The sequence below is a fragment of the Leptodactylus fuscus genome, chromosome 8, assembly GCF_031893055.1.
Source record: "Leptodactylus fuscus isolate aLepFus1 chromosome 8, aLepFus1.hap2, whole genome shotgun sequence".
Taxonomy (NCBI): Eukaryota; Metazoa; Chordata; class Amphibia; order Anura; family Leptodactylidae; genus Leptodactylus; species Leptodactylus fuscus.
Window position 1 is genome coordinate 9,903,517 of NC_134272.1, and position 72,089 is coordinate 9,975,605.

General features: G+C 43.7%; 1 protein-coding gene across 1 annotated transcript; it reads right to left on the reverse strand.

The window, feature by feature from the left end:
- Positions 1 to 5,546: 5,546 nt before the first annotated feature.
- On the reverse strand, positions 5,547 to 53,919 carry NTN3 (netrin 3). The gene is made up of 7 exons (XM_075286085.1): positions 53,847 to 53,919; positions 38,265 to 39,235; positions 23,398 to 23,586; positions 17,400 to 17,549; positions 16,528 to 16,581; positions 10,354 to 10,428; positions 5,547 to 7,124 (listed from the first exon to the last, which is right to left on the reverse strand). Exons 2-7 carry the CDS (start codon positions 39,211 to 39,213, stop codon positions 6,796 to 6,798), a joined length of 1,746 nt encoding a protein of 581 aa, XP_075142186.1. The 5' UTR covers positions 39,214 to 39,235; positions 53,847 to 53,919; the 3' UTR covers positions 5,547 to 6,795.
- Between the last annotated feature and the right edge of the window lie 18,170 nt (positions 53,920 to 72,089).

The following is a 72,089-nucleotide window of genomic DNA, read 5'->3' on the forward strand; positions in this document are numbered from 1 at the left end:
TACGTGAGTCAGAATAATACACATTTCACCTATCTCCCGTGTTATTTTCGGGTTGTGAATCCATATTTTTTTTCAAGGATGTTTATCACCTTCAGATCAGAACTACTGATGCCGTATACAATACAAGGGAAGTGACGGTCATGTGATTACAAATCGTATTAAAATTGTGCATCAAAAAAGCCATTCATCTCTAAGGTGTCGCAAGCTGTGACATAATTGCCGCACAAAAATCTAACCCTGCTAGACTTTGTCGCATGTAAAACGCGACATTGTTCTCATAGAGATTAGTTGTGTCGCACGACTAGTATTGCTTTCTTTAAAATATTTGCTGAAATTTTTGCTCAGTCTTTTTTTTTGTGTCTATTTGTGTCCCAGATAGCGAGACGCAGAAAAAGAAAAAAATGTGGTGAAAACATCATGTATTTTTTTGCGCAGGTGTACCTGTACGTATACCGAAAACGCCATTGTTTCCTTAGGCAAAGTGGACATGCTGCTTTTCTGCTGCGGATTTTTTTTCTGCAATGTGTGGATAGCATTAGGCAGAATCTCGTCCACTTTGCAGGTAATGTAAAATGCAGCGTCTTTTGCTTCACAACTTGGGGCATTGGCTTTAAAATATTCTTTAGGGTATATCCACACGGAGGAATTTGGCACTGATTCTGCGGTGGAATCTGCGTCAGATTCAGCGCTGAAAAAAAAGGACTCCAATTGACTTCAATGGCTTCCATTTTTTTCCTATTGATTTCAATGGGTTCAGCACAGAAAACGGAACTTATTGAAGTCAATGGGAGTCTTTTTTTTTCCTTTTTTTCAGCGCTGGTTCTGACGCGGATTCCGCGCCAGAATCAGCACGAAATTCCTCCCTGTGATTGGACCCCCTTAGCGACCCTTGACGTAACTGTACGTCATGTGTCGCATGGGGATGTATGGAGCGAGCTCACACGCTGAGCTCGCTCCATACACGGCAGATGCCGGCTGTATAATACAGCCAGGACCTGCCACTAACAGCAGCGGTCGGTGCCCGAGCCGATCGCTGCTGTTAACCCTTTACACACTGCGGTCAAACGTGACCGCAGTGTGTAAACGGCGCCGGCGGCATGGGCGCCGCCATGTTTTGCCGATCGCCGCCCTCCTGAACGTCACAAGAGGGCGGTGATCGGTTGCTATGACAGCCGGAAGCCTATTGAAGGCTTCCAGGCTTGTCTCTGCACTAGATCTATTAGACGATGCCAGAGGCAGCCTCTAATAGAAGTGCTGGGATTTTCCTATTCACTGCAATACTGTAGTATTGCAGTGAATAGTATGAGCGATCAGACTCCCTAGGTTTCAAGGTACCTAAGGGGTCTGATCATAAATGTAACAGAAGAAAAAAAAAAGTTTTTAAAAGTATTAAAAAAAAATAAAAAAAATATAAAAGTTCAAATCACCCCCCTTTCCCTAGATCAGCTATAAAAGTAATTAAAGAACATTAAACATAAACATATTAGGTATCCCTGCGCTCCAAAATGCCTGAACTATTAGAATATTAAAACATTTATCCCGTACTGCGAACGGCGTAGCGGCAAAAAAAATAAAAACAGCCAAAAAGCGTTTTTTTCAACACTTTGCCTCCTATAAAAAATTGAATAAAAAGTGATCAAACCATCGGATCTTTCCCCAAATGGTATCAATAGAAACGTCATCTTGTCCCGCATAAAAAGACACCACAACCAGCTCCATACATGGAAATATGAAAAAGTTACAGGTGTTAGAACATGATGACACAAATTTTTTTTTCTATTTTGCAAAGTTTATCATTTTTTTAAAAGTATCAAAAAATTTCAAATACTATATAAATTTGGTATCACCGCGTTTGTACTGACACGTAGAACACAGGTAACATGTCATTTGTACCAAACAGTGAATGCTGTAAAAATTAAACCCATAAGAAAATGGCGCAAATGCATTTTTTCTCCAATTGCGCCTCATTCTGAATTTTTTTCCAGCTTCCCAGTACATTGCACAGCATATTGAATGGTGCCATTACAAAGTACAATTTGTCCCGCAAACAATAAGCTATCATGTGACTCTGTGAACTGAAAAATGAAAAAGTTATGGCTCTTGAAATGTGAGGAGGGAAAAACGAAAATGCGAAACCAAAAAATGGCCTGGTCCTTAAGGGGTTAAAGAAGAAGAATTCAGAAGAAGAGACACATGCATACCACAGCAACAAAGCTGTGCAATTTTAATGCAATTTTTAATCGCAAGACTAGCTCTAGCCTTAATATGTCTCTGCGACTGGATCTGGTGTAGGTGGCCATTGTGTGCACATAAATAATAATTCATTGCATTACAAAATTGTGCTTAATGCTCCAGGAAGGACACACCGCTAGGAGGGTACACCAGGCAGACACAGATTTTCTCCTTACATATAATATCCTTGATGTCTAGGTTGTCCTCGGTTTTATTTATGATTGGATAACGCACATGCTAATGCTTAAAGGGAATGTGTCAGAAAAATGGCTTTTTTAAAAAAAAAAAAAAAAAAAAAAGTTTTTGTAACCTACTGTATCCATTACTAGTCCCCATTGAAATCAATGTTAGATGGACTCATAAAAATCAGCATGAAAGAATTCAGTGTGAACATAGACTTAAATAGCGGCCTGTCCGTAGTTGTTCATCATGACTCCTCCATATACACACACATTTGGTTTGTTGTGGGCAGTGGCATATCTCCTGTGAAAGCAAAGGTCTGATCCTTCTGCTCACCTACCATCTGGAGGATTGGGTGAGCCCTACTTGTATACGATGGGTGCTCAATCTTGCCAAAATTTGTGGGTTTATTGGATTGCACCTAATGTACATGGCCACCTTTAGGCTCCATTCCCACAGAGTAACACGCCGCTCGTTTAGATACATAAACACGTATCAGAGTGCGGTGCTTCAAAACAGATTCCATTGACTTCAATGGGTGGTGGCTTAAGCACGCTACCCATTGAAATGCCTCCCATTCATTTCAATGTGTAGCGCGCGTAAGCCGGCACCCATTGAAGTCAATGGGATCAATTTTGAAGCGCCTCGCTCTGACACGTGTTTACGTGTCTAAATGAGCAGCACTCACTGGGTCAGGTATAGTAAATCTGTAATATATGGATACTGTGACTAGTTTTTTTAAATTTTTTTTATGTCTCCTTATTATTACAAGATTACGAGAATGATGTTTTCTAGAAATAAACGCTGGCTTGTGGGCATGGGTTGTAATACCATATGCAACCTGCTGTGTTGCTGTTTCTGCAAAAAAAAAATAAAAAAAAATTAGTTTTGTATATTTTTATCATCATTATTTTAAATCTCACTCAATCCTTCAAACTTCTGCGTCCCTTTCCTTCTCCTACTTTACCTTCACCTTCCCAACCCCCTGCCGCCCTTCAACCAGTGTCAATATCCCAGAACTGCTGACACATCGCACAGCCATCTGCGAGCCAATTACATCAAAATTACGTTTTTAAAGATCATTTCCAGAATTATTTCCAACACACAAGGAGCATATTGCAAAAAATCCACATGAAATCACATAAAAGCATTCTTTCCATGCACAAAATTTACTTGACACATGATACATAGGAAATAAAAAAAATAAACCCCAAAGAGTCAGGTAAATTTTTTTAATTTTTTTTTTTTTATTGAATGTGTTTCCATGTCGGAAAGGTGTTTACAAGGCAGGAGCCTGCTCCTTCGCCACAAAGAAAAGGAATTTAGGATGTGGTGTAAGAAGATACAGTAATTGCTTCATTGATCAGAGTCAGAATGTTAGGAATCGGAGTCTAAATAAAATATTCTGGGAAGGATGGAGAGAGAGAGGGGGTAAAGTTTGGGTGGGCACCGGGATTCACAAGGCACTGCAGAGGAGGGCGGACAGTAAGTACATTCATACAGAGTTGGGGGCCGCTCCGATGTCACCGGCTCTTACCCACTGACTTGTAGCGTTGCTTCAGTCTACTTACCCATGTAGCATTTACCTGCTTCTATATGGCCTCTACACATCTATTGGTTCTGGCTCTGGGTATTCACGGGTGGATATTCTATCACACTATTCCTCTGCCCCTTTGCCATGTTTAAAGCAAAACGAAAACATATTAGCAGGTGCAAATCTGAGACATTCCGCGTTCCCCCGGAGCCTCCTTACCACAATATTTACGTAACCGAAGAAAGAGAACACATTGGGAGAAAAGTTAACTTTTGCCAGAATTTTGTCACAGATTGTGTCAAAGCGTGGAGCGCACGGTTATATGCCAAATTTATTGTGTGTTTTAGAAACTTTTCGTGCCAGTTTAAAATTGCTGCAAAACAACGTAGAAAATTGCTATTCATGGACGATGGCGTTTACCGTATATACTCGAGTATAAGTTGACTTTTTCAGCACATTTTTCATGCTGTAAAAGCTCTCCTCGGCTTATACACGAGTCAGGGTCCATGGAGCACTGAAAACTGGAAGGACCTGGAAGGGGGGAGGTCCTTTAGTTCTACTGCTCTGTGATTGGCTTTTCATGAGGTCACGTGACTGTGATGTCATCAAAGGTCCTGTAGCCACTGGTATGTAACATCTGCAGATAAGGTGGAGTTTAAATCCTAGTAGCTCCGCCCACGCCAGAGGCTTATACTCGAGTATATACGGTAGGTGGTGGAGGAAAGGTGTCTAAGGTACCGTATCATGAATTATAATATACAATGGCACATGCAGGATGTAGGCGCACGTCTGTAACCAGCGCCAATCCACCATATAGCAAATCCATCATTTGTTTCCATTTACATGGAGCCATCATTGGCAGTATATACAGACATTATATAATTGTTTGTTGCCATCCTGTTTCCATGAGAGGAAGTGATGTCCAAAATGATATCAATGTCCACATAAAATATGGAATACATAGGACAATGTTTATATGGGACAAACCTTCCTACTAATATGCCTTCAGTAGATCGTCCTGTGTCTATGGACCTCTAGTGTGGTAGGAATGGAACGGGACCCACCATATAATGGCTGTGAAAATCCGATGCAATGGTCTGGTTTTCACTTCATAGACCGGATCCGTGAAGTCCGACAAAACTAGGACATGTGAACAGTCCCATTGTGTTCCAAAAACAGCCATTTTTGACCACCAAATTTTTCCCCACAAAACTTATCCTCTTGAAACCTTTTTTGTATCATGATGAAACTATTATACCTCTCATTTCCAATGGTTGGGGCCAATTTACCTGCCTTTGTTTTTGATCATCTCATAAAGCAATTCCACATTTACTACGTATATATTTACATCAATTTCTATGTGACAGTTTGAAGGCGACCCCTCTTTACCCCCCAAAAAATAGCAAAAAAAAAAAAAAAAGCACAAAATAGTAAACAGACGAGGAGAATTCTCTTCTGGTTGCAGAGAGAACTATGCAGCGTATCCCACAGTAGCAAATCGTCTGTTTACTTTCATTTTAATCTAATTGCTGACGGGATGCGGCACAGTTTTCCTGTTTACCAGTTTCCATAAAGGCTTTACAGATTTTTTTTTTTCCCAAGCAGATTGGTTGATGCGGGGACTCTGTGAGGCAACTGACGTGAAGAAAACTGCTGTGTCGAACAAATATTCTATACATATGATACACACTACATAAACAGTACATAAATGTACCGAAGGTGGTTACAATGACACATATATTACTACAGAACACACATTGTATTACACACCCTGTCACCACTACACGTGAGCAGCGGCGAGCAGGTCCTGTCTAATGCTTTATAATAGAAGATAAAATAGCGGCTTGTATGTTACACTATTTTGCATATCACAACACTTTTTACACACTCAGAATGTAGTCCTCAAGTCAATAGGTTTTGTTTTGTTTCCCGTTAAGAGGCAACATATGCCGCGTCGTGCTTGTTTGGCAGAGGCTGGGTTACTGTACACGGCTCTGCAGGTCTTCATTGCTCCATACAATCCATACAGTTCTAGAGAATGATCTGCAAGCGATCAGATCGAAGGTGCTACGTTTTAGGGGGCAAGCGGGTTTTCTTATTGTGCCCAATGTAAGTTAACGGCGGCCTTAAGGGATTGAGTTTGTGGCCCATAGTGAGAAAAATCAGCGTTTTGTAGGATCACGCAACATCAGCTGGTCTGAAAACTCGAAGACCGTTTTTTTGAGAACGTTTCAGAATTTTCTACAAACGCCTAAACTTAACGGTTGGAGGGCAGAGAGCATGGTAAGGCCTAGACGTGTTTACTATTGTATATCCGTCATGGTTTCTGGCACGTGATTCGGTCTTTGGGAGCACACATCATATGTTTTGTTTTTCCAATGAAGTCAATACCACCTGGCAAAAGAGTTCAACCGCAAAATTTTTCGGTAATCTTTTGGCGTAGAACCAAGGCCTCGTAACTGAGTGACACCAGGTCACGGCTTAATCCTTGTCCTTCTTATAGCTTTGTGCATTGTCTATAAGATAGTAAGACCACATTCATGGAGGTATAAAGACCAAGATCAGTGTCTAACATGCTTAGGGGATTAGTTGGCTGGCAGGTCATGGACGACGTTGTCTCTCACTTTGTGGACATTGCAGATTGATTGATGGATAGTTAATATTATATCATTATGAGTGGGTCGGACTCTACTAGACCTTCTGCATAAAGTAGATCTAGTCTAAGCTGCACCCATAGCATCCTTGCTCCCACCTAGACCTTCTATCTTCGGTGATGCCACCATGTGCATAGTTCCAAGCATTGGAGGTTGTGTATATACAGAATTAGAGTTCCACTTCCAAGACAACCCTCACGGTTTCACACATTTTCCTTTTTTTTCTTTGCGCTGTAGTTTCCTCAGGCGCCTGGTCCAAGCGTCCCTCCATTGGATCACCACGCTGTTTTTGTCAGCCGTAAGTCCTGGCCTGTCTCCTTGACTCTCGCTGCTGCCCATCACCAGGTATCGGCGGCTCAGCAAGATCTTTGGACATTTGCAGGACAGGTCTTTTATGTGTATCCACAGTACATTATCTCCACGCTTTACCCTGTCATCCCGGACCTTGTAGACTGAAAGCACATTGACCGTAAACTTTGCCCAGGAACCAACCATCTCCATCTCCAACACATTCACCTGCACCACTGTAGGGAAAAGAGTGAAGAAAAGGAATGGTTATAGATTGTATGGGGTGATGGGCTCCAGCCAGGAAAAACTATTTAGAAAACAGCTGTGTCGTTTTACAATAAGAAAAGTCTATTCCCTGATCCCTCCTAGGTTTCCTAGGGTCCGTGATGGTCTCTACTTTCTGCACCAGCAATGTTGTCCCACCTTATACAGGTGACTGCTATAGGCAACCACTGGCTGTACTGGTGACCTATGTCAGGAGTAAGGAATCGGAGATCGATGGGAGATCCAGTATGTGTCAGAATAGTAGCAGAGGGGGACTGGGGAGTAGATTTGGGTTATTTTATAACTAGGTTCACACATGTTGCAGGTGTCTGTTGTTCTGGACCATTGCACCAATAAAATAGTGGGCACCAGCGGAGCCTCAGGGACAATTGGGTGTCCATTCTGTAACTGAAATCGCTAGACAAAACGTTGGGCATACAGGACTTTTTTTTGTCTGGTGTTTTTGGACGAATCTGTGCCCTAAACCCAAAACGCTAAGTGTCCATGTTTCTGGTCCATCAGAGGACAACAAGAATACACAAATGGACCATTAAAATAACAGACACTGACTGAGACCATTGAGCCCATCATGGGGTCTGTCAACTAGAAAAAGTCAGGCTTGTAGAGCTTATCTCTGGAGATTTTAGAATGACACCCGGCACAGATGTGAACTCCGCCTTAGCCGTCCTGTAAATCATTTTCACCGACTGCACAACCCTGGGGGCCACTTTTACACCGTTCTAGGCATTTCATGTCATGTTCATACGCAGCAGATTTGTTGCAGAGATTTCCTACGACTGTCCCAGATGAATAGAACTCATTTTCAGTCGCAGGGATTTGTACAATCAGCCTAAGAGGTTGATGAAATCTTTGGTTGCAGAGACCAAACCTAGTCTAGATGATCAACTCCATAAAATGAACCGATGTGTCACTGAGATAAGGCTTAGCTCAGGGCTGGGGCTTCATTCACATACATAATAACCTTGATTTATCACCCAGGCACATAATATCTCTTGTTTGGGCTAAATGAGGTACCAAGTACTGGGGTTATGGTATGAGCCCACTACCTCCCACTTCCAAAAAAGCTCTATTTATCAGTGGGGGGTCTTTGTCCTTCTGACAGGGACAGCTTGGGGAGGCCTGGTTCAGACTTTCTCGTCTCACAGAGCCATAACGCCTTCTCTATTCTCCGCACGCCAAGAGTCCCTGCCATACATCAATGTGTTGCTTCCCCTCCGCGCTCAGGATGAATGGTCACCGTGTCACACTGATTAGGGGCCATCAGTCTACGTCCAATGGTTGCACAGCCAGGTGATTATTAGCATCTCATTAGCATATCGTTCCCTCCCATGGATTTTTTTTTTTTTTAAGGGGTGGGGGGAGCGATATCCTTTTTAACATTTCTGGCAGACAGAGAAAGGGACAGGAATGAAAAGAAATAGGGAGAGGGAGTATGTGAAATAGAGAGAGGTGGAAGCGGACCGTCCCATGAATTAAGAGGCGAGAGAGTATTCTCTTCTCTCACCCTAATGAGGATACAGTCCTTTTATAACCCGGTGCCATCTCCCCTCTCGGTGCCTCTCTTAACTCTTCTGTGCCTGAACAATCCTGGAATGTCAATGCTCCGGCTGTCAAAAGGCCAGCGATGGAAAGACCCACACACAAATAAAATAAATTATGGGCTATATGTTGGGTTATATGGGAATATTATGTATATATACATGTTCTGGGTGCACATTCTTTCACACTTGCTTGTCAGTTTATGAACTTTATATGACCCGACTAAGACGTTGCAGATCTATAAAATGCATTTCGAACTGACTTTTTACTCTTGGAAAGTAGTGTATAGCATTCCTCTGACCCCTTGTGCCCCCCTACTGCATTGAGGCCTTAGAGAATTACTCATTTACTGACCTCTATAGCCATTCTAACCCATGACAGACTGAATTGATCCAAAGCGCTTTCCCATGCTGTACATCATTCAATGAAAAGCTGCAAACATTGGTGTAATAGCGAGTCAGTGGTATGTAGAGGATGCAGAGGGCCCTGGTCCTAGAGGGGATGTCATAGGTCACCACTATGGTTATCTCTCTAAACAAAGTTGTTTCACTGTACAAAGAAATTCTACATTTTTCTCTATAACTCTTATGGACGTTATCAAGGGGGGGGAGACCCCGCACGGATCCCACTCTATAACCCAGAACCGAGAGCTGCTCCTTTTTGAATGCCTAGCAATGTGATACTACAATATCCCTTGCAGCGGCCTTCAATGCCTGGCTGGCTGCGGCTTCTCCGACACAATCAGCCATTTGCCAGGAAGGATCCAGGGTGATCAGTGGGTCACATTCTGAACAACCGTTCATCTCGACCTTTATCGAATGTATGTGGCAAACTTAAAGGGAATCTGTTAGCAGGAAAATCGGCAGCACCTTGCTTCTACACTTTCCAAAGCGGTCTTCCTTATTCTGCATTGCAGCTCCATTTTTATAAAAAAAACATAACGTTCTTATGGAAATTATCTGAACAGTTTACTTGAGCGATATCTTCTTTGTCGCTATCTGGAGGGGAGAATAAAGCCCCAGCTTTAGAGGAAATGCCCCTAAAGCCCCTTTTTGGCCATTTTGCATTACATTAAAACCCTGATTTTCATGAACATGGAGCTGCAATGCAGAATAAGAAAGACATCTTTAGAATGTGTAGAAGCCGCTCTATAAGGTACCATCATTTAGATACAGATTTTCATGTTGACAGACTCCCTTTAACTATGACAGTCCTGTACACAACTATGGAAGCCATCATGATTTAGCTTTCCTCTTGGCCCAATGCTCATGTGATCTGCCTGGAGCCAGGAACATCATGAACCGTAATGGTAAAATGGTTTATTATGACCACATCACAGGTTTAGCCCTGACCCCAGCATCATAAAACGTAGAGCATTTAAAAAAGGAATACAAGACACTTTGCACCATGAGGCGATAGTTATTGGACAAACATTTGGTAACTTCCTCATTCTACCCATAGACATGCAGACCTAGATCACCTGAGCATGCATGGAAAGAGTCTGAGAACTACAAGTATCTACTAAAAGCCGCTGTTCCCAGACAGTTCACCATCCGCTCCATCCCCATCCAGTCTACATGATATTGCTGCCATATAGTCGAGCGTCACACACTACATGTATGAACATAGAAGGGTTCTCACCAAAATCCTTCTTGCAATATTTCTTCAGGTTGATTTTATAGTTTCCTTTAGGAGGTTTGCAATACTGCTCACAATCTAAAAGATAAGAAAGTGGATTATTATAGATCAGAATCTTATGATACAGATTGAGGAAACTTGCACATTAGGAACATATATGCTGTGGTGCAAAGCCTTGACTATACAGTAATCAGTTCAGCAACAGATGGAGTCCAGGCGGTGGTCTGCTCCTTCGCGTGTAGCACAGACCCCTTCAAGAGAGTGATCCAGCAATGTATCTGTCCACCAAGAGGAATGGTCTACTCCTTGTATTTGTCTAGGTACATTTGCAGATAGGAGTCTATGCTTATGGGGTTTTGTGCTAGATTTTGGAGACATTGCTTTAAGGTTGACTGAAAGGAGGGAAACTGAAGACAATCCCCCCCACCCCCATGATAAAAAGCTTTGGGTCAAAGCCAGGGTGAAAAGGCCATCTGTTGTAGGGTGGAGGGTACAAAGTGTGCCAGGGACCTGTGCCAGAGTAACATTAGAAATCCTGTCACATGCCAGGCTAGTGCTGGGCACAGGCAGGTACAGCTTTAGGGCCCGGCTTTCCGTGTTAAGAGCTGCAACTGGATCACCTGGTATAATGCCGATTAATAGGAGAGATTTATAGAATTCATTCAGAGATTTATTAAAGGGTTTTTTTTGGGGGGAAAAAAAAGAGTAAAATCTGCTAAATATGGAAATATTCATTGTTGCAGCTTTATTGGATTTAGGGGATAAAATTAGAAATTATTCGGTCGTTCTTCATACCAAGTAACATAAAAGTTATTGTATTGTACCTTGTTTTACCAAATATTTATTTGTACAATTCAGATAAACATATACATAAGTCTATAGATAGCGAGTATAGCAGAACTGAATAAAGAACATATACCGTACATAAGTCTATAGATAGCGAGTATAGCAGAACTGAATAAAGAACATATACCGTACATAAGTCTATAGATAGCGAGTATAGCAGAGCTGAATAAAGAACATATACATAAGTCTATAGATAGCGACTATAGCAGAGCTGAAGTTGTTAAACTATTTATATCACAGTAACCCCTCATGCACAACACCTCAGAGGTTGCAAAGAGCCAAATACAGGCTTATATTATTGACCCCCAATGTAGGGCTCTCCAATTTGTACAGAACTACAACTTCCAGCATTCTTTGACAGCCCCTCCTTGTCACAACATGCTGACAATCATAGGTTCACGACACCTGAAGCGTCACAGATTGGAGGCTACTGCTCCAGGTCTTCCTACATAGTATATATATGGCATCCATAGGCTGTATCGCCTCCCTAGACTATGCTGACACCATTAGACATCAACTGGGTTTGATGAATGAAAGGAGCTGGCAGAGAACTAGAATGTCATCCATATAAGTTTGTGTTCTCTCTTTAGTCTAGTGCTAGGAGGAAGAAAGGCTATCCTTCCCCTTCCTGTAGATGTCTTCTCCTCGCCGCCATTCCTTAGATAATGCCGGCTTTCGTCCATATGCTAATTAGTTTTCTTGCGGCACTGGGGGCGGTCCCCAACACTCAAACGGCACTGGGGGCCTCTCCTGTGTTGTGAGAAAACTATCCAGTGCCGTCACCTTCTTGTTCGGCACCTCCGCCTCTTCTTTCCTGTTCGGCCATAGGAAAATGGTGATGGACATGCGCAGTTGGCGCTTTTTGAAGAAGACGTGACAGGACAAGAAAGAAGAGGCAGAGGAGGTGAACAAGAAGTAGACGGTGCTGGATAGTTGTCTAGCAGCCTTGGGGACGCCCCCAGTGCTGCGAGTGAACTAATTAGCATATGGACGAAAACCGGGATATCTAAGGAACGGCGGCACGTAGAAGACATCTAAAGGTAGAGGAAGGATAACCTTTCTTAAGGCTATTCCGATGTGGGTTTAGCTTACAACTAAACATTCTAATGATAGGATCCCTTTAATATTTTTTCCCTGCAGGTAATTTTTTTCAACCAGCAGAAAACAAATAAGCGTCGTGTTGAATCTTGAGGCAGCGACCACCTGAGAACTCCCCATTTACATAAAGAGGAGGCAGCAAAATGCCGCCTGGCCATGGCAGATTTGGTAAAGCTGAAAGACACTGCTTCAAAATTTCCTAAAGCAGAATTTTTCAGCTTCTACAAATTCTGCCGTGGTTAATCTAGCCTAAGAGCCTGTTCCCATTTTACTTCTACAGCCCCCATTGGAGATGAACATCAGGAGTCTCCTATTCCTTCTATAGAAGACGTACAGTCGCTTATGCAGAAACTGGCTTCCATGTAAAATAAAAAGAAATGGATTTTATATTGTAAAGATGTGCAGGCTATTCTTTCCTATATGACTCAAACTGGGCCAGTAAAGGGACACTATTTTGACATACTTTGGCATATATATTTTTTATTGCAATGTATACTTCATAGACTATTCTGTGAATTTAGAATTTTGGCAGGAAAAAGTTAGGTCCCATAATCTGGATTCAGTTGTGGTCTCATGCCGGACAGGCCCCTAGATCCCCGCATTATAGCCTTCATTCAGATAAAGAGGAAATCAGCTTATAAACTACCAGCCCCGTCATATACCTAACCTCCTTATCTCCTAATCTAGCTACTATGTGGCCAAAAATAAACGTTATAATTCAGTCCAGCCAGCCTGATGCTTATTTTCAGCAGCCTTAAGCCGGCCATAGAGGTAGTGATTTTTCTTATGATCCAGCCAGTATTGAGTCTTTGTGGTTGTGTAACCTGTATTCGGCATGAATGCTTATTTAATGCGAGGCGTATTGAATGTACTGCAGGAGAAATTTCAATAGTCGAGCAAAATTGCTACCTCTGTGGTCAGTGCTATGACTTGTGGAGTAACTTTGTCCTGGTATTTCCTGGAAAGTCTCCTTCAGTAAGTAACCACACATGGTGAGCTGGGGCAGTGTTGAGGCGCAGGTTGCTTAGACCTCATCTAGGTATTTTACTGTGCCCTTGCTTAGATTTTGTTTATAGCCGGTACTGGCTTTAATTCTGTCCGTTGTCCAAGGGGTTAACAGTATCATTATTTCCGCTGGGAGATTTAGTTTCAGAAAATGAGGGGAGAACTTCTCAAAAATGTCAATGCAAACAGAGCCGAATAGGCCTCCACCCTGACTGCAGGACGGAGGGGGGCCAGACCCCTCTCTGAGGTGGATGGGAGCATGATCCCTGGCTGCCGTTTCACCTCACCTTGCCGTATTCACAGGCATTATGGTATACATGGGTTGTCAAAGACGATATGTCACTAGATCTATGGAGTCAGACTGATGTGTCCCCATCACCTTCTAGAAGGATAGTACTATCCAAATAACTTCTCCTTGGTGGAAAAACTTGTCCTAGCGCCACCTTTTGGAGGGTAGCTCCCTATAGATCAATGTCTGGCATCATCTGGGATGCCACAAGCTTTCAGGAAAGGCAGGATTGATCTATACAGAGCTACTTTCTAAAAGTTTAGCACTAGAGCCAGGGCCGTTTTAACACATTAGTGAGCCCCATTCAAATGTTTCATTAGTGGGACCCTCTCATAATATAGTGCCCGACTCCAGTGGCCCACACAGTATAGTGTCCCCTCCAGTGGCCCACAGAGTATAGTGTCCCCTCCAGTGGCCCACACAATATAGTGTCCCCTCCAGTGGCCCACACAATATAGTGTCCCCTCCAGTGGCCCACACAATATAGTGTCCCCCTCCAGTGGCCCACACAATATAGTGTCCCCTCCAGTGGCCCACACAATATAGTGTCCCCTCCAGTGGCCCACACAATATAGTGTCCCCCTCCAGTGGCCCACACAATATAGTGTCCCCTCCAGTGGCCCACACAATATAGTGTCCCCCTCCAGTGGCCCACACAATATAGTGTCCCCTCCAGTGGCCCACACAATATAGTGTCCCCTCCATTGGCCCACACAATAAACACCAAACAAACACAACAGTTTCCAAAATACAGGACGACTTTCCTGCTTGATTTGGGTTGTCTGAGGGGTCGTCCCCAGTATAGGATTTGGTGCAGATACACAGTTTGTCCCATAGTTAAATCGGCCCTGACTAGAGCAAGTTTCTCCTTTTTCCACCAAGGAGGATTTCTTTGCATATGGTTTTCCCACAATCCTTAGCGTGGTCCAATGAGTCTTTGCAGGGTGGCCTAAAAAGGCAGTAGTCTCCTTAAGGGGACATAGTACCCCTTGTGATCCACTACTAGAAGGAAGTAACAGTGGTGAAATAAAAGTGCTCGTCCTCTTTGTCTTCACAGGGTTCACCTTGAGTCTGTACTGTCAGTCCATCTATAACAGATTATTGAGGGTCCCGCAGTAGGACCTCCACCAATTTGAGAACATATCCAATCTTGACCATACCCCTACATGCATTTCATGTTGTATTTTGTCCAAGAAAGTTTTCAGACAGATATCATGAGTAACTCAAAAAAAAAAAAAAATCTTCTGCCTTCTTACTAAATATTCCCTAAATATTCAAATGGTGGTCTTGTGTCTCCATGCTATGAAATGGTGCAGGGCTGATATCTGAAAGCTGGGTATTTCTGTATTGCTAATATGCTGACTCTATACATACACAACATTCATGACTTATATAGGTTGCAGTGAGTCTGGTAGTGATGGGGTTAACCCGTCCTGACCACAAGAATGTTCTGTGTAAGATTTCTGACCAGCCACCACTTCCCCTCCCCGATCCTCAGACCGATCATAAGAGAGCAATGGGTACTCGGTACTACAGCACCCAACCACACGTGGGCAGCGACTACCCCACAAACCCTGGAGTGGTCTCCTTAACCCTTACTGATCCGGCTATGCACTGGCTGTGTAACGTTTCACTGCACTGTATACCTTCATTAGATATCTCTACTAGAAAGATGGGTGACGTGGTTTTAATAATGACATCACTTACTTTTAATAATCGGAGACCCAGGGGGGATAAAAACGTAAAAAAACAGAGAGGTAAGTAACACAGTTTTTTATGTTCACTCACCTCTCCTGGGCCTCCGATCATTATACTCAGTATATACTCGAGTATAATAGTGTTTGTGGGACCTGTGGCATCACTTACCGATCCTGGCCCCTGCCAGGATCGGTAAGTAAGTAGGTCCTGTTACTGGCTGGAGTAACTCCAGCGGGTAACGGCCTATTAGGAAAAAAAAAAAAAAAATGCAGCGGCTGTCGCCGGGCCCCTTAATGTCCCAGGCCTTGTGGCAGCCGCTACCCATGCCATAGACCCAACCTATTTCATTTATACACAGATTGTATGCAGTACCACAATCCATTCAAAGGGTGGCGCTGTTTCTAGAAAAGCAGATCTTGAGATACAATACCACAATGTAGTGGGACGCACAAGGCTCCTCCTCATAGTGGCAACCAGCCAAGTCCTGTATGGTCTCTACCAAAGTCTATTGGACCCAATGCAGAGACTAACGCTACATTGAGGGGGTCCCTTTTAGTTGGTAGTGGGTTCACACAGAAGAGCACACCCTTCTTATAAAGCCCAATCCCGTCACATTTCTCTTCCTGTTACATCTCCAGCCCATTGTGTTTAGCCCATATATTGTTTGTCTCTTCCCGCCCCTGACATTGACCTCGCTCACTTTTCTTGTGATCTTCCCTTTCTCCTGCCCCTGAGCTTTCTCTCCTCCAGTCTTCTGCATGTTAGCAGACGGGTAAATCCATCCCCGGACGGAGCTGTAATAACTGTCCTCACTTGACTGATACAGGGAATAATGCAAAACTTCTGCGTAATCCCCGTTAGATGACTATTGTTTTCCTCCTTATGACATTTAGTCACTCCCCCCCCCCCCCCCCTTGAACTAAGTGTCCTTTCCTTCTTCATTTCTAGTTTTTATTATATTTGGGAGATTGGCCAGGACCAGTTAACCCATTGCTTTGCGTGCTCCCACCCCCTGCGGCCTGGCATATTCTCTGGCGATGAGCCTGGAAAACTTGTCTCTGAACAGCTTGTCTCGGAAAGCAGGGAAAACTTCCCAGTGTTTTGATGCACTTCTTTAAAGGCCTGGCATCCACCATCTTCCTCCCGACAAGATGAACTGGCAGCAATGTTAATTTCATTTACTTTGGGGTTGCTATCTGGAGCGCCCCACCTTCCCCGTCCTGCAGATTGCTAAGACTTACCAGCTGGCTCCTCTGTGCTGGTGAGGGCTGGAGTAGGGACCACTGCTGGGATTTCTGGAGGGCGAAAAAAGAAAAGATGACGTTCATTTAGGCAATGGGTTTATAAACCATGTTCTGTGAGTAATGGAAGGCAAATACTAGAAAGGAGAGTCAGGCAATGTAGGACCTGGAAAGGGTAGTAGTATTCTGGTCATAAGCCAGTACAAATGATCTGAAAGGTTATCCTAAAAAAACCTCCCATAAATCTAAGCGAAAATATTTGCTTTTAGACAATAATAAAAATAAAAACATTGCCTTGCATGGGAAATTATTACGAGGGATTTTCCAGGCTTTAAAGGGGCTGTGCTTAAGGGACGCCCAGTGATCAGGAGAATGGGGAGACCAAAAGTCCCCCCCCGAAGCCTCCTTGGGAACCATTGCACTTTTCTCCTTCTATCTAGGTAGCCTTCAATTTTAGGCAGAAACCATGTGGAAACCCACTTTTTGGGCAGTTGGGGTTTCTGTTTTTCATGTCCACCAGCAGACCGGGACAAGAACGGAGAACAGAAACGCGCTAGTGTGAACCTAGAGTAGCAGTTGTTCAGGTCTGTCTAAGGATCAGAACAAAGGACAGGTGGCCCGCTGTTGTAGTTACACATGGAGACATCACTGTCATATATGTACCGTCCGTGCAGTTTAATCATGACCTGGCAGATGTATGCCTGGAGCCTGATACTAATAACTAAGGCCTGATTGTGGTTTTTAAAGTTTTAAATTTTTTTTGTAATGATGGCCACTGAACCCAAAATGAAGTTCAGGCGGACTATCACATTCAGCTATGAGGAAAACAGTGAGATAAATGAATGTATGATTGGTTCCTAGAGGTTACTTACTGATGCATGGAGCAATCGGGGAGCGGCTTTGTTGATATCCCTTGGCACATCGGTTACACGTTAGACCAGTCACGCCATCCTTACAGGGGCATTGTCCTGTGGTCTGGTTGCAGGTCTTACCTGCTGCTCCCACTGGATGGCAGTCACAAGCTGAAAGAGAAGAAACAATCAGGTTAATGACTTCTGACAATGTCTCCTAAACTCAAGCCTTTCATCACCGAGGATAGCTAGGCTTTACCCATGGCAAATGCATGTAGTTTTCTAGGCCTGTTCCCCCCTGGCCAAGGCTTGTTGGCTCCCTTCTGACCTCACTACCTTCCTTCCGCCGGGGCTCCTGGTTATGAAAACACAGCTTTTTGGAATTGCCGCGTCCAAAAAAAAGAGTTGCTTTTTACATTACTTGTAATGTGGATGCGATCGTGGCTAATCCCATCCACACATTGCAGAACAAGACCGGCAACGCAAAATGCTGCGATTTCAAAAATGCTTGCAGTATGTCAATCCTCCCTACAGACATTCTGAAGATTCCCGTTTATCTATAACAGAGGCAGAAAGTTCGCAGAGGAAAACGCAGTGGAAAAAAATGGGATGCGTTTCCGACGCGGTCTTTTCTGCAGCAATTCACTGTTTGGGGCCTTAGCCTTTCCTGGGACTTGATTGATAACATATATTATACCAGTGTGGATAAGACTCCTGGCACCTCCACCAATCAGCTTTTGGAGCACAGAGGTGAGCACTGTAACCTCTTTTTTTGTTACCCTTGAAGTCATGGTCAATGGTGACATTCAGCAGCTCAGTGCCAATTGTGGATAGGAATGGGATTGAGCTGCAATACCAGGCACCGCCTCTGCACAAGGTGTGGCACTGTGCTTAGTATACCACAAACTGGTCCCAGTGCTCTGCCAAGACCCCCCAGTCACTACTGATCTGATATTGATAACTAGGCAACCCCTTTAAGTAGAATCGTTTTCACAGTTCATAGACTCTTCTGAGAGCTGACATCATAAAGCGATTTCACTGTTGATATTTTGTATGGTGTTGAAATGCTAGAAATTGTGTGTGGGCCTGGTGGGATTGAGACCCTGCACGGAGGTATCCCACAAGGAGAAGGCATCACGTATGAGGAGTCGGCCGCTTCCTTTACTGCAGAGCTATAATTCTGTAATGAGTTAATAGAGCTGTGGTTGTCGTTTCTTGTCCTAGTGGGCGTCTTCCCAGTTATTAGGGAGCTTAGCGTAATTGGACAATAACAATAAATTGTTCTCTATGTCTGTGGGATCTAACCTCTGACACTTTGCACTGGGGACGTCAAGAAAATGTCAGACAGAAATTCTAAAGGTGCAGCTTTCTGCTTTCGGACGGGTGCCAGAATCTGCTCCATACAGCCGATGGGTCCAGGAAGTAACTCTGAGCCCCCCATGATCAGATGTTTTTTTTTTTTTTTTTTTTTGCTAAGGCCCCACGCAGTGTTTTTGACCTTTGCAGAATGCAGTGGGGAAAAAAATGCTACGTTTTACAGTCCCAGTAAAGTGACTGAGATTTTATTCAATTTCATCCTCACATTTCAGAAAAAATACAGCATTTGCCAAAAAGACTTATACTGGGCGGAATAGGGGGTGTAAAAATGCAAAACGCAGAAGCGTTTTTTGCTGCTTTTTTTGTGCTGCCTCTATAAGAACTGAGCTGCAGTAACTTGTGACAGCCACTAGGTTAAGAATAAGCCATCCGTATCTACAGCCCTGTATATACTAATTCTCTCTTGCTGTTTTTGTCGTTCCTCCGTGACAACATCAGCAATCAATGCTCAGCTGAATACACGCGTTACATGCAGATTTAGAAGGGCTCTGCTGCAAGTTTGTCACAGAATCCAGCCTATAGCGTGCAGGACCTTTTCATCTGCTGATTTCAGACAGACATTGCAATGAAGTCTCCATAGACTGCGACGTAAATGTGAGCACAGACTTAGTGCCACAACTGCAAGAACTAAGATTGTGCTGCAATTCATCCTTCTTAGGGAGGTATTGAGTATACAATTATGGTAATGAAATATTTGTATCTCCGTTCACTAGTGATAAAGTTGGTTGTGCTTGTACTATTGGAGGAATTGGGGCTAGGAGTAGCGGTCTTATGTCTATGGCCACTTTACAGAAGGCAACTGATGGTCTTGTATACAAAAGGACACAAATCTTGTGGCTCTGCAGCTGTTTCAAGACCAAGGCTTCTTTCATGTCCTGGCAGACGGCTACTGTCATGGCCTGATAGGACTTCATAGTCCCATTTCAGAAGCAGCAGCGGGATTATTGTAGTGATGCAAACACAAGACACAGACCTGAGTAAGACCTCCAAACGTTTCCATTCACATGCATCATCGAGTCATTGATAAGAATCATCAGCAGAGAGAAATTTCCAACTTTGCGATATCTGCCACCTGCCCGCATGGGGCCTAATGGGAATAATGACGATGGGAATGGAAACACATACAGCTGTGCACTATGTGCTCCTGTCCAATGTCCAGTCCATCTGAAAGTCACCATTCTTTGCATTTGCGTAAATGGAAAGAACTAAAGGGAAAGCACCTTGTAACTTTCTAGAACCCTTTCCAATATGTCCTGTTAGGGCATATAGATGTGATAAGATAGGCGAGGATGCCCCTTTCTTAGCTAGAAAACTGGTGCTACTCTTTAACTCTGTTGTCCATGTCCTGTGTGGTGATACTGCATATCTTCATTCATGTGAATACTACAATACCAGATACAGCAAGGGAAAAATTCAGATTTTTTTTTCCCCCCTAAGGTTGCATCTTAGACTCCGCCTCCTCACAGACGAGCCTCCGGCAGAACCAGCTCTGATTGGCCGAATACTGCACACTGGCCAATCAACGCTGGTCAATGCATTCCTATGAGAAACAGTAAGCTCCCTCGTAACAGCAAGCTGCCTGCTCCTAGCAAGGACGAGCCTGCATCAAATATTTACTGCGAATAGCTAGTAGTATTCGATTGAGTACAAATATTTCGAATACCGTAGTATTGGATTGAATACCTACTCGATCGAATACTACTCGCTCATCTCTAGTTAAGTTCACAGACAATTAAAAGTGAAACATTTTTGCAAATATATACAATTAAAAAATTTGCAGAGTTGTAAAGATTTTCTCTAACCATCTTATGGTGACAGTCTGTTGTCTTGATCGGCTGCCAGCGAATGCGACCGTGACTGCATAGAAAGTTCCCGCATTCATTGTCGTATCCATTGGCTACAGATCAAGACGACAGATGTCACCACCAAGATGGTTAGAGAAAGTCTTTAAAAGCACTTTACATTTTAATATATTTGCAAAAATTTTTTGCTCCAAATTGATTTTTCATACTGGAAACATTGCTATGCAGGGGGCGCTATACAATAAAAACAAAATACTTGGGGATGGGGGGGTTCAGACAATTGCATTTACACCAGCAACTTGCAAATAAAGTTTTCAGTTTCTCCCTATTGAGACAAAGTGTATTTTCTTCGGCAAGGATTGTATAGAGGAGTATTATAGAGGAGGAGCCCCTTTAAACAGCTGTGTGTAGCCCCCCTCGCTGCGCCTACCTCAGCTGCAGCTGTTTAAAGGACGGAGCTGTATTTTCCGTGTGAAAAATGGGAGGAATTTAACCCAAATGGGGAAACTCACAGCTGGTAGAGTCATTTAGCCAATAGCAAACTGGCAAAAGAAAAGGAGGAGAGGGGGAGGGGGCACGTTAGGGCTCATTAGGAGAAACTAATTGCCTCCTTGTTATGGGACAGGAAAAAAGCGAGAGGGAAATTCTTTCCAGGATTTTTTTTTTTTTTAACTATGGAAAAAGGAACGTGTGAGGAAGCTACGAGAAAGATGCAAAGTTCAGGGATAGACAGAATGGAGGTGCGCGGGGAGAATTATTTGGGGCGCCTATTAATGTCAGGAACAAATGGTGCAAGTGGGGCATATATGTATGTAATGAGACTAGATCAATGCACAGGTGCCATAGGACATAGGAGCAACGTGCAATATCCTGGCAGCCCGAGCTAAGCGTCTCCAGCTGCATCTCACAGGCAGGCGGCCATAGGGATCAATGATCACCATATAATTACCCCTTGTTCAGTCATTAACTGTGCAGACAGAGGGCTCTTGGCTTTGGCACTTCACCTGGTGCCAGGTGCCAATAGTGTGAATGCAGATCCTGTGGGAATTCTTAGAAATATCGGCTCTGGCTACAGTTTCAAGTCATTTCCAACCTCTTGGAATTCTAATTGACCCGGGAATCTTTTCTTGGATATATGTACTGTCTTTTCATGCTGTCTTCCACATTGCAATTGACCGGGAATAAGGCTTTATGCGAAGGAATGACAATGGGTATCTCGGATTTGGCTGATATCCAGGGGCGTAGCTATAGAAAGTGCAGAGGTAGCAAAACGTTAGTGGGCCCTGGAGCTGCAAGGCTTCTCTACAGTATAAGGAGACACCTCTATCGTAGGTAGCTCATGGCGTGGGCCTGGTTACCTGCCTTGCACTGGATCCCAGGTGATATCCTTAGCTGTCTTTCAATGCTTTTTTTTTTTTTTTTTTTTTTTTTAAATAGACCGGACATCCAGGGGGCGCTATAGAGACAGCGTACCTCCTTATTTACTTCTGTGTTCCCAGAAAGCATTGCCCATAAGTCTGTCTAAATCAGCTGGATCTTCACAAGTAGGACCAGAACTTCCCAACAATGACATTCCCCGGGGTCCTGCATCTACTAGAGAGCTGGCCGTTTGTTAGCAGAACACTGAGCTGGCAGAAATGTTCCTTGCTATTTGAGGCTGAAGCCCCACGTTGCGGACGTGCACTTTTTTTTTTTTTTTTTTTGTTGTTGTTGCGGTTTTTGTGCCAAAGCCAGGAGTGGATTTATCGGAATGGAAAAAGATTAGAGTTTCCCATATATTTCTCATTCTTTGCCACAACGTACAAGCTGCTTTTATTTCTTTGTTATAGATTTTATATTCTAGAATTATGCCTGCATTTCCATAGGCATGATTGACATGTTGCGTGTCCGCTGTGTGTATTTTAACACATTGTGAGGATAAGATTCGCTAGAATCCCCTCCGCTACACAGTGACTGTAAAATGCTGCGTTTATTTTTTTCTGTGGTGTTTCCTCTGCGGGCAAACCAACGCACGCTACATGGGGACCCAGTCTTAAAGGGGTTTTCCAGGACTTATATATTGATAAGGGGATATCATCACTCCTTAGGGAGAGATCACCGTTTAGGTGTATGGAGACTTATTAAGCCATTTGTGCTCCACTGTGCAAAGAAACATGGGAAGAATATGCAAATCTGTCTTCCATGATGTAGTTAGGAAGCCAGTGCCTCAGTCATGCTTAAGAGATCCAATCAGATCGAAACAGCTGTCCTCGGCTGAGAGACTGTACTTGGTAAAATCCCACATCATTGCAGCAAAGGCCCCTTGGAAGGTCGGGCATGATGATAAAGGGAGCGCCCTCTATTGGGCTGCATGACTGAGGCTCTGTCTTCCTAACTACATCATGGAAGATAGACTTGCATATTCTTCCCATGTTATATATTGATGACCTATCCTTATGTAGGTCCTTTAATATGTGATTGGTCGGCGTCCATCACCTGGGGTTGTCTGACTGGGACTGGGCTGCTGTGGTATCATATGATCATCAGGAAAGAGGCAAATGGTAAAGCAGGAGCCCAAGGGAACAGGTCTGAGATGTAATACCCGTACAACACTATGGGTTTCCCAGGCATTGGACCCCCACCAATTACATAATGATGATACAAGTCCCAGAAAAACCCTTTAAGAAGGGACTATCTGAAGAAGAGTAAACACCACACACACACACACACACACACACACACACACACACACACACACACACACACACACACACACACCTCTCCACCATCTCCAGGTCACTTGTAGATCTCTAGAAATATCTGGTAAATGTCAAGGATTCTTCATCCATCCAGACTCTTACCTTTGCAGGCTCTGCGGTCCGTTATGGGGCGGCTGACATCCCGGTAGAAGCCCTCTTTGCAGTAATGGCAGTGTCTGCCCGCTGTGTTGTGTCGGCAGTTCAGGCACACGCCACCACTTTTCCTTCCTGACAACTTGTAGAGTTCCATGTTGAAGCGACAACGCCGGGCGTGCAGGTTACAGGAGCAAGCTGGAAACGTAAAAAAAAATAAATAAAAATAAAAAATAATGAATATTTTGAGATATCTAAAGACATTGCACAGTGTGTAAGATTGACAACGTATACTTAGGATAGACCATCAACTTATCTGGATGAGTCCGATACTCAGGAAATTCATCCGATCAATTGAAGGGAAAAGCCAGTGTTTAGGGAAAGAGCCAAAATACCCTCCATACAGAAGCCAAACCATCCATGCCCTTTTGGATGCGTACGGTACTGCAGCACAGCCTACATTTATTGTTAGAGGAAGGTTATCCTTGCCAAGTCCTGGATCAGTGGACACATGAGACTATTCCTAGTGACTCAATACTCATCACCAACCATCCTGCCATCGGCATTGTGAATAAACCTTTAGGTTAAGGCCCCACGTTGCAGAAACACAGCTTTTTATGTTGCAGATTTAGCTGCGGTTTTTTGATCCAAAGCCAAGAATGTCTACAAAAGGAACGGGGAATATATAAGAAGTTCTTAGACTTCTCCCTTCTGCTCAATCCACTCTTGGCTTTGACTCATAAAACCACAACAAAATCTGCAGCAAAAAGAAAAGCTGCGTTTCGGCAACGTGGGGCCTTAGGCGGTCAAATCGAGTAGCCATAGTGAGTAGCAGTGAAGATCGAAAAAAATAAAAAAAATTCAATGACTTCTTGGCGCCTAAGGATTTTTCCCTAGACCTTAACCCTGTCCTGCCATCAAAGTGTTTCTAAATTCTTCCTAGGTGCAAAGGGTCTATTGCAAATCTGTCAAAACCTTGTATTTGTATACACAGCAGGTACGCACCGTCGCCTTCACTCACACAAACAGCTGTCAGAGCTCACAGTGTCTGTATGGCAAGGGGTGCGTGTGTGTCCGCGTGTGTGTCTGGCACAGTCCACCTGTGTTTGTGTGTGCTTGTCTCTGTCTGTTTAAATGTCTTTCTGCGTGTGTGGCTGTGAGCTGTGTAATTCTTACATACACACGTCGGCCCTTTTATCTCTCTATATGCTGATGGATTTTAACAATCTGCATCTCTGTCTGGAGGTGTCTAAATATGGAATATATTTGTCCTCTCTGTATACACCTCCCAGGGCGGATGATCTGTTTCTGGAAATTTATGGACTGAATCAGATTGCAAAATATTATTTCAAGTGTAGGTCGCCTCCAGGGATTTTACTGCTAAATTATGAGGGATATTAGTAGGATTTTTTTTTTTTTTTTTTGTAAACCGCTATATCCTATGGGCAAATTTTATTTTTTTAAAATGTAGATTGAGACCCCTATAGGGATATAGGATATAGGGATCACAATGTACATTTTTTTTCCTATTAGTATGTCTTTGTAGAATGGGAGGAAATCCATGCAAACACAGGGAGAACATACAAACTCCTTGCAGATGTTCCTGGTGGGATTTTAACTCAGGACTCCAGCGCTGCAGTGCTAACCACTGAGCCACCATGTTGCCCCAACTATGGGCAAATCTTGTGGCAAGTAAAATTGAATACATAAAAATTACCATTTTAAACAAAACAAATATCAGTGCAGGATTAAATGTGTCATTTATCTGTCTTGTAGCTACTATGTTATATCGCTCGCTATATATGCTAATCTATAAATTATTATATATGTGTATAATAATTTCTCTGACTGATCTGTCTGTATGTCTCATTATTTCAGATTTGTTTATACATTTCAGATCTTGTCTAGCTATCTACGGGATGTTTCTCTGACCTATCTAAATTATGTTCCACATAAATTTTATTGATTGTAAACAATATTAGTGTAGTATCCATCTGTATGTATTTATCTTATATCTATCCATCTATCTAATGTCAATTTATTATCTATCTATCTATCTATCTATCTATCTATCTATCTATCTCCTATCTATCTATCTATCTATCTATCTATCTATCTATCTATCTATCTATCTCAGGGGTAGGGAACCTTTGGCTCTCCAGCTGCTGTGAAACTACAACTCCCAGCATGCTCCATTCACTTCCATGGGAGTTCCCAGAACAGCAGAGCCAGTATGCATGCTGGGAGTTGTAGTTTTGCAACAGCTGGAGAGCCGTACGTTCCCTACCCCTGATCTATCTATCTATCTATCTATCTATCTATCTATCTATCTATCTATCTCCTATCTATCTATCTATCTATCTATCTATCTATCTATCTATCTATCTATCTATCGTCTAAGTACTATGTTTCTTCTTCTGGCACAATACAACCAGCAGGTGTCACTGTTGTTATTTTGTTATTTGAAAAAAGTTCAATGTGTGACTGAACGCTTACCAAACTGATGGGATGATATTTTAGGATGCAGAAGCAACAAATATTCTAGTTCTATAGTAAACTCTTCTGTTATCTTTAGTTAAAGGGGTTTTCTGGGATGTAAACATCGACACCCTTATCCAATAAGTGATCGGTCGGGGATCTAATGCCCAGCACCCCCACCAATCAACTGTTGGATGTGGCTGCAGAATTTGGATGGGCAGCCTATTCAGTGGTTACCAAGCAAAGTGCTGTACATTATATGGCATCTGTACTCTGTTTTGCTTCTCAACTCAAATCACTTGAGTAGGACTGAACTACAAAAAGAACACGTGACATCACTTTGATCAGGGGGAATTCTGAACCTTAGGATGGGTCATTAGTATTTAATTACTGAAAACTGCTTTACGACCTGTTCAGACAACAGCATATGAGATGGAAAACAAACTTTGCATAAATCAATGGTACAGGGGGTCCGTATAACATTTTTACCATTATATGACATTCTGCATCTTTAGTCGTTTTCCCCTCAACGGACTCTCAGATCACCCACTCACTGTTGAGTGTAGACGAGATGTTATGTTGTCTCCCATACACTGCACACAGAAAGTAGAGGAGAATCCGCTCCGTGTTTGTCTGTTTCACACTCACAAACTGCGGCAGGATCGTATAGGACAGTATACAGAAGTAATGACAAATACGGAATTGAATAAAGTTATTGGGATGAGATTGAAAGCTGGCTAAAGTTACCCTAAAAAAGCATGTTAATAAAAAAAAAAAAAAACCGTTCCCCTGGCATGAAAATGAGCCTATGTATACTGTAATGTTAGTGAGTAAAGTTCTCCCCTTTGCGTCACACAGGAGGTCAGACTCACATTGCGGCTCTATTAGAGGCTCAGTCTGACTCCTATCAACCTATACACAGTGCGCATCAGAGGAGCAGAGAGGAGGTCAATGCTCCAGAGGAGAGCACATAACTTCACAATAAAAGCGGTCTCTAAGTTATTCAGTAACACTACGCACAACTGCAATGTCATTTTTGAAATGTTTTTACTCTTAAAGGGATCCTATCATTCAGACATGATTTTTTTTCTAAGTACCACGTCAGAATAGCTTGCATAGTATTGGAAGCGGCCAGTGTTTCTGTAGGTATAAGTGACATGCTGCAATTTGCAAAACTTGGAGAATTTTTGAAATGGCAGCATTTCCGCTGTGGATTTTTTTCTGCAATGTGTGGAAGGGATTAACCAGAATCCCATCCACCTTGCAGGTACTGTACTACACGTTTTTTTTTTTTTGTTCTATATTCATAAAAGTGAGGCCCCGGCCCAAAGGAGTTTTCCAGGCTTATTAATTGATTACCTAACCATAGGATAGATCATTATTGCTCTGCATGGGGTTTTAGCTGCTGCACAAATTTACGGAGCTGTGCTTTGTAAGTAACAATGTTTGGTATTGGTATCACTTGAATACGACTGGGCTGTCATCAGGCTATGTGACCAATGAATGTGACGTCACATGGCTTGTGCAGCAGGAGCAGCGCTCACTTCATACAGCTGATCTGTAGGGGACCCAGCTGTCAGATCCTCACAGATCAGTTGTATGAAGTGAGTGCAGCTTTATGTCTGTGGCAGAACTACAACTCTCAGCATGATGGAGTTGTAGTTTTTCAACAGCTGGGGAGAGCCAGGTTAGGGCACACTGATCTAGTGTATACTACACGGAGACACATGTTCCAAGCTAATCATTTCGTTTCATTGGGTCATATAATATATGTCTGTGTATAGCTTTAGTGTAAATGGCTGTTTGTATATAGAGTCTGCTGCAGGTTTCAGGAACAATCTGTACTCCAGATGCTGGGTGTTCTCACTACCCCACAGAGCCAGGTGTTGCGGAGGTCAGAATGTTAGAAATTAAGGACACGGTGGAATTAATAAGAGGGGGGCACGTAGGAAGACAAGGGAGGGGGGATAGGTTTGATCACTAGCCTTTGAGGATCAGCCTGGCTAGTTATTGTGACTGGTTCTGGCCTTGTGTAGCCTAATAGGCTTGTGCAGATTGTATGCCAAAGCTGTTATATCTATTATGCCCTGTGAAACTCATTTCTAATTTCAGACCATTTTACAGCTGTTGGGGGCCTGATGGCTTCATAGGCCACATGTGCTTTATAAAAACCAACAGCGAGGGCCCACACCTCCTTCCCCCCCCCCCCCCCCAACTCTGCAGACCATCTCCACCTCTCCTGACTTTTTTTTTGGGCAGGGTATAATGAAAACAAGATTTTCTTCAGCCTGCTAGGCCCCCCACCCCTTTCCCTCTCTCCCACCCCCCCTTCTGAAAACCTTCAGCTAAGGTGCGAGTTTTTCCAGACATGCTGTGAAATTCATTAACATGTCAGAGAAATAATACAGCATCCTGAGAGAGGAGCAATTTATTAAAGAGAGGGCATTCTGTCCAGTCATGAGGTCCAGCGCTCCGAGAGAGGGGCAGAATCTACGGCTGAAATGACATTATTAGTATTACTTCACAGGATGGAAGCTGGGTGGTCTTCATCATTGCTTCATCAGTGCATCCTTCCAGCAGTAATGATGTGGGCTTATCATATAACCCTGCATGTTACAAGGCCTTACTGTACCCTAATACAGAGGCATGCAGAGGTTATATTCACCATTGCTTCTAGGAAAGAGTAATATGGATTGCTGTAATACCGTACACAAAGTGCCTAAAGCTTCACAACCAGTGACTCAGTGTGCTGCACTATTTACACCTTATATCAGAGGCCACACGTTGCAAAAAAAGTAAAAGGCAGGAAAAGATTTAGCAAAAGCCACTTGTCTTGGTCTCAGGTATCCGCTGGAGCTGCCATGTCGGGAATAACAGTATGGAGCTGAAGGACACAACTCCTTACTATATGTATTGCCATAGTCACTCGGCATGGCCAATGCACATTGTACAGAGTTGTCGGGCTCCGTACACTGTGGTAAATCCGGTGCGCTGCAGATTGGTGGTATTGTCAGGTGTCAGACCCCCACCAATTTAATGTACCCATTTTCCCCAATATATAATTGAGCCAGTACTTCAGTGTTTAGTTGTTCCTTCCTATCTGAATCCTTCTATTTTTTTCAATAAGATCAATAACTATTATTCTGATCAGATAAAATGTGCAGGAGCCAATGCATAAATCTTATGATGGACTGTACCACACAGGCTGTATATAGGGGGAGACAAACTACTGCCACCAACTACCGATCAACAGAACTCAATGAAAGAGCTGACAGATTATAATATCTTCTATTACTTGGTAGAATATACAGAGAAGAATAATTGTCCTGCCCCAGCAGGTAGATATAGTACAGTCTCTAGCTGTCCATGTAATGCTGTGCTGATTTGGGAATTATAGCAGGGAAAGAGAAGTATATAAAAAAAAAGCCATGATGGATTCTGATCAGGAGCAGAGGAGAAGCTGGATTGCTAGGATATGATTGCAGAATAAAATAAAGCAGCCTGAAGGGTGACAGACAAGCAGGTGAGGGGTGCAGGGTGGGCTGCTGGCCAAGCCCCATTCTCCCCCCAACATTCCCATGCACATTTACAATTGACCCAGGAGCGTTCTAAATGGGAGAGGGGCATACGCTGCTGTCAAACACCTTGGGCATATTGAAATCGGCCATGTCTGATCATCTATTCCCTCCACATCGGAATGTACCGAGTACCCCCCTGCCCAAATGCGCAAGATAGCCGGAAGGGTTTGCTGGCTATATATCTATAGTAGCATCATAAGTCAGATTTAGGAATAGAGAATTCTTCCTAAACCAGGTGAAAATCATAGTATATAATGAATACTATTATAGTCCGACTGTCATGTAATGTTTCGTCATTCTCCATCGGATACCCCATTATGGAGGTTTGGCTTTCAGGTTTTGACTGCACAGCGCGCCCATGATTCTACAGTACGGAGTTACTGGGACTCTCTGTGCTCAGATATAGGCTTATCCAAAAGCACACTTCAGAAGTGTATATAAAATAATAATAATATAATCTTGAATACAGAGTAGATTAGATGTTTGGGGGAAATGTAGGAGAGGTCCAGGTTTTGGGATTTAATGGTCTCTCCTTAGGACAGGCAATAAATATCCATTAGGGTCGGGGTCCAATAGTCGGCATCCTTCCTATTCAGCTGTACAGGTGCTGTATGCTTCTGGCGAGCGTACTATACACAATACAGGGCCAGAAGCCATTGGCCCCATGCCCCGTGTAGTGACTGGGCTCCCATATTGTAGCTCAGCTCCCTCTTTACAGGAACCAGAGCCATTTCTTCCGGCCCCATATCATGGATAGTGAGGGTGCCTAAGGATAGACCATAAAATCCTAAAACCAGAGCAGATACAGATGAAAGAGCATACAAGAGGCCATAAACACCACATACAGTATAATATTGATAACGTCGCTACAAGCCTCATCAAAAGCGGCACACGAGAACAAAGGGTTCATCACCTATAGCAACCAATCACAGTGTAGCTTACATTTTCCAGAGTAGTTTAGGAAACAAAAGCTGCGACCTGATTGGTTCTTCTGACTGGACAAGACCAGTTTTTTTCCCTGTATAAGGCCTAATCCAGCCATCCCGTGTCAGGCCCGGCCCGCTGTTACTACAAACCCCTTAGGGCTAGTTCACACGTGAGTATAAGGGGAGGTTTTTGACAGCGGATTTCGCGTCCAAAACCTCCCCTTATAATGGTGGTCTATGGAGACCGCCGGGCTTCTGTTCTCCGCTAGCGGCGAGCTGCTGCTAGCGGAGAAAAGAAAGGACATGTCCTTTCTTCAGGCGGAAGCCGCACTGTCTCAGTCGCGCGGCTTCCGCCCCCCGCAGCTCCCTCCTATGTCGGCTCATTCATTTGAGCCGACAGCAGAGGGTTAAGCCGCGACAGCGATGGTCGCGGCGGGCGGGTTTTGACAAGAGAGAGACGCGTCTCGCCGCATCTCTCTCTGTGTCAAAACCCGCGCGGGCAGTTCACGTGTGAACTAGCCCTTAGACTTCAGCACTGCTTGTGGTTTCTGCCGCCTCTGTAATTATTCTCTTTGTAAATAAACATCTCCTATGCACAGAGCAGGGTTTTTTTTCCTGTGGTTTTACAAGTTTATTCGTTTTCGATTACATCCCCACAATATATTTATTACAGTTTTATACATCACGTGTTATTAATGTAGGTGTCGCTGCTTTTGGTAATCATTATGGCCGTTTCACACCGTCCTATTTACTGGCATGTAAAACGCATTAAAAGCTCATTTCAGTGCTCCAGACTTTTTGTATGTTCACGTCTGCCCCAGGTGTGCGTCTGTCGCAGGTCAGTCATATGTCGCCAGTCTAAAAAAAGTGCTGCAAGCCTGATTTATTTTTTTATTTTTATTTTTTTGTGTGCAGTAATTTAGTTTTTTTCTTTTTTTAAAAAAAAACAAAAACAAAACAAAAACATTGAGTCAATAAGGTTCCTCGGTCTTGGTTGGCGTCTGATATTTTTGCAGTCCATGTTTCTGTCCAGTGCAGATCTGAATTATGCTCAAGGGTTTTTAGGTATTTTTTAGCGGAGTCATATTTAGTAGCGTGTTTTTTGTGCTATTTTTCATATCTTATAGGAAGAAAAAAAAAAAAAGAGCTTGAAAAAAAAAAAAACTAAATAAAATGTGTGTGTGTATATATATATATATATATATATATATATATATATATATATATAAATATAGAGAGACAGAGACACACACACACACACACATATATATATATATATATATATATATATATATTTCTCTCTATATATTTTTTAGAATGATTTTTTAAATTTTTTAGATCAATTTTTTAATTTTATTTTTATGTGCTCATCTCTTGAATGATGGCACAAACTAATACGCATTGTATATAATTTTATATTGCGCAAAAGCCTTTACGGAAATTCTGCACATGGAAAAACACTGTAAAAAAAAAAAAAAAAAAAAAAAAAAAAAAAAAAAAAAAAAAGCATTTTTCATGAAAAAGGAACCCAGTACCAATAAAAGCATAAGGGTAAAGTTTCATGTACACTGACACATCATGGCTGCATATGGGTTGAACGGAAGACAGCCATATTCTTGGTTCACGTCTGCGTCGGTAATCCATTCAGGGAGTCTGCGTGTTGACCCCCCCCTCCCCCCCGAACGGACTACCGAACGCATTTGCAAGCGCTGTGCAGTGAAAGCACACGGACCCCATAGACTTTAATGGGGTCTGTGTGCTTGCCGCGAGATCTCCGCACGAGTCATGTGGACAGGAAAGTAGATTTTGCAGTAATTTCCTGCCCGCATGTTTCCTGCGGAGATCTAGCGGCAAGCACACGGACCCCATTATAGTTTATGAGCTTTCACTGCACCCCGGTTGCAAATGCGTTCAGTAGTCCGTGGACTCCCCTGAACAGATTACCGATGCAGATGTAAATGAGGCCATAGACTTGGATGAGGCCTTGTCTACCCGCAGTATTATACACAGACACAAACTTGAATCTGTGACAAATCCCCACTCAATCTGCAGCATAGGACGCATGACTTAAACATGCATTTGGTTGCAGTGCATAGATTTCACCTTGTGCATTCCCAGTGTCTTTAATTTTTTTTGCACGCTCCATTGATGCCATATTATATATTCCTACCTAGAAAGGCTGCTAATTATAAATGGATGTGTTCTTGTTGTGTTAATGATGCATTGACCAGAGCAGCAAGGAATGGGTTAAAAATCATAATTGATGTTTGGGGGCTGAGCGCTTTGATTTAGCTATGTAGCTAATGGCAATGACTGTAATAACCCGGCAGGATTAATGGCTGGATGGCGAACATTTAACATATTCAAAGACAAGTCACCATTTTCCTATTGTAGACTATAAATCACACACAGTGTTAGGAATTTTTAAAAGGGGCCCAAAATGGCTCATATTTTATCTTTTTCAAAACCCTGCGGAAACATTAGGAATGACGGATGACTGCATGGTGCCGAGAGGTGTCGGAGAGCAATACATAAACATCATATCTGTGCTGTGCAGATCGGGGCCTGTACCTAAAGCTATCCATAAGGAATGTCTATAGTAAGGAAACCTATGTTCTCCATGGTCAATGTCAGGCCCCTAGTCCTATATGGCACCATGTCATATTATTCAGGGGTGTAGTTAGGAGGTGGAACCAACCAGACCCCAGCACATCAGTGCATTTTGGTGTGGAACATGTGCCAAAATGTGTGTGGAAATTGCAAGGTATAAACATTGGCAGGATGGCGGCCGGGAGATCAGCGTGCTTTGCTTTGGAGTTGACCACTACACTTTTGGGGCTCTGCAACACCTGTATTTGTGACTTGAACAATCAATATGCCAACCACACCCTTTTTGTGATGGGACACAACATATGACGGAGAGCCCAGCGGACTTGGGGAGGGGGTCACCCCATTTTTTTGAGAACCTCCCAGTCAATCTGGGAGACTTGGCAAGTATAACGAACGTAGAAAGTAGAGGAGATACTAACAAATGTGACCTATTCAATAGAAAATCTTAAAGGCTAGTTCACACGGGGGGCGGTATAGCGGGTTTTGGCACTGAGAGTGACACAGGGAACCACGTCACTATCGGGTCAAAACCCGCCTGCCACGACTGTCACGGTTGCGGTTCCTCCCCCCGGACTCAGCTCAAATGAATGGGCCGGATCCGGAGGTTGCAAACGCCGCAGCTCACTGAGCCGTGGAATTCGCCCAAAAGGGCAGCCCGCTTCTTTTTGCTGCCGCTCACGAAAAAAGGAGCCTGGCGGTCTCCATAGACCACCATTGTGAAGGGACGGATTTTGAGATGGATTACGTGCCATAATCCGCCTCCTCTGTGCCCGTGTGATCGGGCCCTAAATTTGCAGCATGTTGGTTTTTGTAGCAGATTCCACACATTGCAATCCATAAAAGAGGCGTTTTTAGGCGACCCGCACACAACCGAGAGTCACCGAGCCATAAGTGAACTGTGAAGTGATTGGGGCCAGTGAGCACATTTTGCAAAACGGACAGGGATAGGACTGGTCATGAGTTTTGCTCATAGTCCCATACATGGGACCATGAATATACACGGTTGTATGTATGGGGCCACAGAGATGAAATACACGACTAGCACACTGACTGCGCACACGGACCTTTGCATTAGACTTTACTGTGGAATTGGTTGTACCTACTTTTATGGTATCTACCCGTAAACAGGGTGTATCAATTCAGAAAACTGAATCCTCACCCCTAGTCTGAGCTATGGGGATACGTTGCGATAGGTCTTTATGCTCATTGTACAGTGTATATAAATGGAGGGGGATGGGCGCTCTAGGCGATGTGTATAACACTGCAATATTATTTTTTTTCTTTTAGCACTACAGGTCTCTGAGATGTCATAAAATAGGTGTTTTGTGGTTTGCTACTTAAATTAATGTAAATTCTCTCCAGATATTCTGAACATGTTTTATTCCTATAAAAAGCTATTGAAGATATAAATCACTGGCAAGCTATTCCAGCTGCCGGGCTTCTCGCTGCCGGGCCCTGCTGGAGGTTGTAGTTCGTCAGCAGCTGCCGAGGCGCAGATCCTGCAAGCAGTTTTAGATAGTTAATCCGTACGAGCCTGAAGAACACACACCATGTTTTCTGCGGGACAGCTGGCGTGTTGTTCACACAGTGGCAGCGGGGCCGGGTTAATTAAAGTAATTATCAGTAACCTCATTGGTGATGTTTTTCTAACCTTGTTGAGGTTGCTTGTTGCTTTTAAGAGACTATCCAAGGACATTGCAACTCAGACATTAATCCGTAGCTGTGGCCCTTTGCCTGACCTTGATATTGGACCCCGGTTGGCGTTTTTCTTTCATGTAACAACTTCCCCCTAAAATCTGCAGAACATTACCAGAAATTAGAACGTGGACGTATTACAGACTATTCTTCAACTATTTAAGCAATGGTTAGCTGTAGGATCTCATTACGGGGCATTTCTACAGATTTACTTATGTATCACAAACTCATCTTTGCTCCTAGGCGCTCCCTGTATTTTAAGATGGCAATAGACTCTTGGGTAATCCGACTGGTCTAAACAATGCTGATCAGTAAAATCAAGAGTGTCCAATAATTAAGGCCAGGAGGCCACTGGGACCAATCTGCTGTATGGAGGCCCCTGGGACCGATCTGCTGTATGGGGGCCCCTGAGACCGATCTGCTGTATGGAGGCCGCTGGGACCGATCTGTATGGAGGCCCCTGGGACCCATTTGCTGTATGGAGACCGCTGGGACCGATCTGCTGTATGGAGGCCCCTGGGACCGATCTGCTGTATGGAGGCCCCTGGGACCGATCTGCTGTATGGAGGCCCCTGGGACCGATCTGCTGTATGGAGGCCCCTGGGACCGATCTGCTGTATGGAGGCCGCTGGGACCGATCTGCTGTATGGAGGCCGCTGGGACCGATCTGCTGTATGGAGGCCCCCGGGACCGATCTGCTGTATGGAGGCCCCTGGGACTGATCTGCAGTATGGAGGCCCCTGGGACTGATCTGCTGTATGGAGGCCCCTGGGACTGATCTGCTGTATGGAGCCACTTCCAGAACTCAATACAGGGCCAGAAGCAAAAAAAAAAACTCTACTCCCTGCCGGATCCGACACTGCACAGCTCCTATTGACTTCAATGAGCACTGAGTTGCAGCGGGGTCCATCGGTCACTGTTGGTATCAGTCTGCTGACATCATGGCTTCTGTTTATAATGTGAACAGAGTCTTTTGTATACATCCTTTAGATCTGCTATCTATATATAAATGTCTTACAGGAAAATTTCCAGACACGAGTGCCCGTAGAAGATGTTTTGCACGTGTGTGGTTTAATGGCACACTTTCTAATATTGGAAGGTCATCTGATTCAATACCGTCTCTACAGCGGCACACCCAAGAGTTGCACTTTTAAGGGATCCAGTCATAGAGTCAATGTAAATAGTCAGCGTCAATGCTGTAAACATATTCGCTCAGGCCAGAGATAAAGGTCATCCTACCGACTCCTTGATGTAAAACACGGCCGCTCTGCCAGGCATATGTGCGTTTGCTATCAATATTGGCAACACTTATGACTTCATTAAGATTCCTCTGCATTTTCAGGGGTTGCCAACAGCAAGAGTCTTGGAATTTCTCTAATTAACAGATAATAAACCAATTAACTTTACCCCCCTCTCTGCTGAGCACAATATCAATGTGCTTCCCAGAAAATGTATCTGTCCTGTGGACTCAGAAGCACGCTCTGTATATATGTCTTGGAATCATAAGTTTCTCAGGTGTAGGGTTTCCTGATATTGGCACGGGATCCCTGATACTTTTTTTTTTTTTTCCTAGCCACTGGTTGATGCTATAAGATTCCGCCCACACAGATGGTTCCTTTTCGACTGAGTAGAGACGTGGGGAGAGACTCCTTGCAAGAAGACCTCCCGCCAAGACTAGAGAGGATTCCTTTAATTGGTGCTAATTAGAGCATCTGTTCACAAAAGCGGATGAGGTGTCATTGTTAAGAAGTCACAGAGAGCGAACGGGGTGGGGGGGGTACTTCCAATGGAAGAGGGGATTGTAAGGGCTGTAAAAGGAGAAAAATAGAAAAGATGTATACCATAATAAGTAAGTTAGTAAGTAAGGTTGTGGCAAAGTAGAGGAAGACTGGATGTGGATGGAGCGTTGAAGACGTTAAAGGGATTCTACCACTAAACCAACATTTTTTCTATTTACCACGTGGGAATAGCCTTAAGAAAGGTTATTCGTCTCCTACCTTGCTCAGTCGCCTTCGGTCCGCCGTTCCGTAGAAATACTGGTTTTTACCGGTATGCAAATGAGTTCTCTCGCAGCAATGGGGGTGGGCCCCAGCGCTCAAACTGCAATGGGTGCGTCTCCACTGCTGCCAGAGAACTCTCTCCAGCGGCGCTTCCATCTTCAGCTGTATCCTCCCCTTCTCTCGTCGTCTTCCATCTGGGTCAGCTCCGACGCCTGCGCAGTTGGCTCTAACAGTGAGACACCAGTAGAGCCGACTGTGCATGCTGGCCGGCGGCCGCTCTTGCTCTTGTAGTGCAATACAGGAGTGGCCTCCCAAAAATGGCCGCCGGCCGGCATGCGCAGTTGGCTCTACTGGTGTCTCTCTGGTAGAGCCGACTGCGCAGGTGTCGCAGTTTGACCCAGATGGAAGACAGAAGAGGCGGTTGTAGCTGAAGATGGAGGTGTCGCTGGAGAGAGTTCTCTGGCAGCAATGGGGCCCGCCCCCATTGCAGCGAAAGAACTCATTTGCATACTGGTAAAAAACGGTATTTCTACGGAACGGTGGACCAGAAGCTACTGAGCAAGATAGGAGATGAATAGCCTTTCTTAAGGCTATTCAGACGTGGTAAATAGAAAAAATGTTGGTTTAGTGGTAGAATCCCTTTAAAGATCCCAAGAAAGATCAGGGGCCCAGAGGAAAGGTAAGATGGAGAATGAACGCAGAGGGAAGACCACATAGCCAAGATGAACATAAGATGTAGAGATGGGTTTGGTAATAAGATATAAGAAGACACAGAAGAGGAAGGCTCAGATTATAGGGAAGAGACTGAAGCGAAACAGACTGAGAAGAGACATGAGATACAGAGGATGTGATAAAGTATATAGATCCCCCACCTGATCACACTACTGACTATATCCTGGGTGCTGCTTGTCCAGGGGGCGCCAACAAACCACAGCAGTTTCAAAAATGGCCATTATACATGGTCAAGAAAATAAGCTCCCTTAGGTGTAAGACCATGAAAAACGGCATGGCTGTGTGCATAAGAAACTGAGCCTTTGCCCTGGATGAAAGGAAGCCTCGTTACAGCTCGGCTATATGGCAGACAGTGTGAAGCCGCATATTAATAAAAAGGACCATTCCATGGTGGTTATCAATGGACCTTCTTCTGCAATGCTGTGTTATTATGGGATGGCTCTGAAGACCGAGTTCAGAGAAAACTCAGCAGAGGGACAGATTACGGCGAAAGTCACCACTGAAGAATGACGGTCGGGGTGAGGATTTTTGGAAGATTTTTGACAGATGATTTGGGTTTATGAATCACACTTGTATTTAGTAATGAAATTCCTCTTTCAGGAATCAGAGCTTAGCTTTTGCTGACCATATTGTAGACGAAACGTAATCTAAATATCTGTAATTAGAATTAATTTAAGATGTGATTCATAAATCGCTCATACCCTTCAAGGCAATATTTATCTTTCATTGACCTTTCATTGTTTTTTTTTTTTTGATCTACATAACTCAAATATTCGAGACGGTTCTTTGGTGAACAAAGTCAAAAACAAAAGGGATTGGAAAAAAAAAGTCAATTTGCATTTCCATCACGCACTTACCCATGCACTCATTGGCTTCTCGGGCATTGGCCCTCTGCCATGGCCGGTCATAATGAAATGCCTTGCATCGATCACATTCTGGTCCCTCTGTATTGTGCTTGCAGTCACAAACTAACCGTCCTTCTTTGTCTTTGCCACAGCGAGAGGCATGTCCATTGCACTTGCACCTGCCACCCACTTGAAACTCTCCCACTGAGTAGAAGAAACCTGGACCATCATCTGACACCTCCGAATCCCTGTTGCCTTGGAGGTGAGGACGACTGAAGACCACACGGATATCAGTAGCAGTCACCCAGTCCTGGAGCACAGGACTGTTGTCAAAGTCTTGAGCCGAGGGTCTTCCATCTAAGGTGCTAAAGGCTATTAGGCCTCCGGTCAGTGGGTAAAGGTCTGTGTGTCCATCAGTACACAGGGCCTCTTGCTCATTTTGCTTAGTGACACTAGCACGGCTCGGCTTCCCATACAGCCGGCGACACTGAGAAGAATAATACTGGTAGGGAACCCAAGTCTTGCCATAATCCATCGACTTGAAAATAGCCACAGACTCCGGGCGAGGAGAACAGAACTGTAGACTGACATAGGTCACCTCAAACTTTTTTACTAGAGACAGGGTCAGACTGACATTTTGCGGTGAGTGACGTGGGAAGCTTTCTGATCTCCAGCAAGTCATGTTTCCAGCAGAGTTGAGGTCTGTCAGATAGGAGGGCGGGTGAGCCTTCTTTGGGTCAGAAGCATCACATGTGCGGGTGGCTGGACGACCACAAGTGCTGGAGGCTTGGACTTCTTTTCCAAAGGCCGCGTTAACAAACTCAGGCACACATCGGCGGGGAAGGCCGTGCTCATCATAGCAGGGGTCTGGGATTGGATGCTGTGGTTGTCCGGAGAATGGTGCCGCTGCCGAATGAAGCAACGCAGGGAAAAATGAGAAAACGAAAAACAGATGAAGCATCTTCGGAAGAAGTAACACAAGCCTAAAGTAAGAAAAGAAAAAGGGAATTAGTATATGTAATTATGTTTATATTCATACCAAAGAATAATATCTGGATTGTAAAAGCTACAGAGGCCACACATTGATACCAAACAGAATCCCCCAATAAATAACTTGATCTCTGAGCAAATTAAATGGGTCTGCCCATTTTAGTCATTTTTATGGCATCTCTGCAGTAAGTATTCGGCTGTGCTCATGGGTAACCAGCTCTTCATTCCTTGTACCCCTTGTATCTAGTGGCAAGAGGCCGTCTCCCTAGGCAGGATGGAGGTGCAGAGTCCAGAGACTATGGGACCCTATACTGTGCATATACCATAAAAGTCTTATAGGAATGTATTCCTATAACACTTGCTTCATTTCATTTCCGCTTCTCAGGCAGTGACGTCAGGTCCATTGGTCACATGACAAGGCTACAGGTCAGTCCCATTCATTGAGCCACAACATGGCCAGGTGTCCAATGGACGTGATGTCACTTCCTGCTTTCTGAAAGTAAGCAGTCATGTTTTATATTCTTGGATAACCCCTTCAAGTGAAATCTTAAAGACCCATGACTGCGTTCTTCCAAGAACAGCAACTCCGCTTTCATCTGGCCGTGTGAGGTATTGCAACACATCAATATTAATTTCAATGGAACTCGAATGCAAGATCGGCCATGACCCATGTACAGGTGTTTTACATCCCTGTTTTTCTCATCTTGCTTTAGTATTTGAAAAGCGGCATACTTCTGGTTGTAAGGCTGGTCTTACACGACTGTATTAAATGTACGTCCGCAAGTTGCTGATCAGCAACATAGACTCCGCAGATGTCTGTGTCTTGCCGTACTCGCCCATAGAGTTCTATGGGCGAGTCCGTGCAGTGCCGCAATTCACGGCCATTACGGACATGTTCTATAAATTGCGGACCACGGTTGCGACCCGGCGACACCACGGATAAAATATCTGGTGGTGTAAGAGGCCACATTGAATATAATGTGTCCGAAATTGCAGATCATTTGCGGACTTACATTACGGCCGTGTAAGACCAGCCTAAAGGGATTGCAAAAATATTTTTGTCCCCCCCCTCCCCCCAGTCATGCTTAACCACCAACTGTGCTTGCTATCACAGCTTAGTCCTATTGAAGTGAATTCTGTAATACCAGACATAGCCTGTGGACTTAAGTGGCACTGTTTCTTAAGAAAAGCACATCTCCCCTTCCCCCTTTCATGGAAAAAAACCCTTTACAGTGGCCATAGACATTAGTTCATCAGCAGATCCTGCAAACACATATCTAATACAGTGTGTATTGTCACATCGACGTGTAAGTTTAAGGCAGAGGCGCATTTCTGGTGTTGCACTGTTGGATTATGCGTGTAAGGAATCTTATCCCTTGCAGAGAAAGGGTTAAACGTGCCAGACGTCTCTCGCGCTCTCTCTTTTAAGAGCACATAGTTGAAAGGTTGCCCAGCTGAGATTAAAAAAATAACAGTCAAAATACTTCCAGTACAAAAACTAAACATCGTTCTATATACCGAATATGATGTGCTGATGGTGCCAAAACTTCTAGTCACAGACTGATACACCCCAGAACTGCTGGAAACAGCCCCTCAAAAGACAGATACACCCCAGATCTATTCATCAGCCCTCCTGAAAGACAGATAGAGCCCAGATCCGCTCCTCGCAGCCCCACACAGACAGATACACACCAGAACTGCAAGAACTTCATATAAACAGGTATCATTTACAATGGGAGCAGAAGCTGGCGCAGTGGTTAAAAGCGCTGGCTACGACCCAAAGACACACTGGAGGCTCTAGCATTACTCCATGCGTCAAACCATTTGTGACCTTGAACGACATTTTATTTCCATTTCTTATGGAGAATTTTGGGAAAAAAAAAAAAAAAAAGAGATTGTAAGCTCCGGTATGGACAGCGCCTGTGCAAGGAAAGTGTGCTAGTAAATGGAGTCAGAATGCAGAAAATAATGGCGTGCTCATGGCTAACGTACAGCAGCAGTGACACATTGCAGAGCCAGGGCTGATCAGTCCTTAGGATGCTGTCGATATTTCAGCCATGTAGGCTTTTTGGGTTTTTTTTGGTTTACCTAGGCTACATACAGGACTCTGCAACAGTCGTGGAAAAAGTGCTGCAAAGTAAGGCCGGGCTCACATCTGCGCCAGGGATCTATGACATGGCAGACCAAAAGAACAGACCCTCCACAACTGACATCTGATAGACATCTTTATAATGAACCGGGACCCTTGGGCTCCTTTAATGTCCACTATTTTTGTGGTCAGTGTTTAGATTCTTCTAGTTCTCTGAAGGACACCTAATGCAGAGGTAAACCGCGCCTTTCAGAAAGAGAAGGGTTAATAGTTTATTTTTTTTTTATTCTACCAAAATGAAGTTGATGTCATTCCCATCAAGACTGGATGTGACCTTTAATCTTTGGAAGAGGAGTCCTGGAAGTGATGATCTGGTCCCGACAGATATAGCCCTGATCACAACATCATCCAGTCTGTCTGGGATGACATGAAGAGACAGACGGATTGGAGCAAGCCAATGTTCTGAAGTCTTCTCATAGAATCACCTAGTGTAAAACAATAAATGTAAACCAGAGGAATGTAATGGTGCGGAGCTGCAGATTCTCTGAAACTGCATCAAGTGAGGAAACATGTGAGCGGCGCGGAGTCTTGTGCACAGCGCTGTGTGGCCAGCAGGAAATGACAAAGCAAAGGCTGCTCCTGCACTTGAGATTTTAGAAGGCAGTTTAGACTCATTTTTCACCATCCTTCAGCCCTTTTCTCTTCACAAATGAGCATGACGGATGCCGACTGTGGGACTGGTTTGGTCGTTGTTAGGTGCTGTAGTAATAAAAGATGTTTATGCTGACAGATCTGTATCCTATCAATGGAAGCCCAGACCAGGCTACAGATCATAATTTTGCAATTTTAAGTACAATTTATTGTGCACCTATCTTGCTCACGGATTCCAAACTTCACCATCCTGTCTCAAGATTTCCTACATCTTTATGAAACATTCAGTGTCAATGTATCAATGTGTATGAAAACCTTCTTTTTTTTTTTTTTTTTTTTTTTTTTTAAAGTATTGGCCCCTTATACTTCTGCCGGCCCTACTTCTTTTAAAATCACTCCTCTGCCTCTCACATAGTCGGATCACCATGCCCCCATTAGGGTGCATTCACACGGAGGAGAATGACGCTGAATTCGCTGTGGAATCTGCCTCAGATTCAGCGCTGAAAAAAAGTCTCCCATTGACTTCAATGTGTTCCTTTTTCTGCAAGGAACTCATTGAAGTCAATGGAAGGTTTTTTTTTTTCATTGCTGAATCTGACACGGATTCCTAACTACTTGTCAAGCACAGCGCCATCCATTGTATAGCGTCTGCGCTTCGTACTACAACTCAACCCAATTTATTTTAAAAGAACGGAGCTGCAGTATGGGCGTGAGACCAAAGGACAGGGTGTCACTGTCTGAGAAGACCAAGTGTATCCAGCATCGTAATGTCAGACAACCCCTTTAAGGCCTCTCTGTGGAGAGTGTCACCATGTGCAGGTGAAAATCCTGTAATAATTGATTTAATTACTTGGTACCCAACCACTTCTAGACTTTACATGTGAATGTGCTGGAGATGGAAATAGGCCTTGCGGTGACATCGGCAACGTCGTGGGTCGTGTCTAGCAAAGTCTTTGTGTGTCTGCTCTTGTCATTTCATATAATAAGTGCCGTCCAGGCATTTAGGATATTATCTGAATGAGAGTTTTTGAGCAGGCCCCATCAATTCAGGTATGGGTCATGCAGTGGGAATTCTGTCCTGCAATGACGGCATTCTGCTAATATAAAGGGACAAATACTTGAGCACCTGCTGCAGGGCAAGAAGGTCAAAAGACCAGCGTGCCTGCTCTCCTAGCATCTCCAGAATCCTAACTCTTCTACAGAGATCCATTGTCCTGAACCGTATATATATTTCTCCCTCTGCCTCTACTCCCTCCTCCTCTTTGTGGTTTGAAATACAAGGATCAGTCTTCCACGGGAGCTCACACAGACCCTTCCGTCTTGTGTTTATAGGGGTACAATTGGGAATTATGTGCCTTCTGCATCTGTAATTAGAAGGAGGGGCAGGAGATGAGGGCTTAGCTTGAAGTGATGTTTTTTTTTTTTTGATGCACAGACAGTTGAGAAGGGGAATTCTCAAAAGACCAAGGGATTGCAAAGGAGAGGGGGAGGGAGACATGAGATATACTCTGCAAGTACTAGTGCCGGGGTGGCGCTTTAGTTAGCAGTAGGTAAAGCCACCCACATCACAGCATTTAACCAATTTGAGTGAAAGTGTTTCATTATCTGGGTGTACACAGCCACTTTTTCATCCAGATAGATTCTATGAATATGGCTGTAAGTGAAAAAAAGCATTAAAAAAGTACATAAAATACTGGGATGTGTAGCTCGGCAGGCTGATATTTTACACCCGCTGTACCCTGTTCTGCAGTCCTTAGTCGTTATCTGTCTGCCCATCTATTTATTGAGCTTATACCTCACGTCCATCTATCTAGTTACCTCTCTCATATCCATCCATCCATCTACCACCCTATCTATAATAAGACCCCGGTAACTGAGGAAAAGGTTTCTAGCCTGCCAAAAACCATGGATATCATTAAACACTGTTCTGCACAGTATACAGAGCCGGAATCAATGTCTCAGCCTACTGCACAGTGTACAGAGCCATAGACTGCTCAGAGAACACCCGATTGGTTTTGGGTATTGGACCCCATGTTCTTATATTATGACCTATCCAAAGGCCATATAAAACCTTGCCATAACCCTCTGCCGCTACCTGCGGTTCCCAGGGATTTACTCTATTGAGATCACATCCATCTATCTAGTTTCCTCTCTCATATCTATTTATCTGTCTTGTGAATGTCTCCCATACCTATTTCCAAACCATCTCTATCTAGTCCTTAAAAAAACAAAACTGATAAAGGGGTAGTCCATCAGCTCAATGGTTATCAAGGTTGCCTTACAGCAGGGGTAGGGAACCTTTGGCTCTCCAGCTGCTGTGAAACCACAACTCCCAGCATGCTCCATTCACTTCCATGGGAGTTCCCAGAACAGCAGAGCCAGTATGCATGCTGGGAGTTGTAGTTTTGCAACAGCTGGAGAACCGTACGTTCCCTACCCCTGCCTTACAGCATTGGGGCCCTGACTTTGAGTCTGGTTAAGGGAAATATTTGCTTGGAGTCTGTATGTTCTCCCCTTGTCTGGCGGGCTTCTCTGAGTTTTCTAGTTTTGTTCCACCCTCCAAAGACCTACAAACAAATGAGTACATTAGATTGTGAGCCCCTATGGGGACAGAGATCAATGTCAGTGTGTATCTCTGTGCAGCGCTGTCCATATCTAAATGAATAAAATAACAATATCACACTTAGTTGGGCCAAGCAACAAATTCAGCTTTGCTGCACTTATATATGTAAGTATATGGATATGACCAACAATTTTTTGTCCTATAAACAATTCTAGATTTTTGTCCATTCAGATTAGTTTAAAATAAAAAAAAATACACTTGTAATATAGTCAGTTGTATTCATGTAGGTTACTTTATCACTCAAACAGCTGTCTGGCCCGTGCCCCTAAATTTGTTTTAATGCAGACCACCACATAAAATGTAAGTGAATGTACAGACACAGTAAAACTTAAATTTCATTGCTGCAGTAAAGCTCCAAAATCCTTTTTTGCATCGATTGATAAAAAGGCTACAGACTACAGTCCTAGTTCCTATTGTAGCTCTGCTATATTGACTAATTCCAGCAATGCCAGAAATGGAGCCGACATATGGCTTTTTCACTAGTGCAGGTGAGAGGAGACAGTAGCTCTGTGTGGGCAAATGCTAGATGGGCTGTTTGTTGTATTGTACTGATCCTGAGTTACATCCTGTATTATACTCCAGATCTGCGTTCACTATTCTGCTGGTGCAGTCACTGTGTACATACATTACATTACTTATCCTGTATTATACTCCAGAGTTGCACTCACTATTCTGCTGGTACAGTCGCTGTGTACATACATTACATTACTTATCCTGTATTATACTCCAGAGCTGCGCTCACTATTCTGCTGGTACAGTCACTGTGTACATACACTACATTACTTATCCTGTATTATACAACAGAGCTGCGCTCACTATTCTGCTAGTACAGTCACTGTGTACATACATTACATTACTTATCCTGTATTATACTCCAGAACTGCACTCATTATTCTGCAGGTGCAGTCACTGTATACATACATTACATTACTTATCCTGTATTATACAACAGAGCTGCGCTCACTATTCTGCTAGTACAGTCACTGTGTACATACATTACATTACTTATCCTGTATTATACTCCAGAACTGCACTCATTATTCTGCAGGTGCAGTCACTGTATACATACATTACATTACTTATCCTGTATTATACTCCAGAGCTGCACTCACTATTCTGCTGGTACAGTCACTGTGTACATACATTACATTACTTATCCTGTATTATACTCCAGAGCTGCGCTCACTATTCTGCTGGTACAGTCACTGTGTACATACATTACATTACTTATCCTGTATTATACTCCAGAGCTGCGCTCACTATTCTGCTGGTGCAGTCACTGTGTACATACATTACATTACTTATCCTGTATTATACTCCAGAGCTGCGATCACTATTCTGCTGGTACAGTCACTGTGTACATACAGTACATTACATTACTTATCCTGTATTATACTCCAGAGCTGCGCTCACTATTCTGCTGGTACAGTCACTGTGTACATACATTACATTACTTATCCTGTATTATACTCCAGAGCTGCACTCACTATTCTGCTGGTGCAGTCACTGTGTACATACACTACATTACTTATCCTGTATTATACTCCAGAGCTGCGCTCACTATTCTGCTGGTACAGTCACTGTGTACATACATTACATTACTTATCCTGTATTATACCCCAGAGCTGCGCTCACTATTCTGCTGGTACAGTCACTGTGTACATACATTACTTATCCTGTATTATACTCCAGAGCTGCGCTCACTATTCTGCTGGTGCAGTCACTGTGTACATACATTACATTACTTATCCTGTATTATACTCCAGAGCTGCACTCACTATTCTGCTGGTGCAGTCACTGTGTACATACATTACATTACTTATCCTGTATTATACTCCAGAGCTGCGCTCACTATTCTGCTGGTGCAGTCACTGTGTACATACATTACATTACTTATCCTGTATTATACTCCAGAGCTGCGCTCACTATTCTGCTGGTACAGTCACTGTGTACATACATTACATTACTTATCCTGTATTATACTCCAGAGCTGCGCTCACTATTCTGCTGGTGCAGTCACTGTGTACATACATTACATTACTTATCCTGTATTATACTCCAGAGCTGCGCTCACTATTCTGCTGGTACAGTCACTGTGTACATACATTACATTACTTATCCTGTATTATACTCCAGAGCTGCGCTCACTATTCTGCTGGTGCAGTCACTGTGTACATACATTACATTACTTATCCTGTATTATACTCCAGAGCTGCGCTCACTATTCTGCTGGTGCAGTCACTGTGTACATACATTACATTACTTATCCTGTATTATACTCCAGAGCTGCACTCACTATTCTGCTGGTGCAGTCACTGTGTACATACATTACATTACTTATCCTGTATTATACTCCAGAGCTGCACTCAGTATTCTGCTGGTGCAGTCACTGTGTACATACATTACATTACTTATCCTGTATTATACTCCAGAGCTGCGCTCACTATTCTGCTGGTGCAGTCACTGTGTACATACATTACATTACTTATCCTGTATTATACTCCAGAGCTGCACTCACTATTCTGCTGGTACAGTCACTGTGTACATACATTACATTACTTATCCTGTATTATACTCCAGAGCTGCACTCAGTATTCTGCTGGTGCAGTCACTGTGTACATACATTACATTACTTATCCTGTATTATACTCCAGAGCTGCGCTCACTATTCTGCTGGTGCAGTCGCTGTGTACATACATTACATTACTTATCCTGTATTATACTCCAGAGCTGCGCTCACTATTCTGCTGGTGCAGTCACTGTGTACATACATTACATTACTTATCCTGTATTATACTCCAGAGCTGCGCTCACTATTCTGCTGGTGCAGTCACTGTGTACATACATTACATTACTTATCCTGTATTATACTCCAGAGCTGCACTCAGTATTCTGCTGGTACAGTCACTGTGTACATACATTACATTACTTATCCTGTATTATACTCCAGAGCTTCGAAGAACAGAACAGCATCTACACCATAATATAAAAGGTCCAACTATAGCAATGACATCCTTGTTCTGTATCTCAGTAGTGCTACAGCGACTCCTACCAAAGAGTGACCTGATAAATAAAGGGATATTCCCATCTTATTGATGGATTACTTATCTCTATGCTCTAGGCCATGCCATCACTTTATGATTTGTGACGTTTTGTCTCTGGGACCCCCACTGATCCTAAGATTGAATGGGATGCAGAATTAGTTCAGTGCTTTGTCCCCTTTACTGTTTTTCCTTGCACATGGGGCGCACTGGCCACCCCGTCTGTGCTGGGAACTGCAGCAAAGTCCTATTCAGATGGGCTGGGTGGTCTGGATCCTTACTGTGCATGGGGATGTGGTGCTAAATCAGTGCTGCAGCCTCTTTAGCCACGTGCCATCCCTTTGTAAGATTGGAATACCGCCTTATAGTCCTATGCAGTTTCAATATAGAAAAGAAGGAAATTGTCACTCAAAGCAAAAGCCTGAGCCTATTTATTTGCAAAGACTAGACAGTAATAAACCCTAGGGTGGATTATTGCTATTCCAGCTTTATTTATTGCATGCATTTGAATGTGCCGTTGTACGAAGCTAAAGGTGTGTCTCATAGGAGAAGTTCACACGGAACAATTTGGAGCAGATTCCATAAGAAAAATCAGCTCCAAATTCTGCCCTGAATCTGCCTCCGTTTGCATGTAGTGGAAAACAGAATTAGAAAACAATGGCGCTTTGTTCCAAAACAGTGACAAACTTGTCCACGGGTTGTGTGTGGTCACACACATCCCATGGTCTTAAAGGGATATGTCATCAGTGTGAAATGCTAGGGGTCCAACATCTGGGCCCGGCACCGATCAGCTAATCTGGTTGCCTCCAGATTTTGGAAGTTACTGCTGTGGACAGGGCCAGAGGCAACTCTACTCCTACTCAAATAATAGCCACAGATCTGCAGCCCCATCCACTCTAGTGGTGGTGTGGGGTAGTGCAGCTCTGCACCTATTACTCCAATAGGAGCAGAGCTGCTTCCAACCCAACCACCGCAGTAGCTTCCAGAACCCAGAGTCAGTCTGATTAGCAAATTGGTCTGGGTCTGGTCTTGGGACACCCACTGATCAAAAGAAAAAAAAAAAAATGTTGGGTCTAGGAAAACCCCTTTAAGCAACCCTATTCTTCTTATTCTGGAAAATGCTTTAAAAAGTCTTATCTATAGCTCCAATACATCCAAACCAGAAGATGAAGCAACTTTTCAAGTATTCTTGAGTACAAATCCCCTACGTCTCATGTATACAGCTCCTCCTCAGACCTATTCAGATGTGTTCCAAATGTAAAACGTGCGCATTGCTTTATTAACCGCTCCCTTCCGTTGCTTGTATGCCTCATGCAGCGGTTCTTCACATTCGCTATTTAGGTGTATTTCATGTGACTGTCAGTGCTGAATGTAATATATTTTTTTCTGAGAGATCAATTGTTAATTCTTTACTTGCAGGGCAGAGTGTCGTGATCCCGACCCCTCCGGTGCATACCCTACTTAATGAGATGAGGTCCAGGTTTCCCTTCTCAGACATCTGCATCAAACGAGACCAATCATAACATTTCAGAACTTCAGGTAGGCCGCCATGAAACTTTCTTTTAAACTTTAGTAGTGGGTCAGCAATCCGTGACCCAAAGCTGGAGTATGACCTAAGCCAAAATGTGGAGGTCTTCATCAAGATGTCTCAACTGCCTCCAGCAACTAATACACCGCTCATGCCAAATACCAAAGAACAACTCAAAGCATAAATATTCCCAGAAATAATTTATACAGATTGAAGGTATATCATTTGTTTGTTCCCTCAGAATTGCTGACAGAGCTGTATCGACCAGGAGAGCAGATGGTCCTGCAGGTTACATGACTGTGAACTTAAAGAGGACCTTTCATGGTTTGGGGCACAGGCAGTTCTATATACTGCTGGAAAGCCAACAGTGCGCTGAATTCAGTGCACTGTCGGCTTTCCCGATCAGTGCCCCGGGTAAAGAGCTAGCGGTCCCGGTACTGTAGCTCTTTACAGTCAGAAGGGAGTTCTTGACAGTCAGTCAGGAACGTCCTTCTATACAGCAGCGCTTATCATGCTGTACAGTGTGAGCGGGGAGGAACGCCCCCTCCCTCTGCTCACAGTGCTCGTCCATAGATGAGTATTATCAGGAGGGGAGGGGGCGTTCCTCCCCGCTCACACTGTACAGCGCAATAGGTGCTGCTGTGAAGAAGGACGTTCTTGACAGACTGTCAGGAACGCCCTTCTGACTGTAAAGAGCTTCGGTACCGTCGGCTTTCCAGCAGTATATAGAACTGCCTGTGCCCCAAGGCATGAAAGGTCCTTTTTAAAGAGGACCTTTCATGTTCTCTGATACCGGTGGTTTTATATTAAAGCTGACAGTGCGCTGTTTCGGCATCGATATCCCTCCACTGTCAGAGGGGCAGGCCTTACTGATGCCCCCTGATAGTACAAGGCTATTGAAGAGTACTTTCAGGGTGGGGGTAGGCCTCGTTCCTCACATCCCTAGCAATGACGCTAAGCTGCAAGGGCCGCCCTTCTGACAGTGGAGGGATATTGGTGTACTACCCCTTGCACAGTACAAGACAATTCAATTGTACCATCAGGAGGACTTTTTCTAGATAGTGAAAACTGCTTCCTGACGGAGATATTGGTACCTGAAACCAACAACACTTATATCCCTGCAACAGGTAAAATAAAAGAAAAGTGCACTGAATTCAGTGCAAGAAAAACTTTCAAATGGGATACAACATGACCTGTGTTAGAGGACATAAAGGTTCCCTTTAATGTTTTAATGCACCATGGCACTACAGTCACAAATGCTCAGGAGGTAGACCCGTGATGGGCAGTGTCCAGAGCTCTACACCAAATGATTCCCAAACTCTAGTGCCCACTCAGGAGACATGTAGAGCCCAGGGCACAGCTCATGATGGCGCTGCCTCCTGGGACCTTGTCATTGAGCTGCCATGAGTGTTATGTGGAGTTCTCTGTGATGCAAACAAAGGCAGAGCGTTGCACATAGTAGCATTGCATAGACTTAGAAAAGGTAATGGTTTCATCAAAGAAAGTATGGCAGGTCATATATCCTCATCTCAGGAAAGGCTGGAGGTGTCCCTGGTGTTACTGAGGGGAGATCCAAAAGTAATCCAAGCAAGAATTCTGGAAAATGAAGATCAGCATGCACCAGTAATCTCTGTGGGAAATACTATTTATTGATAATAAAAAGTAGAAGAAGGTGTTTCACCTTCTTCTTCAGGTCTAATGGACTTATGTAGACGTCCTGTCTATCCGAAGAACGGGGTTTAACTAGACTCCTTGATTACGGCGGCACCCCTTCTTCACCGGACATATCTGAAGAATGGGGTCTCCTCCAAAAACATTTTATTTTTGGATGGTTTTACCTCTAAGGACTATTATCCACTGGTTATTTTAGGGCTGTGCAGACTCCGGAGCTCGGCCTCATGGATGTACTAGATAGCGATTTACGACTCGAGGTCATTGATCCTTATAGCCATTGCTTCTGGCCATATGAGGTGCAGCACACACTTATAAGGTTCCTTTCCCCATTATCCTGTAATAAAATATGTGTTGCCATTTTTGCCAACTTGCCACTTTATTCTTCTGGCAATGAACCAGCGCTAGAAAGTTTGACAGAGTCTTGGGCTGGGCAATCACTTATTCCATTTTATTGGTGGAAGAAAATACTTGGATGTGACTGGATTCAATTCCGATAATAGAGGCTCTCGTGTGCTGGTGAAAGTTTCCTAATTTAACCAAAATTATCTCTTTATAAGGAATTTCTGCTACGAAGAAGATGAGGACACAACTTGGAATGACGAGACATCGGCTCCCCATCGAATCTCTAGTTTGCTTGCCAGTCCCGAATGCCGAGTGTTGTACACACACCCTATCCAATAGCTGTAAACGTCAGTCTGGTGAGTCTATCCATCCTTATTAATTGGGTTTATACTGAATCCTATAAATATCTGCTGCTCCGTCGTTTTCTGCAAGTGTTTGGTTCTAGTAATAATATGTCTATGTGGTCCTGACCCCAAAAGACCTTTAAAGAACAGCTTACACTGATGACTCCTTTCCGAAACAGAATGACATTAAGAAGGGAACAAAAAAAAAAAAATCTCATTCCAAAAACACAAAAAGTGATCTACCTGACCTATCCCCCTGGAAAGCCCATAGCACTGCATGCCAAGAAGCTGCAGCGAGGAAACAGCTCCCCCTAGTGAACACTTCGATTTTCTTAGCCCAACACCTTCTGTCTTTAAGGATATTATTTCTATAGCTGATTGGAAAGCCTTTGTCCGCATCGCTGATACTACAACTCCAAGCATTGATCTATGGCTATATACAAGTGACATCAATCATAGTTCAATTCCATATATTATACATCAAAGGCTTTGCAGATCCTAGGCATGCATTTAAAGCTCCATTGCACCGTCTTTCAGCGCTTCTTCACTTTAGCCTGGAAAACACTTGAGACGTTTTCGCATAGGATTTGTTGAGCACTTACATGGACACACGGAGACGTAAACTGCATTACAATGAGGTGATGTACTTGCTGCATGGCAGTGATAGATTGACGTTGCTTGGGCATGGGTAAGTAGGCAGCCAAGCTAGCGAAAATCCACGGAAATGACAACATTTCAACATGTCCGCTGGGCTTAAAGCAAAGTCTGTGGGCAAAAATCTCTGTGCGTCCCTGCTTAAAAATGAACGCAAAGATACGAAATGGACAGATAGACGGCTATGGCCGCTGTATAACAAATCCACACTGCAAGCAAAGCTTTGAAAATGATTGATGGTTTCTTCAGGCACGTCATAAATTGTATCATAAAAAATGTCTTACAAGTGTGACGGACAGATGGATGGAAGGCAGAGATTTAGATATTCATAGACCGCCACAGTGTCCAATGTATATATCTAGGAATACAAATCATCACAAGTGTGGCCACATATAGGGCCAGAATCTAAGAGTAGAATGACAAAAATGTGGTAAAATAGGATAAGACAAGGACAATTTAAAAATCCAGGAAAAGCGGCATTGCCAGTCCAGGACAAAACCTATAAAACCTATAGTCGCGGGCTGTGAGATAGCTCTAGTATGGAGAGAGGTGTTCACATTGGACAGGTGCTTGTGTAGGCACAGGAATAGTTCAGCTGCTGCGGTGTCAATGGAAGATGACAAGGCGCAGACAAATACAAGGCGCCAGCAAAACAAATACACAAAATATCAGGCACAACCAATTTTATTGTCAGATTTTACGTTCTTTAAGATTTTATTTACGGACATCTAAGATGGTTGGTTGTCTTTGTAATTGTCCATGTGTCTATATTTAATACAAGCGCTTATATTTCCTTTTCATTGACTTGGCCTAAACCTAAATACCACAGCACACAGCCGAAAATAAATCTATCTAGTGTATGTGTATAAATCCAATTCATCCATCTATCAGTGATCTGTCTCTATCCAATCCATTATCTGTATAGAAAAATATATAACAAATTTCTCTCTGGCCTTCGAATTGTTCTCCTATAAACGACATATAAAGAAATTTCAATTCCACCCTTTACTTCACAAGTGGAGTCCGTATTACGCATGGATCCATAAATAAAAATGGTTATGTATTATTAATACAATATTATCAGCACTGTATTTAGCAGCAAATTGCAATAGGGATAGAATAATGAATGAACGTGATGCCAAACATTGTATCAAATGATAATAAATAGACACATTATCTATCCTATCTATCTATTTATACATATATATATATATATATATATATATATATATATATATATATATATATATATACATACATACACACCTCAATATATATTAGACAAGTAGATTTTTCCAGTTGCAGATCACCAGTATTGTTATATCTCAGGTCTCCTATCTGGAATCCCCGGTAGATATTGCGTGACGGTAAGATCCCATTTTTAGACACCATTCATTACATGGAGAATCTTGGCTCACATCCCAAGAAAAAATATTATATACAATTGCAAACGATTTAGAATAAATTAAAGGGGGGAAAAAAAAAGTTTAGTCTGAGAGCCTGATAAGAATTCTACAAGTGCGATAGAGAAAGTAGAAGAATCTCTCCAGTCTTCATAAATAATAAAACCCAGCTACGTATGAATGTAATACACACGAATACGGATTTTCCTGGACCTTATACCTAGTGTGAACAATAAGGAATTGGCAGCAACTTACAATTTGAAGACAGCGGGAATATTCCGGATATCCAATCTTCTATTCCGATACGGGGCTTTAGGATCTGCACATTGCGGCGACGGCGATTTCCAGCAAATGTCCCAAAAAAAAAAAAAAAAAAAAAAAAAATGGGCAAGGTCCCTTATAGGATTTGTCCTTATTGGATTTCACCAGCTGAATTTCTCCCAGGATGGTTTCAGGCTCCAGATGAGAAATGACTTAAATTAGAAAAAAAAATAAGAAGGAAAGAAAAAGAAAATCTGTAAATAAACTGGGAAAATTGGGGGCGATGAAGATGAAGTTTGAGGAATCTCCTTAAGGTATGAGAGTGTCGGTCTGGTTGATGCTGAGCTATAGAGAGCAGCCGGAGATGTGCTACATACTGGAGCAGTGTGCTTCCTCTCCTCTACCACTTCAAGGCAATACACTTTGCTTTGGCTATTCCTCCCCCTCCCACTTCTAAGTATCACTCCTTCCGAGTCTCTCCGGTGTGAAAGGAGGGGGGTCCCAGCAAGTAATGTGTGTGCGTGTGTCTCCGACACGACTGATGGAGAGAGTAAGGACACAAGAATGAAGTCATTATACAGCGACAGGAATTCCACATTTTTCCATTGTATTTCTTCCCCCCCGGCTGCATTGTGAATTTTCTTTTTTTTTTTTTTCTTCCTCCTTCATTCACTGCAGTCCGCTCATTCTGTATGTGGTGTTTGTCGTCACTTTGTACCAGTGAAGAACGTAGCAGAATACATTATCGCTTGGTAATATGCTACAGACAACAGGTTAAAAGGTCTTCAAGAAAACAATGGTGTAATGTGAATTATTGCCTAGCTGTGATTCTGGCCACTTTACTGCCTTATTGCTGGCCGCACACCTTAGCGTAATGTCACTTATCAGCAGGAGAGAATGACCAGCTAATGTATGTGGAGGTGTCCTATATGGAGGATCGGGTTACTGGATATCAACATGCCCCATCCTTTTGTTTTCTAGGGAAAAGAGTCACGTACAGAAGCTTGCTTCATTCTCTCTATCCAGAACACATGCACACTTGGCCAAGCCAAGGGTGAATGTGTACGAAGGAAGGAGGAGCAGCTTTCGGCTGACTGAACACTCTGCTGACAACTGTTTGGGGTGCAACTCAGGCACTCAATACACATGTCCTACTAGCCTTAGCATTAGTTATGGGACAGATGGGCCTGTCTATTAATACAGTCATTATATATAGTAATTTAGTACATAGATGGGACTGTATAAGAGACTAAAAATCACAAGCAGTGATATGTACAAGCTGCTGATAGCTGAATGGTCTTGATATGATATAACTAGCGTCAGTAAGCAACGGGCAGGCGGATTTGGCATTTCTGAGATCACTGGCAAAGTTACGTCTTGGGGATCCCCCACTGATACCGTCCCCACACAATATAATTCTCCCATAGTGGTTTCCAAACCATAGACTATAATGGGGTCTGTGTGGTTTCCACACCATAGACTATAATGGGGTCCATGTGGTTTCCGCACGAAAAATGCAGAGAAAGTGTTGCTTGCAGGATATTCTCTCCGGAATAGCCTGAAAGCAGATGTGAACTGAGCCTAATCCTCAAATAAATTGAGTCTGGTTGTCACTTCCCTTCCCCCACACAGGTCAATGTACACAGTTATGATCCAGCTGAGCTCCGTCCATATACAGAACAATCCTAGCCAAAAAAAAGTAAAATAAGGGCGGAATTGGGAGAAGAATTTGAAGCTTCTGTCTCTGACTCCTCTCCAGATTACAACCTTTGCTGATTAACCTCAGACGCAATGGGGGCTGATGAGCGGTGGTCTCACACTATGGGATCTGCGGCTGTATCAGGCGCAAAATCCGTGGGAAGGTGGAGAAGGATGCCGTGCCGCCATAGGGTGCCATATTTTTTAGTCACCTGATGAGTCCTTTGACCTTTAGGATTTGGACTGAGTCTTTGGTCATTTGCTTTTAAAGTGAAGCCTAATGGAAATCCACCTCAACATCGACGTACATGGTGAACTAGGATCGCACCTCCGCCACGGATGTGACCTGACCGAGCGGTGTCTTGGACATAATTCCTCTACTGCTGCTGTCCACTTGTGTCACCTTCACTCACCGCCTATACAGGCCGCCCGCTCACCACAAGAGGAAACTTTGGATTTTCAATTACCAGGATGTTCCCATTTTATGGCTCATTTTAAATAGAAGCCCGAGAATGAAATCCATTATTGATCCCGCCGCTAAAAATATATTTCCTAATGACGAGCAGTAAAGTGCTATATAAATCTATAGCCAAGGCCAAATGCTTTTTGCCAACTCCAGATTAACCCCCTGCTGTCAATTTATTTTTACAAAGCCACAAATGCTTAGAGGTGTTTAAGTGCTTTCAGATACGGAACACCTTTACATCTAATAATGGCCTATTCTGCAAAAGCTATTGTAAGAAAGACCGGTCTGGAAGGTTAGATCTCAGCTGCACCCTACTCATATTTATACAGGGATCAATGCACGACCAACCCCATCTCATACACTGCAGGGTGGAAAGTGACTACTGGTAACTGCCCCAGACTCTGGAACACTGGTCTGCAACCTGGGACTACAGCTCCAAGCATGCCTTGACCGTCTGCTACTAGCAGGGCATGCTGGGCATTGTAGCTTTGCTATATAAAAAAACAAATGTACTGTTAGCACTGAGGTTATTTTCATTTAGGTATCAAATACACTATGTGATCAAAAGTATCCGGACACCTGGCTGAAAATGACTTACATGTTGGTGGCGCCCTCCATGGGTAATGCTGGATACAATATGGTGTTGGCCCACCCTTAGCCTTGATGACGGCTTCCACTCTCGCAGGCAGACGTTCAATCAGGTGCTGGAAGGTTTCTTGGGGAATGGCAGCCCATTCTTCACGGAGTGCTACACTGAGGAGAGGTACGGATGTAGGTCGGTGAGGCCTGGCACCAAGTCGGCGTTCCAAAACATCCCAAAGGTATTCTATAGGATTCAAGTCAGGACTCTGTGCAGGCCAGTCCATTACAGAGATGTTATTGTGGTGTAACCACTCCGCCACAGGCCGTGCAGTATGAACAGGTGCTCCATCGTGTTGTAAGATGCAATCGCCATCCCCGAATTGCTCTTCAACAGTGGGAAGCAAGAAGGTGTTTAATGTAGGCCTGTGCTGTGATAGTGCCACGCAAAACAACAAGGGGTGCAAGCCCCCTTCATGAAAACACCACCACACCATAACACCACTGCCTCCGAATTTTACTGTTAGCACTACACACGCTGGCAGATGACGTTCACCGGGCATTCGCCATACCCACACCCTGTCATCGGATCGCCATATTGTGTACCGTGATTCGTCACTTCACACAACGTTTTTCCACTATTCAATCGTCCAATGTTTACGCTCCTTAACCAAGCGAGGCGTCGTTTGGCATTGACCTGCGTGATGTGTGGCACCCAATCACCTGACCACGTTAGAAGTCTGTGATTTCTGCGGAGCGCCCCATTCTGCTCTCTCACGATGTCTAATGTCTACTGAGGTCGCTGATATGGAGTACCTGGCAGCACAATGCACCTAATATGAAAAACGGATGTTTTTGGGGGTGTCTGGATACTTTTGATCACATAGTGTATATGTGAATATGGACATAACCTAAGCCGTCATGCACACAACTTGGCCATACTTGATGGACTTCCAGCAGGGGTTGGGCGAAATCTATAAAGACAAACTTGATGGTCTTAGTGTACATTTTGATGAAGGCGTATAAGGCTTTATTCATACATGTTTTTTTAACGCCCGTTGATAGATGCAATGTATGGTTATAGGTTTACATAGACATACAAAAAAAATGCATCCACTAGCCAATTCACAGCAACCTCTGCATAGGGGGTCCCTATTAGCACCACAGCCTCCCTGCTGCTAGGCTAAGCCCCCTAAGCTTAGACCCAGCACTGCACCATGTGAGCAGATCTCAAAAAGTTCACCTTACCATGTGGTCTCAGTCAGTGGACTGACTATTAGTCTAAGGCCCCACGGACCGGAAACGCCACGATAAAGTGCTGCAGGAACAACCACAGCGTGAACACATTGCGGTTCTTCCCGTAGCGCTTTGAATAGAAAGTTCACAGAGTTTTCCTCCACGGAATTTCTGTTACAATTATATCTACGGGGAAGCCGCCGGCATTTCCGTAGATATAATTGACATGCTGCAATTTTCAAAACCACAACGGCTTTTCTGCAAAGTGGGCATGGGATTTGCATGAATCCCATCCACTTTGTAAAACGCCGCGTTTCCAAATCACAGCATTTCTGCACAGTGGGGCTTCAGTCTTAGGCTGTTTTCACGCGGCAGTGTTTGGTCAGTGATTGTGAGCCAAAGTTAGTAGTAGACTACACAGAGATCAGATATAATAATAGAAATATTTGTAGCTGTTCTGTGTTTTTAACCCACTCCTAGTTCTGGCTCACAATCACTGATGAAAATCAATGACCAAACACTGACCGTGTGAACGCAGCCTTCATAGGTGGATCCCTCCAGTCAAATCAAATCAAATCAAATCAAAAAATGCTTTATTGGCACGTCCGAATAGGTATTTGGCATTGCCAAAGCTAGTAAAGTGTGTGTGTGTGTGTGGGGGGGGAGTTGGGTTGGGTGGGTGGTGGGTATGGGGGGGGGGTTTGGGTTATAACAGTCCATGGAGTCTCATCTTCCTCTTCGTTGGTGACTGCTATATGGGGGGGGGTTGGAGGTGGGGTGGGGCAGGGCGGTTTGTTTGGGGTATAACAGTCCGTGGAGTCTCGTCTTCCTCTTCGTTGGTGGCTGCTATATGGGGAGGTGGGGGTGGGTGGGGCGGGTGTTTTGGGATAAATATAACAGTCCATGGAGTCTCATCTTCCTCTGGTTTGGTGACAGCTGGTCACGTATTGGGCAGCGATCTCCACAGTGGCCTCTTCTTCTCCCAGTAGGATGTAGAGTTTCCTCTTCTCGTCTGCAGATATGAAGTCTGGGATGTGGGCAGAGAGTCTTTGGTAGTAGACGGCCCTCACAGCTGAGTATTTGGTGCAGTGTAGCAGGAAGTGGGTCTCGTCTTCTAGGGCCCCCTGGTCACAGTGCTGGCACAGTCTCTTCTCCCGTGGCTTGTACGTCTGCCTGTATCGCCCTGTCTCTATCTCTAGGTTGTGGGCGCTCAGTCTGTACCGGCTCAGGGTCTGTCTGTGCTTGGGGTGGCGTATTCTCTCCAGGTAGGTGGCCATGGTGTAGTCCCTTTGTAGGGATTGGTACACGGTGAGTTTCTTGGAGTTATTTATTTCATTTCTCCATTCTTCAATGTACCGCTCTCTGTTTGCCTCTGTGGTCGCCTTTATTTCGGCCTTGGTTATCATCTGTTGGTGTTTTTGGTTTGGTGGTTGGCTGCTGTTTGGTTGGTGAATGTCTGGTTTGCTCAGGTGGCTTAGCCATGCTTGGTGGTGGTAGGAGTCGGGCTTGCTCACCTGGATGTGTGCCTGGAAAGCTAGCGCCCTCTTCTGTATGGTGAGCCATAGGGGGAGTCTGCCTAGCTCTGCCCTGCAGGCTATGTTGGTGGTGTTGCGATGGACATGGAGCAGGTATTTGCAGAACTCCAGGTGGAAGTTCTCTGTTGGGCTGGAATCCCACTTTGACTGGTCTGGGTAGGTGGCTGGGCCCCAAACTTCACTGCCATAGAGAAGGATCGGGGTGATGACTGCGTCAAATATCTTCAGCTACTCAAGAACACTGGGGGCAGATAGGAGGAGAGCTGGTAGCAAATGCAAGACAAAAAAAAAATGAAGGGGGACATCAATGTAAGTACTCCAACATCTTAGGAAAATGCCAGACGAATGTCACACCTGTTGTGCTACCAAGAGATCACTGTGTCACCTTCACTAATGTTAGAGAACAGAGTTACATTCAGACCCCGTCTACTCACTGAACGTTGCTCAACCCCTTCATGACTAGAAGTCGTGGTTATGGCGGACTAGTGAAGGAGCTGCAGGCCACAGTCTCATCTTCGGGACCTGCCGCAGTTGGACTGTTCATCATACAAAATGCCTGTCTTAATAAATTTGCCCTTGTGAGATGGTAAAATGCAATTTTGCCAAGACTCCCTTGTGTTTGGGGTCTTCCTTAGTGTCCCCTGATAGCCGATGTCAGGGAAACAGAGGACTGGGCATGATGATTCTTGATCCTTTGGGTGATAAGCAGTTACTAGAGGCTTCTTGTCGCATTAAAAACACAAACACGCAAAGCCAAGCTGTGCATGTATATGTGTGTGCATGAATGTGTGTGCATGTATATGTGTGTGCATGTGTATGTGTATGTGCATGTAAATGTGTGTGCATGTATATGTGTGTGCATGAATGCGTGTGCAGCAATGGGGAGGAATAGCTGTCGGTGAAACGCTAGCATGGCTGACAGCTATTGAATGTGTTCTGTCAGCTTCAGACATTGTAGTCACTTGTTTGTCCAGGTTTATTCCATTTTATACAATCTTGCTGAAAACTGTTGATGAACGACCCTTGTGCATGAATGCAATGTGAAGAATATCTGTCCTTGGATATACCCCCCCCCCCCCCCCTTTCCTTGTACACACGTCTTGTGCACAAATGGTGGGCTGGTTTCCCCAGCAAATGAGTCCATCCTTCATTGAGGTGAAACTTATTGTGTCCCCGGCTGCCTCCTGCCAGGGTCATGAATACCCTAATGTGGATTCCTTTGTAAGAGGTGTTAATGGGCAATTGCTCATTCTATTGCACTAGAGGAGAAGGATTTCCATATTAAGCAAGGAATTAGTGGATGTAAAGACTGACAGGTTAAATGAGTTAGGTATTTACAGGTGAGGACCAAAGAGATTATGGCCTTTAAAAGAGGTGTTAGGAATGGAAGTATCCTACAAGGTGTGTGACTGACGTCTGCTTACCACTATTTACTGACAAACCTTCAGCTGCGGGGAGTGCTTGCTTTAATTCAACAAAAGGGTTAAATGGCCAAAGACTTTTCTAATGGATAAGCCATAAAATATAAATGGTGAGGTCTACCCTCATTGACCCAGCTGTAATCTGTGCAGGAACCTGTCAGGAAGAGTTCATTGTTCCTGCAGCGCCACCACAGGGGAAATAAAGCATTACACAGTCCACATTGAAATCAATCAGATGTTTAAAAAGGTCGGGGGTCCACGTTGCCAAAAAGAAGTGCAGCAGATAATGTTGAGTTTTACATTACCTGCAAAGTGGCTGAGATACCGGCTAATCCCATCTACACATTGCTGAAAAAAAAAATCTGCAACGGATCCCCGACGATTGCAAAAAACAACGCACTTTTATAAATCGTGGGACGTCAATTAAATCTGCAGAAACACTGGAGTAGGAAGTCCGCAGAGGGAAACGCTGCGAAACTGTAATGAAATCTCCGCAGAATAAATGTGTGCGGGTTTTTTTTTCATGGTGTATTTTTTATCTAGGGGGAGTTTTGGGAGCCCCCCATACACATTGGTCGGCCATATCTAATTTTATCTATTTATTTAGCGCCAACATAGTCCTAAGCACTTTGCAGACCTAGTCAGTGTCCCAAGTAGGGTTTACAATCTAAATTTTCTGTCACTGTGCTTTTTTAGTGGGTATGGGAGGAAACTGGAGTACCCAGGGGAAAGGTGTATGACCAGTGTACTATGTAGATTAGAAACGGAACAAGCCGAACGATCCTCTCCAACTCATACCCCGGTACTACTTCATACTGTTAGGGTCCATGCACACGGAAGAATTTGGCGCTGATTCTGGTGCAGAATCCGCATTTGAATCAGCACTGAAAAAAAAAAGCCTCCCATTGACTTCAATGAGTTCCGTTTTCCGCGCAGGGCGCATTGAAATCAATGGGAGTCGTTTTTTTTTTGTTTTTGTTTTTTTTTTCAGCGCTGATTCCAATGCGGATTCCGTGCCAGAATTAGCGCCAAATTCCTCCATGTGAATGGACCCTTAATCCTTCTATCCATTCTTCGTGCTGGCGTTGTCAGACCTCGTTGGGCATGGTTTGCCATGTCTTATCTGTCCCTTTTGGGGTGCAACTCCTTACTGAAGATCTCTTTGTTCAGGGGTCCCGTTGGATCCCATGACTTATTTACTATGGGCAAGAAGATCTCTCGTTTGTTTCTCTACTTATCTACTGCAGCGAGGATTCTTATTGCCCGCTATTGGAGAGATGCGCTCGCCCCCGCGAGATGTGAAGTGATCGCCCGTATGAAAGATATTCACAGCCTTGAGTTTTCGGCTGCCACATTGAACCACACGGTTGAAGCTTTCTAATCTATTTGGTCATCTTAGGACTCCTTCTGCACCTTGCACGGTCTTTGATTTTGCCCAAACCTTGTACCCTCATTTCCAACCTCCCCTCCCCCTCATTCCCTCCTTATGTTGAGTCTTGTGTTCGTCTTGTTTTTTTTGTACCCCATTATAGTCTATGAGGTCCGTGCGCTTTTACTGCACAGCGCTTACAATTGCGTTTGGTAGTCCATTCGGGGGGGGGGGGGGGGGGAATATCAACGCAGATGTGAACCAAGCGTAACTGATGTGGATTTTGCAACAGATACGGCGAACAAATTAGTGGCAAAATCCATCACATGGTGCAGTAATGTGCAGTCAACTGCACTGGAAAAACAATATGAAGTTTTGATTCGATTTTTTTTGGTGCAGTTTTTCAATGCTAGATGCAGTTTTTACTGCACATCACAGCATTGTGTGAATGTACCTTTGGCATTATGCAGATAATCTTAGCAATAAGGTGATATTCCCATAGTGCGTCATTTCCAGGTGATTATTATTATTATTATTATTTTTTTTTTTTTGGGGGGGGGGAATAATGGGGCACATTATTGATGTATGGCGTAAAACAAAAAGTCTCAATTTGGAACTTTTTAAATCTGAGTTGCAACAAAATTTGTCACAATAGGTGATTTTAAGCCACTTTCTAGGAGTGCTGGGAAAAGAACCATCAACCTCCACCAGATTTATCATCATTTACCCCAGAAAACAGGTATAAATGGTGTCTGAAATCTATGTCCGCTATGAACGAGCTCATGGCCAGGCGGAAGTTGTACTCGATTTATAAGGAAACAAAAAAATCAGGCGCATCCTCCGATACTTCAGGAGATAGACTGCTGATGACACCATTACTCTTCATAAATCTCCCCCAATGTTTTTTTCGGTTACATTTTTAGCTAGTAATAATCGTTAGTTGCTCCTTATCAACCAAATGCTAATTGCCCACAGGGATTGCTGACAAGGTGACAGATTGTTGCTAAGGAGCAACTAGGAGTAAAGTAATTGTCTTGTGGCAAATCCCGGATATAGAATGTTTTCTTTCACATTTTCCTCCCCTGGGAAAACCGTAAGCACCGGTGGACGCTAAGGGCATACAAAGCAAAACCAAGATGGAACTCGCTATGATTTGGGTTATGCCACCGTGGGGACCAGTGTTAGTTTTCTACTTCATACACTTTCCTATACACTAAAGCCTCATGCACAAAACCATATTCTGTCCCCTAACACAGTCCATGTGCGGGCTATATTTCCTGGACTGACCAATGTTGTGTGCATGGGACTTTATACACCATAGTCAGCTTCCGAATGGCGGGATCAGGGGCGTAACTTGAGGGGGTGTAGAGGGTGCAGTCACACACAGGGGCCCATAACATTGGCATCAGTATTGAGATTGCAGCTTCCATCTGGCCCATAAGCCAAGGAAACCCACAGATTACCCGAACCACACTAAGGTGGATTTAACTCCTTAGCACCTGCAACCATCACTATCAAGAATTCGCTATAGGGATGAGGTAGGGGGCCCGGACAAGAGATTGCACCAGGGAAATCTAGAACAGTACGGTTCAGTCCGTTCAGGAGCTCGCTGCGATTGTGGTCACACATGGAGGAGTAAGGTTATTTGTATGAGACCTTAGGCCGAGGTGCTCATTGCAGAAAAACGACTTCAAAAGGAATTGGAGACATATAGTAGGCCCTTATACTTCTCTCTTCTACTGAATCCACTCTTGGTTTTGGCTCAAAAAAACGCTGCAACAAAAGCAGCCTTTCCGTAATGTGGGGCCCCGGCCTAAGCCAGTTTTCTACCCCAGTATTTGCTAACAATGCAGGTCCTGCAAAGGTCTCTCCACCCAGCAGTATAGGGGGGCAGGACTCACAAGGATTGTGCCCCACATTCTGCCTGACCCCAATGACGGCCACATGTCTCTTTGTTAATGTATGCCCTTTCTGGACAGAGCGATCCCCAAGATATCCTCTTAACAAAAGCAGAAAATTACGAGTGCACCGCTCATTGCACAATCGTGTCATTAAAGTATAGACCCCCCCCCCCTCTAATGGTTACTAGAAGATATATTGGTCATCTGGAGCAATCTCCGTACACAGTATTGTACTCCAATAGATATCATCTCCGAGAACCCCTGGAAACAAAAGAAGAAGGGCATCAATTTTTAGGGCTCTGGCGTTCATATCGGGGCCTGTCAGTGGCTCCTTTGTATTTGCATCTGCTCCATGTGTGGCAATAAATTAATGGTGCTACACCTCTGCCCCGGCCTTCCTCCTCTCTTGGCTCCACAGCCAACTTAACGCCAAGGACTTGGGCGTCTCATTAACAAAAGGGCGTCAGACATCTCTCATTGTAGCGCTGCTGTGTGCATAACATTGCCTGGCCACCTGTACTGATCTGAAGGCAGACATGATACCGACTCTCCAGAGGATTCTGGGAGCTGGCTTCTTCTTTCTGTGTTCTCAGTAAACATTCACTTCCTTAATTCTGCAGACGCCCGCTCCCAATTAATGTAGCAACTGCACCAGCGAGAAAATCCTGACAACACACACATGGACTCTGTATTACTCTTTTTTTTTTTTTTTTTTTTTCAACTCCTTGCAAAGCTGCATTGCATTAACTCCGTGGTTACTGGGTGGCATCGTTGTGTGCGTCGGGTCGGATTGTTGTGCCTTGAACAGGTGTGATGTTGACACGTTACCCGTCGTAAGATTTAATGCAAAAATCAGTTTGTGTGGTCGCAAGTGAGTCAGAGGCGTCTAAATTTAGAAGTCTCCCTCTTATTTTCCGGCAACTGATCCTGGTCCGAGTGCTGTGTAAGCGCAAGGAGTGATGACTGCTGACAGCTCTGGAGGAACCGATGCAAAGCAGCATCTTACAAGCATCGCAAACGTCACACCCACATTCCTGCCTCGTGTGGCGCAAACGGAGCTGTAGTATAGTTGTGTTGGATTTATACGGCCTGCGCCTCGTACTCCGAATAGGACACTATAGCCATTCATATCTAGTCCTACCTAAGTGGTGGTGTCACTAACCTTGGCAGGGTCCGGACATTCATAAGACAGGTGGACAGGATGTGAGGACATCTTTCCCATGACCTCAAAGAGTAAAAATTGTGGTCCAATATGTCAAAAAAAATACGGCTAAAGGTGTCGTGACTGCGATGGGGCCCATTTTATAACTGAGACGAGAGAATTTAGCAACATTTATTTTAGGTCTTACTGAACTAAATAGACTATAACGTTTGGTCTGAACAAATACGAACGTCCTATTAACCCGAAAAGTCATCCGAGGTTACCTAGAAGGGTATCCAACTCCTTGCAAGCTCTTTAACCATTTCAGTCCCTGGTTCCTCTAATGCAGGGCGATATACATGTGGGGACTCTTCTCTCTAAACTTACTCTCTATGGGGCCGTCTTGGTGGTCACATCCCTGTTTGTGCACGATGACGGCGCCATCAAGCTCTTTTCTTCTTTTAGGATCTAATCTCTGAACTTTTTGTATTTTTCCTTCTTGTTCTCCTATTGTGATCCTTTGTTTTGACCCGTTTCAAATTCTTTTTATCCTTTTGTATTTTTTTCAGATCAAATACAGTAAAACATGACATATGGTACATAGTAATAGTATATGGATTTCCCTTATTTATTAATAAGCTTTATGGTAAAGACCAGACACATTTTAAGTTAGTTTTTTTTTTTTTTTTTTCCCCCATACATGCGATTATAAGGGTCATAACATTCTGCGTTTGGGTTATGTAAATAATTTTTGCTTTTTTTTTTTTTTAGGTGATGAATAGGGATTTATTTTTCTGTTTTTATTTTTCCATGTTTCTTATTTTTTTTATTTTAATATCCAGTAAGACTGGCGTAACTAGGAATGGCGGGGCCCCATGGCAAACTTTTGACATGCCCCCCCCCCCCCCCAACCGACGCTGAAGACCTCCCCCAACTGACCCCTAACGCCGCCCCCCCGTGCATTTCTGTGCACACTATAATACCCCATATTTCCCCCTGCACACAGTATTATGTCCCCATACTGGCCCAAGTACACAGTATTATGTCCCATTGTGGACACACATGAACAATTATTATACTCTGGGATCTTTTCAGACCCCAGCATATAATAATCGGAGACCCAGAGGGATACAAACAACAAACTACTGTTACTTACCTAACTCCCGACTCACATGCATTCTCCGTCGCTGTCGGCCTTCATGTGACCGGGGCCCTGCATCGCGGGTCATATGACATCACGCAAGTAGGCCGAAGCCTGCCCGGAGTCTGGAGAGGTAAGTAACAAAGTTTCTTATGTTATCTTGCCTCTCCCCAGCCTCTGATCGTTATACTCGGGGTCCGAAAAGACCCCCAAGTATAATAGTGCTTGTGGGGCCCGCGCCGTCACTTACCGATCCTGGCTCCTGCCAGGATCGGTAAGTATATAGGACCCGTTACCGGCTGGAGATAGTCCAGCCGGTAACGGTCTATAGAAAACCCAAAAAAAACACAGCGGTAGCGGCTGTCGCCGGGCCCCTAATGTCCTGAGCAGTTGCTACCACGATAGTTACGCCACTACAATAAGATATAGAAAATAAGAGGGGAAATGTTTTTCACATTTTTGAAGTTTTTTTTTTTTTTTTAAATAGCACAAAATCTCTTTGTCTTTTTACTTTATTTGCTCCCCAAAATAGATCTTCTAGGATCCAGCAGCTCATGCAATCCTGGGTCGCTTCATCATGGCGACTCCCATAGTTTTGTACAGAGCAGTCAGGAAGGCAAGGATGGTAATAAAACAATTTTGTGCAGCTACTTAACACAGCGAAGACTTACATATATACATATATGTCCTTGTATTGTTGGGTAAGTTCACATTGTTCACACAGTGCCATGGATTGGGGGTGGATTCTGCCCAGATTCATTATTTTCAATGGGAGGCAGAGATCGTAGCAGGAAGATGAAAAAATAAGCTTCCTGCTTGATCTTGGCGCGGATTCCAAGGCTCAAGACTCCCTGCTGAATCTGGGCCTAATAAGCGGTGGAAAACAGGGGCGAATGAAAAGAAATTCCTCGCCATGTGAACTTAAACTTAAGCGTATACCACCTGGATGTAAAAAGTCAATGAGTGGTCTGGAAGTAGTTAAAGGGGCGTTCCAGGGCTATCTTTAGGATAGATCAGTGGCAGGTCTGATATGCAGGAGTTTGAGTATCCGTTGTTTGAGGTGGCTGAGATGCTTGCTGAGTGCCACGGCTGCTTCACAAGTCATGTGACATCACTATCATACGGACACGTGACCTGATAGCAGCTCAGTCCCATTCAAGTGAATCGGCTGAGCTGTGATACCACCATACAAATATACACCACTGTGCTTGGTAAGTAGTGAACGGTCTGCAGTGCTCACCTGAATGTCACAGTCTCTTCACACAGTGGACTGATCTCTAGTGCCCAGCTTCCATTGGTTACTATGATGCCACCTTCCTCTGCCACTAAGAGGCGCTCACTACATACATATCTGTATAGCTTCTGTTGCGTTCCAGACTAGCTTTACAAATTCATATTCAATGAGCTCCCCCTAGTGGTGGCAGCCAGACTTATGACCTGAAAAAGCAAAACTGTTTACATCATGGCAGGGCTTCCAGTTTTTAGCAGGATAATACACACACACACACACACACACACACACACACACACACACACACACACACACACACACACGGTTCCCAAGAATGTCTCCACCAGATTACACCTCTTGAGCCTGCTTGGTCACCAGATTTATCTTGAGTCGAGCTTCACCCACTGATGGATCTACAGGTCCAGCTACAACATCCGTGGGCAAATCTGGTGCAGGATACTTTACAGAACCTGTATACCTTTATGCCCAACCGTATCCCATCTTGTTTCCAGGCTAGAGATGCCCGACAGGGTCCCAGAGCCTCTGCTCAGTTGTGCAGTTTTCTCCCAATAACCGTCTTATTTGGCTGTAACGTTGTAGTCACTGCTATATATCATCATCACCTCACACTGAGAAAGCTTCAGGCCAGTACAGCAACTCCTACTTGGTGTGTCAATGAGTGTGGGGTAAACACTAAGGAGATGCCCCCTTCTGGACCAAGCTGCCCATATCAGTAAGGTTCATTATGGGAAGTAGTTGGAGACTAGAAGGCTGATGGGATACATATAACATAGATTTACACTGGTACTAGGAAGGTGCACCTGTCGCCCCCACATGCGCCAAAGATGAGAGGACAACATGTTTATACCCCCCACCAAATGGTGACACATACCAGTGCCCTAGGCTCGGCTCAATATAGTCCTCAGCATACTGTATACTTAGGGTCAGCCCTTTGGTTTGATTCCATGAAGGTTTACTCTCCAAACAAAGTGTCGGTGGGTTGTAAGAGGCTTTAGTGATCTTTGATCCTTATTAGCCTTGTAGATAAATGGCTCCTTCTTGTACATTCCTGGAGGGCTCCAACAAACACAAGCCAAGTATCTGACCTATAACCCAAGGCCCCCTCCATTCCACTACCATTGAACTTATTTTCCATGGCCTTGCATTATATTTCCCCGCTCGCCTAGGTGACTCAGTAAAGCATGTCTCTGAATTTGACTCCAGGATGTGTATCACATAAGCGTTCTCGAACTCGCAGACTTTCTGGGAATGGTGAAACCTGCAGAAGAATTCCAGGCACGGATTCCATAAACAAGTGGGTGGCTTTACAGCAAGACCGAGGTGCAGATGAGGCTTCAGTGGAAAAACAGATACAGTCTATGTGCTATGTGAGATATTTAATACACCCTGAACTGGCAATATGGCTGGGTCTGTATCAGCCGGGACATCTATTCACATTCATTAGTAAAGCTTGTCTTCTGTATATTACTTACAAGGGATAGGCTGGTGACAATGATCTAGTAGAATTTTCTTAAAGGGGCTCTTCACTTTGGACTTTCCCATTTCAATAATAAAGCCTTCTTAAAAGGAAGGTGTTAATATATATATATATATATATATATATATATATATATATATATATATATTTTATTAATTTAAACCAGATATTTGTGATTATAGACTTATTTTTTATTCTCTTTTCTCTTTACACGACAACGGGGGCGGCCATCTTGCCCAAGCTTCTCCTATTCTCTAGTAACAGCATTTAATGATCTGCTTTACAGCAATCTCATGGCCATAGGCAAGAAGAGTTTACTGAACATGCTCTTTAGGCCTTGTTGACATCTGCGTTGGGAGTCCGTATGGGGACCCCCGTGAACGGACTACCAAACGCGTTGGAAAGTGGTGTGCGGTGAAAGCACACAGACCCCATAGGCTATAGTGGGGTCCATGTGCTTTCCGCAGGGTCTCCACACAAGTTATGCAGACAGGAAAGTAGATTGTGAACTACTTTTCTGGCTGCATGTTCCGTGCAGAGACCCTGCGGAAAGCACATGGACCCCATTATAGTCTATGGGGTCCGTGTGGTTTCTTTTAGGTAACCGCTTTTTAATGTGCATAGGCTTCCATTCGGGGGTGGTTTCCCTAGTGGACTCCCCAGTGGACTCCCCAAATGGAATACCGAACTCCGATGTGATCCAGGCCTAAGTTATGGATGTAATGTTGGGTCAGTAGTGTTATCTATAGAGCTGTTATCTTCTCTTGTAACACTGTCGCTGATGTAAATTAAGAGACTGATCTAAAGATAAAGCCTACAGACTCGGAAGGTGTTAGTCTAGTGTTTTGGCTTAGTTGTCAGAGTGAAAAGTGCAGTATTTATTTAAAAATTTAGATAGCAACATGGAAGAAATCTAAAATAAAAAATATCTTAAAAAAATATGTTTTACATAAAGCTTTATTTAAAAGACAGATCGTTATCATTCAATTTAAAATAATTGTCCTGTTGCTGGGATTTTCCATAATTAACTGAAGAACCTTGCAACAAATGTTAAGTACAGCGCCGCCATCAGGGGGTATAAAGTATTACATTGTACCCAATGAAATGCATGGACATGATGGGTCCTCTAGTAAAACAATGAGAGTGTTTTTGGGCCCACTCTCTGCACAGGATTATATAGCACTTTATATATAATATTTACACTACATTGTGGTCCGATAACATCAGATAGTCACTAATAAGCAATAATAATTGAGTCCTGTCCAGGATTAGAAGAACATGGCTGCTTTACTTCATAAATGGAGCTACACCTGTCCATGGGTTGTAACGTGTCTCCATTGAAGTAAATGAAGCTTAGCTGCAATACCAACTTCAACCTGTATGGTTGTGTGGTGCTGTTTTTGAAAGAAAGCACTTAACCATAATAATACCCAGACTCCTGTGCACTACTTGATGGAGGATTATGAGCTGATTATTGGGCTCAATATGTTGGTGACCATAGTCTTTGACAGCTATTCCTCCCAGTCCCTCCATACACATGAATACTCAGCTCATCCATGTATGGGGCTAGGCAGTAAGCTGCGGTCAGACATGCCTGGTGCTAGATCATCTTCCTTTAGAACCGAAGGATTGGGCATGTTGAAATCCATCAACCTGATCTTTCACAGGGTGGGCCCCCATACACATTAGATGGCCAGTCCCAACCAAATTGTGGGGTTAGGCCGCTGGTCATGTAATGTGTATCTTATACTAACAAATCCAAATCCATTCCTGTTGATTTTCCTTCATTTCAGTGACTTAGACATAAAAGCAAGGATGAGATAGAATGAAGGCATTACAGGAGCGCAGAGGATAAACATACAAGTGTTGACTTTCTGCCTTTTGTCAGGGCTCTTATCACCTGTGAAGTGGCCACTTGAGTCCAGATGATAAAGGCAGATCTAATGGAATCAGCTTATCAGGCTTTCTGCCTCGCTTCCCAGGATGTGTGAAAAGGAGTGGGAGGGAGCCATGCAAAAAGGCCAATTTCCCTCGGACATTGTGCATCTCCTCTCTCTCCTTTGTCGCTGACTGACAGTCCTCCCGGAATGCGCCTCATCACAAAAAGGGACACTTGGTGGATTTCTTGCCGCGTTATCTGTAAGGAATAGTAAATGAATAGCTGAGAACAACAGAAGCATGCAAAAGTAGTAAGGCCTACTGGGCAATAATCCTGGTAGCCATGTTATGGAAATGAAGGAGTGTTCTTAGAATCCATATTTTCCATACATTGGACATTTGTTATTGTATCAAACGAGGATAGATAGATAGATATGGGATAGATAGATAGATATGGGATAGATAGATAGATAGATAGATAGATATGGGATAGATAGATAGATAGATAGATAGATAGATAGATAGATAGATAGATAGGAGATAGATGGATGGATAGAGAGATAGATAGACAGATAATTAGATAGGAGTTAGATAGATAGATAGATATGGGATAGATAGATAGATAGATAGGAGATAGATGGATGGATAGAGAGATAGATAGACAGATAATTAGATAGGAGATAGATGGATAGATAGATAGGAGATAGATGGATAGATAGATAATTAGATAGGAGATAGATAGATAGATAGATAGATAGATAGATAGATATGAGATAGAGAGAGAGATAGATATGAGATACATAAATAGATAGATAGATATGAGAGAGGTCAATTATATTAAACAGCTAGCTAAGATATTACGAGATGGATAAATAATAGAACAGATACATAGATGGATAGATAAATATTTGACACATGGATAATTACATAAATAGATAGATAGATATGAGAGAGGTCAATTATATTAAACAGCTAGCTAAGATATTACGAGATGGATAAATAATAGAACAGATACATAGATGGATAGATAAATATTTGACACATGGATAATTACATAAATAGATATGAGATACAAATAGATTGATAACCATTCCATAGATCGATAGGATGAGAAAGTTCTACAAGCCGAGCTCTTTCATCGTG

Excerpts from the sequence above, each read along its gene's own strand:
- NTN3 (XM_075286085.1), bottom strand. The coding sequence starts at position 39,213 with ATGCTTCATCTGTTTTTCGTTTTCTCATTTTTCCCTGCGTTGCTTCAT. Across the intron at positions 16,582-17,399 it reads CCCGATTGCTCCATGCATCA|AAATCCCAGCAGTGGTCCCT; the intron begins GTAAGTAACCTC and ends TTCGCCCTCCAG. Across the intron at positions 10,429-16,527 it reads CAGCACAGAGGAGCCAGCTG|ATTGTGAGCAGTATTGCAAA; the intron begins GTAAGTCTTAGC and ends CTTATCTTTTAG.